Raw genomic sequence first — 72089 nt, 5'->3', positions numbered from 1 at the left:
TCCTAGAAATCTATTCGATGAATTTTATTGTGATTCACCCCAGAGAATACCATCTTAAGCCCTTTGTAATGAGACATGACTCACTTCTATCTTCTTAGCGCATCGATTGAAAAGTGAAGAAATTATGTGCCACTTAAAGCAAATGAAGAATCCAACGTTATTCATTACTAGAAATCTCGATAAATTTTGTTGTGAGTCAAAAAACAGAAAGACCATCACTAATGCTTTTCAACGAGACATGACTCAACTCTACCTTTGAAATGCATCGATTCTAAAATTATACAATTATCTGGAATCAAAAGCAAATCCAGAGTGAAAAATACTTTTACAACTAGAAATCTCTTCCATAAATTTTATTAAGTCAGCAAAAAGAAAGACCATCTCAAACCGTTTGTAATGAGCCATGACTCACTTCTGTCTTCGAAGCGCATCGACTCCAAAATGAAGAAAATATTTTCCTCATAAAGCAAATGAAGAATTCAACGACGTTTCATTACTAGAAATCTCGATAAATTTTGTTGTCAGTCAGTACTCAGAACGACCATCACTAAAGTTTTTTAAGGAGATATAACTCACCTCTAGCTTTGAAGTGCATAGATTCTAAAATTAGACAATTACCTGGAATCTAAAGCAAATCCAGAGTGAAAATATTTTTACTACTAAAAATCTATTCGATAATTTTTTTTTGTGAGTAAGCCCAAAGGAAGACCATCTTAAACCGTTTGTAATGAGACATGACTCACTTCTATCTTTTGAAACGCATCGATTCCAAAATGATGAAATTATGTGCGACTTAAAGCAAATGCAGAATTCAACGTTATTTCATTACTAGAAATCTCGATAAATTTTGTTGAGAGTCACAACACGGAAAGAGCATCACAAACGCTTTTTGAATGAGACATGACTCACCTCTACCTTTCAAACGCATCGATCCTAAAATTAGACAATTATCTGGAGTTTAAAGCAAAAGGAGAATGGAAAATATTTTCGTTTTTAGAAATCTCTTCGATAAATTTTGTTGTGAGTCAGTCCAAAGGAAGACCATCTCCAGCCCTTTGTAATGAGACCTGACTCACTTCTATCTTCGAAGCGCATCGATTCCAAAATGAAGAAGTTATGTGCCACTTAAAGGAAATGGAGAATTCAACGTTATTTCATTACAAGAAATCTCAATAAAATTTGTTGACAGTCAACCACACTGGAAGACCATTACAAATGCTTTTAATGAGACATGACTCACCTCTAACTTTGAAGTGCGTTGATTCTAAAATTACACATATTACCTTTAATTTAAAGCAAATAGAAAATCCATAATATTGTTATTCCTAGAAATCTTTTCGATAAATTTTGTTGAGAGTCACCCTAAGGAAGACCATCCGAAACCCTTTGTAATGGGACATGACTCACTTCTATCTGCGAAGCGCATTGATTCCAAAATGAAGATTTTATGTTCCACTTAAAGCAAATGAATATTCCAACGTTTTTCATTACTAGAAATCTTGATATATATTGTTGTAAGTCAGCAAACACAAAGACCATCATCATTGCTTTTCTACGAGACTTGACTCAACACTACGTTTGAAGTGCATCGATTCTAAAATTAGGCAATTATCTGGAATCTAAAGCAAATCCAGAGTGAAAAATACTTTTACAACTAGAAATCTCTTTTATAAACTTTGTTGCGAGTCAGCCCAAATAAAGACCATCTCCAGCCCTTTGTAATGAGACCTGACTCACTTCTATTTTCGAAGCGCATCGATTCCAAAATGAAGAAAATATTTTCCACATAAAACAAATGAAGAATTCAACGACGCTTCATTACTAGAAATCTCGATAAATTTTGTTGTCAGTCAGTACACAGAAAGACCTTCACAAAAGCTTTTTAATGAGACATGACTCACCTCTATCTTCGAAATGCATCGATTCTAAAATTAGACATATTACCTTCAATTTGAAGCAAATAGAGGATGCATAATATTGTTATTCCTAGAAATCTATTCGATAAATTTTGTTGTGAGTCACCCCAAAGGAATCTTAAACCCTTACCCTTTGTAATGAGAGATGACTCACTTCTATTTTCGAAGCGCATCGATTCCAAAATGAAGAAATTTTGTGCCACCTAAAGCAAATGAAGAATTCAACATTATTTCAGTACTAGAAACCTCGATAAATCTTTTTGTGACTCACCACACAGAAAGACAATCACTAACGTTTTATAACAAGCCATAACTCACCTCTATCTTTAAAATGGATCGATTCACGAATTAGACAATTATCTGGAATTTAAAGCAAATGGAAATTGTAAAATATTTTTTTACTACAAATCCCTTCCATAATTTTGTTGTGAGTCAGCCCAAAAGATGACCAACTCAAACCCTTTGTAATGAGACAAGACTCACATCTATCTTCGAAGCGCATCGATTCCAAAATGAAATTATGTACCAGTTAAAGAAAATGAAGAATTTTACGTTATTTCTATACTAGAAATTTCGATATATTTTGTTGTGAGTGAACAGACAGAAAGACCATTATTAACGCTTTTTAACGAAACATAACCCAACTCTACCTTAGGAGTGCATCCATTCTAAAATAAGACAAATATGTGGAATTAAAAGCAAATGGAGAGTGCAAAATATTTTATAACTAGATAGCTCTTCTATAAATTTTATTGTGAATCAGCTCAAAAGAAGACCATCTCAAGCCCTTTGTAATGAGACATGACTCATTTCTATTTCTAATAAAAAAATAGTTTGCACTCTCCATTTGCTTTATATTCATATAATTCTTAAATTTTAGAATTGATTGACTTCAAACATAGAAGTGAGTCACGTCTCATTAAGAAGCGTTAGTGATGGTTTTTCTGTGTGGTGACTAAACAAAATTCATCGAGATTTCTAGTAATGAAATAACGTTGAATTCTTTATTTGCTTTAAGTGGCACATAATATCTTCATTTTGGAATCGATGCGCTTCGAAGATAGAAGTGAGTCATGTCTCATTACAAATGGTTTGAGATGGTCTTTATTTGGGCTGACTCACAACAAAATTTATCGAAGAGATTTCTAGTATCGAAAATATATTCCATTCTCCAATTATTTTAAATTCCAGATAATTGTCTAATTTTAGAAACGATGCTTTTCAAAGGTTGAGTTGAGTCATGTCTCGTGAAAAGCATAAGTGATGGTCTTTCTGTTTGCAGACTCACAAAAAAAATTATCCAGATTTCTAGTAATGAATAACGTTGGATTCTTCATTTGCTTTAAGTGGCACATAATTTCTTCACTTTGGAATCGATGCCCTTCGAAGATAGAAGTGAGTCATGTCTCATTACAAAGTGCTTAAGATGGTCTTCCTTTGGGCTGACTCACAATAAAATTTATCGAATAGATTTCTAGCAATAAAAATATTATATATTCTCTATTTGCTTTAAATTCCAGGTAATATGTCTAATTTTAAAATCGATGCACTTCAAGGTTAGTGGTGAGTCATGTCTCATTAAAAAGCGTTAGTGATGATCTTTCTGTGTGGTAAGCGTCAACAAAATTTATCGAGATTTCTAGTAATGAAATAACGTTGAAATCTTCATTTCCTTTAAGTGGCACATAATTTATTCATTTTGGAATCGATGTGCTTCGAAGATAGAAGTAAGTCATGTCTCATTACAAAGGGTTTGAGATGGCCTTCCTTTGGGCTGACTCACAACAAAATTTATCGAAGAGATTTCTAGTAACAAAAATATTTTCCATTCTCTATTTGCTTTAAATTCCAGATAATTGTCTAATTTTAGAATCGATACCTTTCATAGGTTTAGGTGAGTCATGTCTCGCTAAAAAGCGTTTGTGATAGTCTTCATGTGTGGTGAGCTTCAACAAAATTTATCGTGATTTCTAGTAATGATATAATGTTGAATTCTTCATTTCCTTTAAGTGGCACATAATTTCTTCATTTTGGAATCGATGCGCATGGAAGTTAGAAGTGAGTCATGTCTCATTACAAAGGGTTTAAGATGGTCTTCGTTTGCGCTGACTCACAACAAAATTTATCGAAGAGATTTCTAGTAACGAAAATATTTTCCGTTCTCCATTTTTTTAAATTCCAGATACTTGTCTAATTTTAGAATCGATGCACTTCAAAGCTAGAGGAGAGTAATGTCTCATTAAGAAGCGTTTGTGATGGTCTTCAGGTGTGGTGACCCTCAATAAAATTTATCGAGATTTCTAGTAATGAAGCGTCGTTGAATTCTTCATTTCCTTTATTTGGAAAATATTTTCTTCATTTTGGAATCGATGCACTTCGAAGATAGAAGTGAGTCATGTCTCATTACAAAGGGATTGAGATGGTCTTCCTTTGGGCTGACTCACAACAAAATTTATCGAAGAGATTTCTAGCTGTAAAAATATTTTTCACCTTGGATTTGCTTTAGATTCCAGATGATTGTCTAATGTTAGAATCGATGCACTTCAAAGCTAGAGGTGAGTCATGTCTCATTAAAAACGTTTGTGATGGTCTTTCTGTGTGCTGACTCACAGCAAAATTTATCGAGATTTCTAGTAATGAAATAAAGTTGAATTCTTCATTTGCTTTAAGTGGCACATAATTTCTTCATTTTGGAATCGATGCGCTTCGAAGATAGAAGTGAGTCATGTCTCATTAGAAAGGGTTTAAGATGGTCTTCGTTTGCGCTGACTCACAACAAAATTTATCGAAGAGATTTCTAGTAACGAAAATATTTTCCGTTCTCCATTTTTTTAAATTCCAGATACTTGTCTAATTTTAGAATCGATGCACTTCAAAGCTAGAGGAGAGTAATGTCTCATTAAGAAGCGTTTGTGATGGTCTTCAGGTGTGGTGACCCTCAATAAAATTTATCGAGATTTCTAGTAATGAAGCGTCGTTGAATTCTTCATTTCCTTTATTTGGAAAATATTTTCTTCATTTTGGAATCGATGCACTTCGAAGATAGAAGTGAGTCATGTCTCATTACAAAGGGATTGAGATGGTCTTCCTTTGGGCTGACTCACAACAAAATTTATCGAAGAGATTTCTAGCTGTAAAAATATTTTTCACCTTGGATTTGCTTTAGATTCCAGATGATTGTCTAATGTTAGAATCGATGCACTTCAAAGCTAGAGGTGAGTCATGTCTCATTAAAAACGTTTGTGATGGTCTTTCTGTGTGCTGACACACAGCAAAATTTATCGAGATTTCTAGTAATGAAATAACGTTGAATTCTTCATTTGCTTTAAGTGGCACATAATTTCTTCATTTTGGAATCGATGCGCTTCGAAGATAGAAGTGAGTCATGTCTCATTAGAAAGGGTTTAAGATGGTCTTCGTTTGCGCTGACTCACAACAAAATTTATCGAAGAGATTTCTAGTAACGAAAATATTTTCCGTTCTCCATTTTTTTAAATTCCAGATACTTGTCTAATTTTAGAATCGATGCACTTCAAAGCTAGAGGAGAGTAATGTCTCATTAAGAAGCGTTTGTGATGGTCTTCAGGTGTGGTGACCCTCAATAAAATTTATCGAGATTTCTAGTAATGAAGCGTCGTTGAATTCTTCATTTCCTTTATTTGGAAAATATTTTCTTCATTTTGGAATCGATGCACTTCGAAGATAGAAGTGAGTCATGTCTCATTACAAAGGGATTGAGATGGTCTTCCTTTGGGCTGACTCACAACAAAATTTATCGAAGAGATTTCTAGCTGTAAAAATATTTTTCACCTTGGATTTGCTTTAGATTCCAGATGATTGTCTAATGTTAGAATCGATGCACTTCAAAGCTAGAGGTGAGTCATGTCTCATTAAAAACGTTTGTGATGGTCTTTCTGTGTGCTGACTCACAGCAAAATTTATCGAGATTTCTAGTAATGAAATAACGTTGAATTCTTCATTTGCTTTAAGTGGCACATAATTTCTTCATTTTGGAATCGATGCGCTTCGAAGATAGAAGTAAGTCATGTCTCATTACAAAGGGTTTAAGATGGTCTACCTTTGGTGTGAGCCACAACAAAAATTATTGAATAGATTTTTAGCAATAACAGTGTAATGCATTCTCTATTCGCATTAAATTAAGGGTAATATGTCTAATTTTAGAATCGATGCATTTCAAAGGTAGAGGTGAGTTATGTCTCATTAATAAGCGTTAGTGATGGTCTTTCTGTGTGGTGACTCACAACAAAATTTATCGAGATTTCTAGTAATGAAATAACGTTGAATTCTTCGTTTCCTTTAAGTGGCACATAATTTCTTCATTTTGGAATCGATGCGCTTCGAAGATAGAAGTGAGTCATGTCTCATTAGAAAGGGTTTAAGATGGTTTTCCTTTGGGCTGACTCACAACAAAATTTATCGAAGAGATTTCTAGTTGTAAAAATATTTTTTACTCTGGATTTGCTTTAGATTCCTGATAATTGTCTAATGTTAGAATCGATGCACTTCTAAGGTAGAGGTGAGTCATGTCTCATTAAAAAGCGTTTGTGATGTATTTCTGTGTGCTGACTCACAACAAATTTTATCGAGATTTCTAGTAATGAAATAACGTTGAATTCTTCATTTGCTTTAAGTGGCACATATTTTTTTCATTTTGGAATCGATGCGCTTCGAAGATAGGAGTGAGTCATGTCTCATTACAAATGATTTGAGATGGTCTTCTTTGGGCTTACTCAGAACAAAATTTATCTAAGAGATTTGTAGTAATAAAAATATTTTACACTTCTTTACGTTACATATAATTGCCTTATTTTGGAATCGATGCTCTTCGAAGATGAAGATGAGTCACGACTCGCCATGAAGATTTTGTTATGCACTTCTTGTAACTTGTGTCACAACGAAATCTACGGAAGATATTTGTAGTAATAAAAAGCTTGTTTAATATCCATAATTTAGCATTGATAACAACATATGATTTAATTTTGGTATGTGTTTGCTTCGATATTGATATGAGTCATGACTCACTAGAAGGTGCTTGGGATGACCTTGCCGTTACCTAAGCTCTTTTGGTCTTTATTTTCTTTTTTTGTTGCACTTTACATTTTGGTTATGGGTTAAATAATTATAACAAAAAAAAAAAAGGTTTTGGTTCTAACTTTTAAGGCGTCTGCGTAACTACCATTGTCAGCTTCATCTCATAGTTGATTGGGGTTGTGCACATTATGTTTTTCGTGTGTACGAGGGCTATCCAGAAAGTAGATTACGTTTTCGTCTGTGTCCGCTAGGGGCGGGGCTAGCGCGGCCATCTTGGGGTCAGAGCGTTGCGCAGCTCAGTCGGCATCTAGCCGTGCTAGTAAGAGGTTCGTGCTGTGCTCCGTTAAGATACTGTGACGGTTTGAAATGTCTGCGTTAATTGAAAATCCCGCGAGGTGCGTGCAGTAATAAGGTTTCTGACAGCAAAAAACTGTAAACCGATAGAAATCTATCGGCAGCTGTGTGAAGTGTATGGGGACAACATTATCACTGAAGGTGGAGTGCGACAGTGGGTCATAAGATTTAAAAATGGCCGAACCAATGTTCACGACGAAGATCGAAGTGGGAGACCCAGCAAAGTGACTGCCGAACTTGTCGAAAAAGTCGATGTTAAAGTCCGTGAAAATCGAAAGTTCACAATAACGGAACTTTCTTTGAGTTTTCCACAAATTTCGCGAAGTTTGTTGCACGAAATCATCAGCGAAAAGCTTGGTTACCACAAGTTTTGTGCAAGATGGATTCCAAAAATCTTGACAGAGGACCACAAAAATCAGCGAATGGCTGCAGCGTTGCACTTTTTGGACGCCTACAATAAGGATGGTGACTCTTTACTCGATCGCATCGTTACTGGTGACGAAACATGGGTGAAACACGTGAACTGTGAAACGAAATTGCAATCAATGCAGTGGGGGCACACAGGTTCTCCCCCCAAACCCAAGAAATGCATGCAAACAATGTCGGCAAGGAAGATGATGGCGACTGTTTTTTGGGACAGAAAAGGTGTGATTTTGGTGGACTTCCTGGAAAGAGGCACTACAATAAACGCTCAAAGGTATTGCCAAACTCTGCAAAACCTCAGAAGAGCAATTCAAAACAAGCGCAGAGGAATGTTGAGCTCTAAGATCTTGTTGATTCACGACAACGCCCGGCCCCACACGGCAAATGTCACGCGTGAAGTTCTTGAATCTTTTCAGTGGGAGTTGTTTCCTCATCCGCCGTACAGTCCCGACCTGGCACCGAGCGACTTCCACCTATTCCCAGCAATGAAGAAGTGGCTGGCTATGCAGCGTTTTGATGACGACGAACAGCTGCAAGAAGAGGTAACGAAGTGGTTGAAGTCGCAGGCGGCCGAATTTTTCGACGAAGGAATTTCCAAGCTCGTACATCGCTACGATAAATGCCTTAATTTGAATGGTGACTATGTCGAAAAGTAGTATTTGTGTGTGGCTTTCATCTGTATATAATAAAATTTGTTTCCTATACTTTGAACTGCACCCCATCTGCTGCGTGGAGCTGTAAGTCAGCAGACAATGGTGGTTCATAATTTCATATGGTTTCCAGAAGTATCGAAAGTCTGCAGCCCATCGAACCACTGAAATTCCATAGAGAATGAAATTGAAATAGGTGCAAATCAAACATATTGTAAAGATGACATCTCATAGTCTTCATGAAGAAAACAGCTATCACCACGAGATGGCACCAGCCCATAATCTGGTCGCCAGCAAGAGGAAATCTTGCAAAGTATTGTATAACGCATCTGATCTTCTTTATCAGAATCCAAGTCCGTTGGAACAAAAGCTTCCACCCACGAATCAGACGAAACTATATAACCAATAATAACACAAAAGAAAGAATGTTGAATTTTAGAGGCCAACATATTGTATAGCACTACGTACCCATGTATCCAATATACCTTTGAAAAGAACAATCATCACTGACAGGTATTTTAATTCTTCTGTGCTTTAGGTTAATTTGATAGGTTAGATTAGGTTAGGATTTCCAGGTAAGTATATTAGTTAACTGGGTAGCTTAGGTTAAGTAACATTATGAGGCAGCTTGATTCTATGATTAACGACCATGTGTGACAATTCAGCTTTGAACGAATCTCTATTAATAATATATACGCCATTTCATTAATATTCTTTAATTACTTATTTACTTGCCTCTTTGACTTATATTAGCATCTTTAATAACGTAATAACCACAATCCATTCAAACAGTATAATTATATTTATCATAATCATGAACAAGTTTTTTATACGTATTCACATAATTAATATACATCCTCACATATCACTTACAGGTCGTAAATAAGCTACTCAGAACGACATTGAAGATGAAATCCAGAAAACCATACATGAACCATTCCTATCAAACTTCATTACAGAAACTAAAATTTGGAGGGTACATTAATGCGAAGCTATACAATAGACATCAGGAACATCGGGTTGGAAGGAAACATTATGAGGACCCTGTGGGTCCAAGAACTTCTAAAATTGCATTCCTATTAATTTCATATGCATAGTTCGAGGATCTTAATCTCTTGTTTTTTTTTTTACCCCGTACAAATTTTTTCTTTTCTTTTTAGATAACATCGTAAATTTATGGCGCAGACTAAAATCCAAGTTGTCTAATCCCTGTATAAAATTTGTAAGATACATACATTGAAGCAATATAGAATAACTTACTAAAAGAATACACGACTGAATATCACAAATAAGAAATTTCAGAACACAAGAAACTATAAAACTGTAAATAAAATAATTATAAATACAATCTTGTAATCGATCACGAAGTAGAGCATTACAACTTTGTTGATTTTTTTATTCCAAAACGTAATCTACTTTCTGGATAGCCCTCGTATATTAGACGTTTGTTAACTTCGATGGTGGTTTGATTTCATACAAAGGGCATTAGGGAAATTTTATAGTAGAAAAGAACGGATCATCACAGGAGTTTGCAATTTAACTCGTGTTTAGACATGTCCACACCTGCACTGTAGAAGCAGCTCTAGTCATTGACTCAGTGTCAGTTGATTTTCAGCTGTGTTAGTGAAAATATGTGTAGATGATGTCGTGGTCAAAAACTGAATATCGGGCAATTTTGCGCTACAATTTTCCACGTGGTTGATAAGTGTTTAGAGAAAATGATTCCAGTGCTTGGAGAGGATTGTCCTCATCGTACAACGATGTTTAGGTGGTACCGAGAGTTTCAAAAAGGAAATTTTAGCCTTGAGGATGCTCCAACTACAGGTCAGCCGTCTTCATCTGTGACTGAACAAAAACATTGCTGCAGTACGGAAAATGCTTGAGACAGATAGAGACGGGTTACGTACCACCAAATAGAGGTATGCTTGGGCATTTATGCACCAGCAGTGCTTGCTTTTCTCCGAGATCACCTTCGAGTTACAAAGCGTTGTATCCTTTGGATTCCACATGACTAGACCGACGAGCAGATGGCACACCGTGTTTCATGGTGCCGTGAAATGTTGAAAAAAAAATTTAAATGTAAAATCTTCCTATGTGAACAATATAGGGACAGGTGACGAAACTTGGCTCTAATTACTATGACGTCTCGACCAAGACTCAAAACAAAGTGTGGGTGTTCGAAGATGAGGAGGCCTCCTGTTCGAAAGTCAACATCAGTGAAGAAAAGAACGGTGGCAGTATTTTTAGTGTGCGACGAATTGTCAAGCGAGTTGTCTTAGAAACACAGAAGACAGTCACAGGAAAGTGGTATACGAGGAATGTCTGCCTAAAGTTCTTACGGCTCTCAAATGGTTGCACCCAAACTCAAGGATGGACACATGGTTTATTTATTTATTTATTAAATAGAACACAACAGGATAGATCCCAATTACAGTGTTCGAACTATACATAATTCTTACTACAGTAAAAGTATAATATTCCCAATAATGTGTTGATTACCAATATTATTTGTTTACTTATTTGACGTATTGCTTCATTATATCTATAACATCTCTCTTAAATGTTCGGATGTTGTCTGTACATATATCAATTTTTGGACATAATTTCACTGTTATTGTAGGCAGCACTGATTCTTACTATCGGTGACTTACTGATACTAAAGAAATTATGATTCATGTTCCGTGTTTTAGTCGACGGAACTGATATACTTAAGCTGGATACAATTTCTGGACAATCGACTTTCGAATGCAAAATATTATATAAATATAAAAGAGTATTTGCAAGTCTTCTTTGTTCCAACGTTAACATGTTATAGTTACTAGACAGGATAGAAGAGCTAAATTTACTTGGGTAAAAACCTGTGTCCTTAAACGTTAAAGATCTCTCAAATTTAGCTTTGAAATTTTTCGAGCATGAATTTATCTTTCCTGGTTTGAGGATCCCAAATTGTACACGCATACTCAAGCTTTGAGCATACGTACGCATAGTATAATGATTTCAAAGTATTGATGTTTTCGAATTCTTTACCCAACCTTATGACTAGGCCTAGATTGCAAAATGCCTAGTTGTTAATATGTTCAATATGGACACTGAACTTAAGTTTCGGATCAAAGTACACGCCTAGGTCTTTGACTACATCTTTCCTAAATAGTGGTTGTTCATTAATTACATACTCAATTGAAATACAGGACTGTCTTCTGGTATATGACATTACACTGCATTTGTTAGCATTTAGTTCAATGCAATTATTTTTACACCAACTGCTTATGTGATTCAGATTCGCTTGCAACAATTCACAATCTTGAACTGAATTAACTTCCATATAGATTTTAAGATCAGCAAATAGTAACTTGTGTGATTTACTTATACAGTCTGGTAGGTCGTTGATATAAATGAGAAATAGGAGTGGTCCTAAGTTCGATTCCTGAGGTACGCCTGAGCTTGGCGAGAATGTGAACGATTTGTTTGATCTGTACACGACGAATTGTTTACGGTTTGTTAGATAAGATGAAAAGAATTTTACAAGATGTTGAGAAAAATTAAGGTGTCCGAGTTGATAGTTAGTAGGGTTTGGTGATGTACTTTGTCGAACGCTTTCGTAAAATCAGTGTATACAGCATCTACTTGTTTGCCATTGTCAAGGGTAGTGGAGATGCTATTATCAAGTTTATTACCGTTGATCTTTGTGTAAGAAAGACATGCTGCGGTTCTAGTATGAGCCATTATACGTTCAAAGAGAATGGTTTCAAACACCTTGGAGCATGTCGATGATATAGCGATAGGCCTGTGGTCTTCTATTGCTTTACAAGCCTGAGTTTTAGGAATGGGGCAGATTTGTGATGCTTTCCAAATGTTGGGGTAAATGTCTGTTTTTAGCGATAACTTGAACAAAATAATCAAGGGGTAAATAAAGATCCCTTCGTATCCTTTTAATACATAGCTCAGTACAGTATCAGGACCCAATGTTCTTTTTGGCTTCAATTTTTTAATGGCTGTCCTGGTTACTGTGCAATTCTTTATTGCTAAATGTTAATGCATTGTTGCATTAATAAAACTCCAAAGCCTACTGGGGTCAGAACGTAGTAGGATTTCATTATGTTTAATGTAATTTGAGTACTCTAATTTTACTTGTTTTTTTACGTCCCTACGCAAACTACTGAAGTGTTTATATAAAATGCCATATTCACCCGTCCCTTTAATTCTTTTGAGTTTACGATGATACATTCCTTTGATATTGATCATTTTGATAATCTTAGGCGAAAACCAACAGGGATATTTTACATTTGATTCTTTTACACAAGGAATACATTTATCAAAAATCATATAAACTACATTGTAAAAAAAATGCTCAGTAGCCTCGTTTACATCTTGGTACCTACTGAAAAAATTCCAGTTTACGTTCAGAAATTCTCTGTATAGCAAGTCATAATTTGCTTTTTTAAAGTTATATCTTACATATCCATTTAGTTTATTTTTAATTCTATGGTTAAGGGTCACTTATGTCAAGTGCAGGATGGTGAGAGTCTTCCGTCACCAGAGGATATTCTTCCCTGATAACAGAGACATTTTCAAAATTGGTCAATATTAAATCTAAAGTTTTGCCATTACTATTATTAACATTGTTTAATGATCTGAGATTGTGATATCCCATAAAATTACTCAAAATTTTGCACTTATCCGAACCCCTAATAAGATCGAAGTTCGCATCGGTTATATCAGCTATATTATAGTCACCGAGAGCCATAATAGTGCTACCTACTTTACAATGAGATTCAATCATGTTAAACTGATCCTCATATGCATCAACTGGTGACCTAGGCAGAAAATAAACTAAAGAAAAAATGAAAGTTTAGAATATGTATATTTTACAAGTAGACAGTCACTAAGCGAAATACCTGTTTCAATTTGCATTGTTTTATACTTAGTTTTTATCACGATTACCACTCCACCACTTTTTTTTAAATTTGAGCTAATACTATCTCGGTCACAACGAAAAACACAGTAACAATTGTCACTTTTATCCCATCGTGAAGCCACGTTTCAGAGACCGCAGTTATGTCAAAATTATTGCATACTACACTTTGATAAAATTCAGTTGTTTTTGTTCTTAATCCCCGACAGTTCTAGTACAGTATTTTCAAGTTATACCGATACATGCAGTTCGTTTCAAGTTTAACAGTACTATCTGACATCGCACCACTATTGTCAATGTAATACACTAAACTTATTTCTTCCTTAGAAGAACCCTTGTCACGTTTTTTTGTCAAGGTGTGGTTGAGTTCATTGACATCGAGGCTTGCTGTTGAGACGAAGAGGGAAAGTTACCATGCGTATTCTCTATTCCATGAATACATGTGCAGTTTGTATATAAAGGATGCCGCCTTCTATGTGTGGGGGCTAGTGCCATAAATAAGTCATCGTCCGCGATAACTTGTGGAAAACACCCCCGATAACTAAATGGCCAACCAGAACCCTCATTTCCTGCATTTGACAACCGCTCGTCAGGTCCACGTGGAGTGCTTAGTTGCCACAGTTCCAACCGCTGTCCTTTCAGTCAGTGTTTAGAAGATTGCTGTTCAACATATATAGTTTTCTTATATATATACTCTATATTATATTCGATTGTAACAAGATGTGGAGACCCTGGGAGCAAAGTTCAGCGAATGAACTTGTAAATAACATGCAGCAAGGTGATCAGACATTGCAACCCCGCACATGCGGTCAAAAGAGGGTTGGAGGGAGGAAGGGATACTGTTGTAAAATCCAGCAGGGGAAGTTCAAACAATTTGCCGAACTGCACATCTATTGATGGAATACACAATACTTCTGCTTGGGGGGTAGTTGTTGACCTTGACCAATTGCACTGGGGGAAGGGTGCTTGACACCACCCACTTGCTCACAGAGAGAGAGAGAGAATAGAGCTGTCATTTTCAAGCTCATACAGAGTATTTTCTACCATCAATGAAGAGGAAACGAAAACTAAGATATGCGTATTTTCCATTTTCCCTAGCCTTATGCATGAAATTTTGAAGCTTACGACTTTCATTCCTCACAGCGTATGAATAATCCTGAGATATAAATACCGCAGAACCACAAGTTTTTTACTAGCTCTTAACGTTTCTTCCTTCTTAATGTCCACAAGAACTTACACACTATTGGTCGACATTTTCCAGGAATTTTCCTACAAATTCTGTGTGCACATTGTATGGTGTTATCTGTAACTTGAATTTCGAGCCTTGATTGGAGCAAATTCTTTAGCTTCTCATGCATTGTTTCCCAACTTTCGCCTTCTTCTTCTTGCAATCCATGTATGATTAAATTTTGTCTTCTCGAATGGTTCTCCAGGTCATCTAACGTATCTTGTCTCAGATTTCGCACTTGCAAGTTCACTTTCAACATTTGTCACTTGAAGCACTAAGTTATTCACTGTTTCGTTTAGTTAAGTGATTTGATTTAAAATCGATTCGTTGGAAATACGCACACTGTTTAGTATCTCTTTCATTTCAGCCAGTACGCTTCTTTGGGTAGGAGGAGGACCCGGATTGGATTCAATATTTGCCATTAATAATAATGTAAATAGAATTATACCATACACATAGTACGACTTACTTGCCTGGCACTTTGTTGATTGGTTGCTTGATCTGCAAAGTCCGAATAGGCCGATACGGGTTCTCGAAATGAAATGAAATGAAATCTTTAAGTTTTACGTCACACGGTTATGCCGGTTAGGCTAAAGGAGACGGTGATGATGAGTAATGAATGAAATGGTGGAATGAAGAAAGTGGGAGGAAACGGGAGAACCCCGAGAAAACCCACGCACACGGTGTTTGTCCACCACAAAGTTCACTTGGCGGGGGCTGGGATCAAACCCGGGACCCCAAGCACCAGAGGTGAACGCTCTACCACTGAGCCACCGCGGCCCCACGGGTTCTCGAAGTCATGAGCGACATACCTATATTAACTTCACGGTCGACTACACACGGGAGCTCTTAATAAGCACGTCCACTCGCCACGACCTCCACTAACTGATTACAACGATAAGTCTCCAGCGCACCGTTCAAAAGTTTACTCAGAATATTTGGTCAGCACTGGACTAAAACTGTTAAAGCACCCTCCATATAGTCCAGATCTCGCTCCCTGTGACTTCGCAGTGCCCCCCCCCCCCCATGTGAAGACCAGACTGAAAGGAAGGCGTTTTACAAGCCAAGTCTTGCCAAGAGCTTGGGACGATGAGTGTGCCCAGATCTCTGCCGCAAGATGGCAGTTTATTTGACGACTAGTTTCGAAAAATGGACAAATGTGTAATGTGTGGTGGAAAGTATCGTCCTTTGAAAAAGTATAAGAAAGAAGGTCGTATTGCAAAACTTTCCTAGTGTCCTTTGTATTTACTAGAAATGTAAGTTTATAGACAATAACAAATGTAAGATTTTTTTTTTTAAATCTTGGTAGTTCTTTTGGTTGGAAGATCACAGCACAATTTAAAAAAGGCTACAGTAGCTCAGACGCTTTATAAGTTTGGCGACTACTGATCTAGATGAAACAGGATCTGTAAAATCATACATCTATATAATGACGTCATAACGTACTACCCAACCAAAAAGAAGTTTCTTGAAACTTATACAACATTTTTGTGAGTCTGAAAAAAAAAGCTACGTTGTAAAACGTTAATCCCATATTTAATCATTTTATAAACTTTGGAACATCATAGCCTAAGTTGCATAAGAAAAAGAATCTGTTGTTTGATTGGTACTTACACATACTTAAATACAATGTACGAGCCTTATGTACGTACGTCTTGATATACATCTATATATTAAAAATTACAGTTTTAGTAACAATTTTCTTGTTACATTAAAACCTGTACCTTAATTTACTTTTGTACATAGTTTCCATCAATAAGACACTTATCGTATTGTACAACAAGCTTTCGAATACCAAACTCAAAGAAGTTTGCCGCCTAATTTTTAAGTAATAAAACATAATTAATTCCTTCATTGAAGGAAATCATCCAATTTAATTTAATCTATATGTAAGCTTGGTTAAGTAGTAAATGTGTTACCAGTCGCCAAGTAAGTAGTGAGTATGCATCTTTGGAAAGCACTTTATTATTTCAGGAAGTTTTTCCTCTTTATTATTATTATTTCTTACTTTCTCCGGTTTCTTCCGTGACTAAACGGGGCAGTTCATTTTTTCTTGGTGCTGCTTTACTTTTGCCGCATCACATTTTGGAAGATTTACAGGTAAAATTCAATACTTAGCATGAAAAGACATATTTATAAAGAACAAATTTCTGCAAGCGATAGAAGTAAATATGAAGTAATACACTTGTATTTTATGTTTACAAGTGTAGGGTTACTAATGTAAAATCATTACAAGTGCTTTACGACGGATAAAATAAGTGAGAGCGTATGAAAAATGACTACTAGAAACTATTTTCCACCGGCAGTATATTTCTGTAGTGTACAGAAGCTGTATTTTATGTTTACAAGTGGAGCGCTAGTAGTATGAAACCATGACAAGTGCTATTGAAACTTGTATCATTGCCAAAATCCACTCGTTTTTACTACCCTTGCCTATACGTATACCCACCTTAGCTGACGCACCTGCTCCCTTCCGACGCAGCCCCTCGTTAACGCTAGAGCCCACGGCTTCACCCTGTCCTGGCTCGGTTAGATAGCATTCGTGCTTTTAGTAGCCACCTAGCACAGGCTTTTTTTTTTGCACTGTAGTATTTATGTATACATCCAGACGCCGTATTTATACACAAATAGTAAAAGAATTGGAATTCTTCAACAATTATTTCGAGTGGTGCGCCGAAAGTAAACCTGCACGTTTTTCTTTGCAGTTTATAGCAATCTAAAGTATACCGACGGATTAATTCACAACCTTAGTTGTTCTTTTACCTTCATCAATCCTCCATGCTCCTTCCAGATCGGCTATTTCTTTTGAAGACCACAGTGAATCCTTTATTTTTTAATGCTGTTTTTCTAAGCATTAACTCGTAAGATTGAAGATCTCAAGTTTGAACCCCGTGGACTTGTTTTCAATTCTCAAACCATCGATCATTTAATTCAAGTACAAGATCACGTGACACGCTTCAGCTTGTTTGATAGAGAACTTGTATACAAATGCAATTAGCATACACTGGGATAATGAACCTTTGACAAGCCCGAAACCAAATTTTATATTTAAATTTGATCCAATCAACACTTAAAACTTTATAGATGTGGCACCCATCGAACAAACCGAAGTCAAATTTATGAGAAGATAAATCTGACAGCCTTGCACTTTGTTTGATTTGGCGCGCAGTCAAATTTAATTACAGTAGAATCCCTATAACTCGGTACTCGATAACCCGGCTGTCCGGATAACTCGTCTACACCCTGACAGGGCGGAAGAAACGTGTAGTGCGGAAAACAGGACGTTACACAATAAAAAAAAAAAAAGTAGCCAGTTTTTGCAAAGTAGGCTAATTAATTTTCATTATAGACAGTCAGCTTTATGCTCTCATAAAGTATTTTTCTGAGATCTGTCTTATCAGATAAATTACTGTGCAGTGTGTATTCATTAATGTTCATTTTCATATATAGTAAATGCTCTATGCCTTCATAAAGTACGTATTTTTCCTTTGTTTAAGGGTATTTGGGTAGTTTATTCTCTATTGTATATTCAAGCAACACCCAAGTACAGTACTGTATTTTCTGAGGAAATACTCGTACTTATTAAACTACAAGCAACACCCAAGTACAGTACTGTATTTTCTGAGGAAATACTCGTACTTATTAAACTACATTCCCGATAACATAGCATTTTCACAAATTCGACCACCTTTCGGTCTACATTACGCCGTTTTCGAGACTCGACTGTATTCAGAAAAATTCGACCAACATAAATCAATTTACGTTTTATTACAATATGCTGTACAGGGTAGTCCGGAAGTGGGCGTACCTCCCGTTTAGTTTCAACAGTATAGTGTTAGTTATGGTAGAATGTCCGTACACAGTTACCTTAAAGTCTTAACATTGGTATGATCAACATCCATGTCGTAACACAGCTGAAATCTGCGCCAAGTTCTCGCAGTTGTTTTGCGGAGATACTCCGGAGTCACGAGGGTGAAGGCGCGTTCCACAGCTGCTCGTAATGCCTGCTTTGTGTGATATCGAGTGTTTCTTACTTGTTGCTTTATAAAATCCCAGAGAGCATTGTATGGTATCGTCAGATCGTGACTTCTTGGAGGCCAAGCAAAGGGTTACGCCCATTTCCGGACCACGCTGTAGTTGCGTCAACATTATCAAGTGCCGACTGAGTTATCTTTGCTCTCTCACTAACTGTAAAATATGTACGAAGTAAACAAACATTATGTATTATTAATAAAGTTAAAACATTAATGACTGGCACAGAAAACAAGACAAGAAATTGAAAGTAATACAATTTAGAAAGGAAACTGATTTGGTAATGTGATACAATTTTCCAGAAAAAAGGAAGAAAGAAAGTACAAATTCGTAACAAAAGTTAAATATATCAGTCACTATTCACGGTTCCAGTTCCAAATACGATCACTGACTTTCGAAGAAAATAAAATATACTAATGTCAATCATTTGTGACTTTTTGTTATGAAACGCAGCCACTAAAATGCTTGAAACACTATAAGCTTAACTTTCTATGAGCGCAAAGCACTTGCTTTATTATAGTAACTCGGGCAAATACACTATATGAAGGCCACTTGTATGCAATACAGTAAATTATAAACAGAAAATAGATTTGACTTCTAACAAATAATCATTTAAATAAATTACGATCTTTCCGAAGAGCTTTCACACGCAGTAAGCGTACGACCGTTTCTGCCACTATGTATAAATACATATATATATATATATATATATATATATATATATATATATATATATATATATATATATATATATATATATATATATATATATATATATAATATGGCGCTAAATTCGTTGTACAAAAGCAGAGGAGTGATTTCTGAGAGTGAAACAAACAAAAAAGTTCCAATAAACATAGGGCGAAAACCCTATCGTTTACGTGTTATAGGCTGCCGAACATGAAAAAATGAATTCTAAAGGTCCATCCATAGCGCCAAAACTATGGGACCTACTGTAGTCGGGTCAAGACTTCACATAGGAACTAGTATGTGCTCTATCCAAAAATACGTTTTAGAATCCTAAGGCACTCACGCAACAATTTTTACGGAGGTAGTTGCAGAGTACTTTATATCATAGACCCATAGTCCAACTCCCTTTATAAAAATTGTTGTGGAAGTACCTCACGATTCTGAAACACGCTTTTTTGGATAGGGCACATACTGGTTCCTAAGCGAAGTCTTGACCCGACCAAGGTAGGTCCCATAGTTTTGGAGCTATGAACCTTTAAAAATCATTTTTCCATGATTTCGGCAGCCTATAACACGTAAACGATGGGGTTTTCGCCCTATGCTTATTAGAACTTTTTTGTTTGGTTTACTCCCAGGAATCACTCCTCTGCTTTTGTACAACGAATTTAGCGCCATACTGTATATATATATATATATATATATATATGGTGTTTCAAAACAACACTGACAAGTTTGGAAGATGATTCCTGACACCAAGATAAGACAATTATAGACCAACCTTGGTGCACAAATACTTCCTTTCGGAGTTATAGGCTGCCGAAAACATGAAAAAAGGAACTTTAAAGGTCCATAGTTCCAAAATTATGAAACCTACTCTACTCGGGTCAAGACTTCACTTAGAAACTAGTAAGTGACTTATCTAAATATCCAAGTTTCAGAATCCTGCGGTACTTCCGCAAGAATTTTTATAGAGGTAGTTGGTGAGCGCTTCAAATTATATGCCCATAGCCAAACTTCCTCTATAAAAGTTGTTGCGTATGTGAGACGCATCGCACTAAGAAGATTGCCACAAACAGAAGAGTAATCACAATAGTCTCTTCTGACGATCACACTTATAAATAGGATAAAACAAGACGACGATGAACCGTTCATACAAGTACAATATAGAAGACCCCAGGGGAAGTAGATAGAAACGAAGGAGCGCAAACACCGAGGTGAACTCAAAGATACTGCAGCGGACCAATCAAAAGACCTGTCCGAAAAGAAAATCTCACAGGAGGTTAAAAAAAATCGTCACTAAAGCTCACACAGGGTCCCAAACAAAACAAAACAAAACAAAAAAAGCAGAGCACGCAGGATACAAAATAAAGAACTTGTCGCAAGGACTCCCCCAGGATGCAGCAAACCAAGAAGAAAATTTGTGAATAGCGCACGCAGGTGAAAAACCATAACAGAGACAAGTGAAGCACTGCACCAACGCAACACAAAAGGAGCAAAACAAGTCAACAGCAAGCAGGGACAATAACAACCCCATAACTGGAAGAAAAAGACAACCTTCACATGTGTCGTTAGAAGCTATCCGATGAATAAAAGATGTAAAACAGAACTACTCAAACAGAAAATACGTATCACCAATGCAATCAAAATACAAACAACAAAAGAACCAGCACCGGTTTTTTGAAACTTTTATCAGAAACGCTAACGTCATTAACAATTTAATAAACCAAGGTATTCGCAATACAGGATAGAAATATCCAAAAACGAACAAGGTCATTGCTATGTTAGAAATGTTTTCAATATGGACATTCTAAATATAGGTAAATATCAACCCATAGTGTACTTTCGCTGTGCAAAGGAACATTCGATTAACAACCCATGCAATAACCCAATCAACAAAAATGTCTGTGCTACATGTGGCAATGAGGAACAGAGCTGGAAGTAGCAAATACTCAGCTACACCAACCATCACTAACCAAACAAGAATCCTAACCGTCATCACAAATAAAGAGCTTACTGAGTGAATGCAAATCGAGCCTCACAAAGACCGGAATGAAGACAAGCAGGAAGAAAAAACGAATGCAGGGCATAATTTAACAGAATATTTATTGATTACACAATAATAAATGTGTTTATATGGATTTTTGGCACCCCTTCTCAGTGTGGTCTTACCATTGAATTGCCCATGCATGCAGCATGACTGATTATTATTATTATTATTATTATTATTATTATTTTACCAGTCTTTTTGTCCCTCTATCAAAGCCATCAGTTAAAAATCTTCACGTGCTTTCTTATTTTCGTGTGTAAACTTCTTTCGTATTCATCTACACATTGTAACAGACATGCGTATATAAATGTCTCCGTAAAGATAGAAACCGAGACATACACTTCTCACTGACAGATGCTTTATTGTACTAACTGCATGGAGAAGAAGCACGCAGACACATGGGTGATGCCTTACTCTCTGTCAGGATACAGGCTTTCCTGAGGGACGTCCTCTTCTTTCTAAATTTTCTATTTCTGTTTCGGTCTCTTCATCACAATTCCAGAAGATGAATGCTATAGCTGCACTCGAAATGGCAGAAGCCAATATTTTCACCTGGCAGATGGCCCAGAAAACTTACTGGAATAACGTCGCCAAGAGAAATACTTTTCTTTCTTCATTGACAGTACAGTCAAAAACAAACTTATATGAAACAAAAATATGTTTAAATATCCTCTGTACAAAATCTTACAATATATATACGAATTTTCATATATATATATTGATGACCCAAGATTTAATTAAAAAGTTATTACTTCAAATTTTTAAGTTGTCTGTTTTTCAGAACGTCAATACACTTTCTTTTTCTTCTCAATTACAGTCTAATAAATAAATAAATGAGACCTACCACGATACCAGAGAAACTTGGTCATAGAGACCGTATGCCATCTTCTGAAAGCACTTGCCCTCGCACTAAAACGTAGAATAAAATAAAAGTCTGGTTCCTACCCTATGCAGTCACATTTATCATTTTCTGTCCTTTCCGCTTCTTAGTATTAAAAAAAAAAAAAAAAGTCCGTTAAGTGTAGCACATTTTTTTTTACAAATCGCGTTGTCCTCGGAAGTTCTGGCAGAGAATTTTTCCTATAAGCTTCGCTGGCTTGAAGTATGGATTTCAGTTCCTAGGCGGGCTCCTTAGACTGGTAGAAACTAGAGGATATGACTTCACTCTCTTCTTGGATCATCTTAAATAAATACTCTTCGGGACATCCTAAACTTTATCTCAATGATGATGACTTTTGGGGGGAGGGGGTAATGATGCAATGATTCTCTCTCATACTTCAAATTTAATCGACTTCTTTTTCAATACGCTGTTACTATAAGGGGCGATCAACTGAAACCCGTTCGTTCCATATATTGTTGGTATACTGCGTAGGAGACTGTTTGTTTAATAGTGTGTAATGGCGTCCCTGTGTGTTGAGTGTAGGAATGTTGTTGATGTGTGTTTCCGTTTTGCAGGTATAACGAATGAAAAATGGCGTTAAAGATCGCCAATCCGTCCAAACAGGACCAGCGTGTCGTCATCCAGTTTCTGAGTGCCGAAGGTTTCCAACCAGCTGAAGTGTTCCGGAGTATGAAAGACGTGTATGGTGGATGGATTAAATACTTATGCATCTATCCGCAGCTATAGCCGCATTCACCTTTTCACGCGTGTCTTCTATGGCAGCAACATGGGCTTGACCAGGATGGGGTTGGGGATAATCAGTGGTTTGTTCACGCCCCTTCCAAGACATTCTGGCCCAGACCACCACTGTTGTTTTGGAGACGCATGCATCACCATACACGTCTTTCATACGCCAGGACACTTCGGCTGGTTGACAACCTTCGGCACTAAGAAACTGATGACAGCACGCTGGTCCTGTCTGGACGGATTGGGGATCTTGAACGCCATCTTTCACTCGTTATACCTGCAAACGGAAACACGTATCAACAACATTCCTACACCCAACACACAGGGACATTAGCCATTACACACTATTAAACAAACAATATCCTCCTACACACTATACCAATAATACATGGAACGAACGGGTTTCAGTTGATCGACCCTTATATTAGTACTATCCAGGATTGTGTAGTTTTGTTGTTTGTGTTGTGCTTATAGAAGTGTTAGCATTCATTCCAGAGTAGCGTGTATAGATCAGTAAATACTAACAGCAAAATATAATTACAGTTTACAGTGAGACCTTAACTGTTCAAAAACTAGATGCAATCAATATTTCAGAGTAGCTTATAAGCACAGTTTTGATTGTTGATACTTAGACATTCATATTTATGTTAGTTCACTTTTTTTAACTATAATAGACACTCATATTTATGTTAGTTCACTTTTTTTTAACTATAAGTCTTGAATATGAGAGAGAGAGAGAGAGAGAGAGAGAGAGAGAGAAAGAAAGAGAGAGAGAGAGAGAAAGAAAGAGAAAGAGAGAGAGAGAGTATTGTAGGATATGGATATGTGTTGCTTAAAAACCGTGATACAACTAGTTACTTTTCGAACTCCTGCGCTAACGGTATAACTATTCTTTATTTCGCTGCTGAATTTGAAATCTTTGCTATAATTTGCTGTTGAAAAACGCTGACCTATTTGCCAAATCCGTTGGGCCACGCCACTTTATGCATCTCAACATAAATTTCTGAGAAATAAGCATCATCTACATGCACGTACATGACTTTTTAGAGGTTCACTGAAGAGTGTGAATACGTGATAAAAATTTTGGAGACATCGAGACGCAGAACCTGTGTTTAATACCTTTCTAGTTCTTAAAAAGCTTTCTCATTCAGCTCTGTTGATAATAATTAGTTGATTAGCACGTCTCTGTGTTTTCATGTGGGGTGAAACGAACAATGATGACCTGCGGTAGGGTGCTTTCGTTAAAAATCTCTTTTCGTCTCTTCTACAAAACAAGACTTTCCATGAGTCCTCAAATTTACAAGGGGCAGAAGTTAAAAATGAAATGCTTATACAGCCGAACAAAATATACTGAAAACGAAGATTTATACTCTATATAAGTAACACAAAACATAGTAACTGTCACAATAGAAATAAAGTACGTTGAATAGGGTACACTTTGCAGTGTTTCCAAGCAGTGCAATCATATGTGGAATTAAACTTCATTCACTAAGGATATCTTAAGACATTGTCTGCTCGATTTATTTTAGGTTAACAGTCCAGCTTGACATTTTTCTTTCTTTCTTTTAAGTGCTACTGGTTATACCTGGCTTTTCTAACCGATGTCACGAACAGTTCTGTTCGTGGAGTGTATCGCGAAATTCTAGAAATTAAAAATAAATTTTATGTCGTCCAGAAGACTTATAAGTAATTGGATAGTTCGTGGGGTGTGTTGCAAAATTTTAGAAATTAAAATAAAATTTACGTCGTCCAGAAGGCCTATAAGTAATTGTACAGTTAGGAGTTTAAAGCAAAATTTTAGAATTTAAAAATAAATTTTATGTCGTCTAAAAGGCCTATAAGTAATTGTACAGTTAGGAGTTTATAGCAAAATTTTTGAATTTAGAAACAAACGTTATGTTGTCCAGAAGGCCTATAAGTAATTGTACAGTTAGTGGAGTGTATCGCAAAATTTTAGAATTTTGAAACAAATGTTATGTCGTCTAAAAGGACTAAGTAATCGCACAGTTCATGGAGTGTAACGCGAAATTTTAGAATTTAAAAATAAATTTTGTCACTTAGAATACTTGAAAGTCTAAACGTTACACCACACATTTTAGTTCCATGAAATAATTAGTAATAAGTTAAAATGAAGTTTAAGATTAAATCAATCAATACTGGTCAACGTCTGCTACATTGCTCAATTCTACTTGCCGATACAGTCTGATGAAAATAACGTTAAGTTATTAAAACTGTCACGGCTTACTATAATTTTAATAAAAATGTACATTCTCTGGTCAGGAAAGTATTAATTTTATGTACTAGTTCCAGAGTCGAGATGGATGCAGTTATGTAGGATACAGAAACTTATTATTTTATACTATTATAATTAATACTAGCTGAACGTGCGCTCTGAACACAGCGCATCATTCCCATATGAGCATGAGTCTCATTGTTATTCCTCACAACATCTGTACATGACCCTTTACCGACACAAGTGAAGGACGTCTTGGTAAAAATCGGAAAGGGGTTCGATTATTTCTTCAAGATTTGAGAAGATTGCAAAAATTGCAAGATGTTGCACTGTTTGCAAGATTTGAGCCTACTTACGGTTGGAGTTCCGAATTCATGTATGATCAGTGTTTTCTTTCTTCTTGCATGCAGTATGTAATAAACAACTACATTACACACACAATTAATTATAATGTCAATGATAATTATATGGTGTTCATCGGGCAAAACACTCCAAACAATAAAGATTCATCTTAGACTGGAGAAATGGTTATCCTTTGTTTTTCATTATGATTTGGCCATGAAAGAAACGCCAGAGAGATATACTAACCCAGTATACAAAAATGTATGGTATTGGAATGTATAACTCGTAGAATATGATGCTTCACTTTTTTAAAATTTCATTACTTCCAGTGTACCCCTAAAAAATGTAATAATGAAATAACGGTTATTTTTTTTAAAATATTCAATTAGAACTGAACAATCTACACAAGATTTGCAATCGATCAGTAAAAAAGGCATTTTTCTAGATCTTGTGGTTGTGGTTTCCGAGATATCACTATCAAAAGAATTGGTCACAAACATATAAACATCCACAAACATATAAACGTGACAAAAGTGTGGCATTTTTAACATACAGATTATCATAAAGGAAAAACTAATAAGTCTCTCGCGATAACGTGCGAGTTATGTAAAGTATGTCGTCAGTCGAAAGAAGGTTGGGAACCACTGGATCGTTTATCTTTGACTAGAAAAAAAAACGATCAAAACTTGACTTCAATACATTTTAATTACAACATCAAGGACAAAAACAGGTACTACGTAAACCCAGGTATTATCTTTCCTTTCTTAATTAATTTCTTCACTTTATTCTGTTTCTTTTCCTTCTTTTTCTTTTGAATACTTTCAAACCTCTTTTTCTGCTTCTCCTGTTGTCGCTTTTCCACCGTTTCCTTCCTCTCCTGCCACTTTTTTTTACTATGTTTCACCTTTTCCTGCTTCTTTTTCACGGATTTCTTCAGTAATTCAGGATCATCTTTCACTTTTACCCCTTGCGCCTTTTGAATAGCCGTTTTCCATGCTTCACTTTCCACCACGTCTCGCACCTTTCCTTCGCCTTCTGTCGCTTGAATTTCATTTAGTTTCTCTTTCTTCTTCTCCAACAGTTTCAACATCTTCTGCGGATCTTTGGGCTGTTTCTTTTTACGGTTCGCTTTCACATTCTCAGCACCTGTTTCTGAAAAGTCAAACTTACTGAACACTATTTTACCTTCACTATTGTACACGGGTTTCACAACTTTTACTTGATTTCCTGTGTTTGGAGAGTCAAGCAGTTGTCCTTTGTTACCTCTAATCAGCTGTTTCTTCAGCTTGCGTTCTTGTTGCTTCTTCTTTTTGGTTACTTTCACCTTTAAGCTCTTCTTCTTTACTCTTTGACGGTAGTTAAGCCTCTTTCCTGGATTAAGGAAAAGAGAAAGAAAAAAAAAACATATTATTATTATGCTTAAGGTTTTAAGTCTTTGACATGTTTTACATTATTTAAAAAAAATCTTGTTGGGTAAGTTTTGGAAAGATTTAGAAATACCTTTAATAAACAACAATAATGATAAAAATAACAAGAGGAAGAAGAATATTACTAGCTTTCCGTTTTTTATTGAGTTGGGGGAAGGCTTTATCATATTTGTGGAAATATAAATAAAAATACCACGAAATATATAAAAAGGTCATAAAAACTCTCCGCGTTTTTTGGTACAATCCGCGGCAAAAAACCTGCAACATGAGGATTTTTTTTTTTTTTTCATTCGCTCAGTCGCGTTACTCTTAGTCGGTTACCTAGAGCATTCGAAAACCGACGAGTTATCATCATTGCGAATGATTTCTATAGTAGTTTTGTTTTTTTTCTTTATTTCCATAAGTGAAAAAAAGAAAAAAAAATAGGAAAATTTGGGAGGGAAAGGATAGGGAAGGAAAAGAGACCAAAAAAGGGAAAATTTACAAAAACGAAAAACAAACAAAAAAAAAACTAAGAATTTAACAAATAAGTTTGAATCTAGATTGCTTGTTTTTTGTGTATTTCTGTGTGTGTGTTTGGTATCTGTGTTCTCTGCGTATTTATGTTTTTACCTATTGGCTGCTTCTTCTTTTTACCTTAGGCTTCTTCTTGTTTCTTGCAGGTTTTCCCTGTATGATTAGGTTTTTTCACCCATATGTTTTATATATATATATTTAAATATATTTCTTTGGTATTCACCTATTTCTTTCACTGCACTAATGGTTTTCACCTGTGTTTCCACACTAACACTTGTGCACCAAAACTAATATTCTTAACACTACACTACACTGTATGCTTTTGCTGTCACTAACACTAATAATCACTGACACTTATTTTTCACCTATATGACTTTCTATTTATATATACTCGTATATATATATATTTAACTTCACCTTGCACCACATGAATTTCTGGCTTAACTTAAGCTTTTAGTTTTTCAGCCTGTATGTTTTTCCATTTATTGTCTACTTTCTCTCTTCCACATACTAAAAATTTATCTTTTCATTTTACTCTAATACTGTATTCATTATGTATTTATTTCTTTTAACCGCTCATTTTGCGTTCCTTGGTATCTTGGCTGGTTCTTATAGACTGGGTCCGGGGTCCACTCGGAGCACTTAGTGTGGACCCCGGTCCGTTGTATCCCAGTGCTATCCTCACCAAATTCACCTGGCGCCCGAAACGGTAAATGCGGTGTTTTCCATTTTGTACTTTCTTGCCATTACCCTATTCCCTCCCGTGAACCCACCACCACTCTCCACTTCACGCACTCTTCTTCACACACTCTTGCACCGGAATTCCTCTTCCAGTCCCTTGGCTGGAGGTGCATACTTTCATTCAATTGTTCCCGGTGGGAGACACGGATTTCCTGTGTTTCCTCTCCTGGAGTCTTTTCTCCGGTCCAGGAACAAGTCTCACATTCGTTCATTTTCTTTCATCCATCACTTTAATTCTCTCCATTGTTTAAATTTCTTCTGTACATATTTCTTCTTATATCTGAGTATTCATTAGTTATTTTTTTCAATTTCTCACAATCTTCCTTACTAGTTAATATTTCTTGTAAAGTCTTGTTTCGAATATCCCTTCTTAGTATCACGTCATCTTCCATTGTTGGGCACCACATAATGTGGTGTTCTGGTGTGCCAATTTCTCCACATTCACAGCTTGGTGTTCGTTTGGATTTTATTTTATACAAGTAATCTTCATACGGTCCATGTCCTGTTAGGAAATGAATTATTCCGTAAGTGGGATTTAAATGTTTTATTTGTAGTCTATCTTTTATGTTTGGAAATATCTGATGTACTCTGTGAGCTCCTTCATACCGTTGCCAATCTTCATTCCAAATTGCTATCATATGATCTTCAATTTCTTTTATAAACGACAATTATATAGAAACGTTATAGAAACGACAATTGATGTTTACCTGTTACACAATGTGCTCCTCATGTGCGCCTTTTTTCATACATGAAACTTTAACTGCCAAACGATACCTGGAGATATTACAGGATTAGATACTGCCAAGTCTGCTGTCCGAAGATGGTATATTTCCCAGTTTTTTTCAACACGACGGTGCACCTCCCTACTTTGGCATTTGGGTGCGTCAGTACCTGAATGAACAATTTCCTGGGTCATGGATTGGTCGCCGTGGGCTAGTTGAATGGCTTGTTCGATCACAAGACCCCACTCCAATGGACTTCTACCTTTCGGGCACATTAAGGCTATAGTGTCTGGTGTAAAAATTCGTTATCTTCATCATCTTGAGCAATGTATCATGACTGCCTGTTAACATTTTTCCCCAGCCACTCTGCTCCGTGTTCATAGTAATTGGGAGAGGCGTCTGCACACGTGCTTTGCTCAGCCGGAGCACATGTGGAGCACAGATAAACATGAATAACAGGTAAACATGAATTGTCGTTGTCCATAATTTCTCACCAAATAAAGATACCATGAAATCAGATTTCAAATTTGACATCCTGAGCAAATTTTAGCCTAAGGTCATGTATCACATGACCCACCTATCGTTTGAAATAAAAAAAATCCAATATCGTTTAAAATCCAAGATGGCGGCCGTCTGCGAACCATTATCCTAAATGTTTCCCCTAGCTCTATTGTATAATTCCTACATAAAGTTCAATAAAAATACATCCGTACGGATTTTGACCTTTTGCCATTGGTAAAGGAATTTTGAAACGCCCTGTACATAAATGAAGATTAATGCACATATATATATACCGGATGTTCCAAAATGATCTTTCCAACTTTGATCGCTGTAGGTCAAACATATGGATAGATCGAAAGAGGTGTGGTTTGGGGCATAATGTTCATACACACCTTAACTTTTGTTCTATACCAACACTTCCAACTAATTTCTTTTGTCTCTGCAGGTGAGGCAATGACGAAAATGATAACCTTCCAGGAGATGAAACAGTGTGTGGGATAGTGGATCGAAACCAAATCTACTACCTATGCCCAGCGGGACTTCCGGACGCGTTTACAGACGCGCACCCTCATCACATAAGACTATCCTGCAGTGGCACACGAAGTTCAAGGAAACCAAAAGTATCATGAAGAAGACGAGTTCTGAACGTCTGAGTACGGATGAAGCAGATGTAAAGCGGGTGCAACAGGCACTTCTCAGGAACTCAACCAACTAAGTCCGTCAAGCGTCTCGACAGTTGCAGCTAGCACGGACAATGGTGCACAGAGTGCTGCAGAAGTGACTGAAGCTGCATTATTACAAGTTGTTGCTGCTCCATGCGCTTCAATCCGATGACACGCCAAGGTACAAAGCATTTGCAATTTAGATTTTGAATCGCACTGACGAGGATGCAGACTTTCTGATAAAGGCGAAGTTCTCGGACGAAGCGTGCTTTCATGTGTCTGGGATGGTAAATCGACACAATGTGCAGATAAGGGGCTCGGAGAACCCCAAAGTCAGCCGGTAAATTATGCGCGACAGCCCAAAGTAAATGTGTGGTGTAGTCTGCTTCATGACTGTATGATGAGACCGTTTCTTAGCAGAGGCGTCAATCACTGTGACTGTTTATCTGGACATGTCGAACAGTTTGCATTTCCACAGGTCGAACACCTGCAACCAAGGGCGCCCATGTTGTGGTTTCCAAGGGGGGGCAAGTATAAGCGACGTTTCAAAAACAGTTTCAAATTTTGCTGTAACTAGTGTAAAAATTCTATTGGATTTTCGATATTCTGAAGTACAATTTCCTCTAGGGGAGCAAGCGCCCCACCTTGCCCCCCCCTGATGGGCTCCCTTGCCTGCAACTTTGACACTGATTAGTGAAAGTTTTAGCAAACCTAACTTGTAATCAGTGTGGCAAAATTACAATTAGGAACAGGATCTCAGTTACTAGCCAATCTGGAAGATTTTAGCTTTACAGAGTAGCATTGGCCTTGACAAAGAATTAACTTGGGCAGTTGGAAATTGTTATTCTGATACAAGACTTGATAGTCACCGACCTATGGTGGTTAGTTTAGCAATAAATTAAATTTGTTTGCAGAATGATAACGTTTATTAGTTTGAGGAACAATACAGATTCTACAATCAGAGTGAATGTAACTGTGTGAATGAGTCTCTGATGTGATTAACAAAAAAAGACAACCTACGTATTTACAGAAGAAAGAGCTTTTTGATGTTACAACACAAGATAAAAGTAAACCGTTAGAAAAGTTGAAGGGTGTGAATCAGACTCTGATGAGGATGTTACCTTGATACCTGATCACAGTCTAACTGTAAGAGTTATAATCGGTTATATCGGCAAGGTCCAGACTTTAATTCTACTGTCCGGCAGCCTTTGCCTCAACTTATAGAGACTAAATCCGACCGGAGTCTTGTAAAAGTCTGTTTAAAAAACAACTGGGATAGTCTGAAGCCAACGAGGGATACCTTGATAGCATAGCCTTGAACCAAAAGGGTAGAATGTTACCTGGATACTTGACCGAAGCCTAAGGAAAGGGTGTTATCTTGATATCGGGCAGTAAGACCGGAAAGTTAGGGGAAGATGACTTTGATGCCTGGCGGAAGCCTAAAGACCGAATAAGGACCTGATTCACAAAGTGTGGTCAGGGATAGAAAACTCAAGGTTAACCGCACATGGGCAATTACGTACTTTTGCCAGTGTACGACATTTACGAGTAACCTGAGGCACGGAACCCACCAAGGTATTCGAGGCGTGATAGGCTTTAAACAGTGTCAGGTGCAAACAGGCATACGACAGCAATCTCCGAGCTCGGAGGAAGAAAAAAATAGAGGTACACTCAACAGGAACGTTTAGAAGTTCGAGCATGCACAGTTAAGTAGGAACCCCTTCGAAAAAAGATGGGACAATCTCTGGAAGTCGGTGATTGATATGCACACGGCATTAGGGTAAAAGTTCATATATGCGTATGTAATAAAAGCCCTTTGTGTGCACCAAATAAGGCGTAAAGATATTGGAAGTAATGTGATGGGAACACTTCTTAGATAAGCAACAGATGAGGACCAAGTAGACAGAGTCGTATAGAGAAGAACTGGAGTGTAGTGCACATGTGTAGTTGTGGGTTGAACGGTAATGTGTTTTTGTAGGGTACAAGTGTGTGTTTACCCCTCTTCGGAGAACTAATATACAATAGTGTATTACAGTGGTTATACATATAAATATCATATGAAGACAGAAATACATGATTAAATACTTAACATATGTTATCATTAAAATAAGAATACACACTGTCAAAACGGCAGTTAAAAGAAAAAATACACTTCTTTATCTTGCTTGAAACGCAAAGAATAAACCTGAACATTACACAAATCTTTTTTAAAAGAATACAGCACTAGTAAGAGTAATATCAATAATAGTAATAATAGTTCCCACTGAAACATGATATATATCTTGTACGCTTCTATATTCTGACTGCTTAAGAGAGAAGGTGAAGGTTCAGCTACCTTAATTGCTAAAAGGGTCAGCGAAAGGCAACAGACCAAAGTTTAACAAGAATTTATGCTGATAATAAGGATTGCTGAATACAACGGGAAAACAGGATAAAATTATTCAATAAAAGTAATACTTTTTTAAAAATATTATTCAATTGCAAATCACAAAAAAATAAATAAATAAAAATGAAATAAAATAAAACGAAAAAGTGGCATATAATTTGGAGCCACTTCAGTCACAACAGTTTTTGAAAGTTGGTAAGTTTTGCAATCACGTAACTCTGAAAATGTTCATCGTATCTCCTGAACGGGATGTGATATTAAATTGTTGTAAACGTCATTATGATCTTTACGTTCATAGACCACCATCTAAGTGATTGGATCTGGTATTTAACTAAGCAGTTTTTCGAAATACACAACTTTAATTTGAAAGTAAATTTGTAAATTTCTAGTAACTTTGTTCCTACTCATTAGCAGTACGTCATATCACGGTCAGAGGATTCAATACTAAGGTACTTTAGTGTGCATTGACACATCCGTCACACTTGCGTTATTACTGTTGTAGAGGCCTCTAAAATTTCGATGTTACTGTTATAAAGGTCTCTAAAATTTTGATCTTTACGAACGTTTATGATACTGTAGCGTCCCCAGTTTGTAACACTGAACAATACAAGTGATACTGTAGGTTTTCGTTTAACATGAAGATTTGAAATATGTAATAACTTGACATAAATTCATTTAAAAAAAATTAGTCGGCACATACGTGGGATGTAAAGCTTAAAGATTTAATTTCATTTTTTAAAAAAATACAAACTTATTTTCAGTTAGCAACACTGTTAACCTTGTGCTAATGCAGAGTATGCCAGAGAATGTTTCCCTGTGGTTATTTGCAAGTTAAAAAAAAAAAAAAAAAAGAATTTTGCCTATTAAAAGTTGAGGGCGTAATAAGATAGATGATTCATCCTGTATATATATATATATATATATATATATATATATATATATATATATATATATATATATATATATATATATATATATATATGGCCCAGGAATTAATTCGTGCGGTTTTTAAGCTTTATTCAAATAAATGAATACGTTAACAAAAATATTGTCCATCGCTAGCCACTACTTTTAGGCAATTTACGGATTCGGTGTCGAAAGAATTCCTCATCTTTTGAAGCAATCCAATCAGAGATCCATTTTTCGATATTTTCTGAAGTGGACCGCTGTCCAATCATATCGTTATTCATGCAATCGAACAAGTAGTAGTCAGACGGAGCAATGTCTACTGAATACGGCGGCTGGGGTAACACTTCCCATCCGACATTTTCCAAATAGGTTTTGACCGGTTTTGCGACATATGGTCGAGCGTTATCATGTTGAAAAACAAGTTTATTATGTCTGTTATTCCATTCTGGTCGTTTTCGGGCCAGAGCTTGCATCAAACGCATTAATTGTTGTCGATAACGTTGTCCATTAATAGTTTCACCAGGTTTCAGAAGTTCATAGTACACCATACCTTTCATATCCCACCATATACACAGCATAACTTTTGCACAGTGAATATCTCGTTCCAGTTGTGATGGACCTGGTTCACCTGGCTTCACCACGGCCTTTTTTCGTTTAGGATTCACGTAATGAATCCACTTCTCATCACCAGTAACAATTCGATGCAAAAATCCCTTTCTTTTCTGTCTTTGAAGCAGCAATTCGCAAACAACTTCTTTCTTCTTCTTTTTCTTCTTTTAGCGTCTCTTTCAATTCATGTGGAACCCAATGTGGCATGTTTTGAATCATTCCCATGGTTTTGAGGCGTTTGGAAACTGTTGTTGGCTTAACTCCTAATGCTTCTGCAAGTTCGTCCTGCATTTGACACGAATCCTGATCGAGCAATGCTCTCAATTCTGCATCTTCAATTTTTTTTGGCTGTCCAGGTCGCTCTTGGTCTTCCAAGCCGAAATCACCACTTTTAATCCGTGCAAACCACTTCTGACACGTTCACTGAGCTAGAGCATGATCACCATACACTTCAACCAAAATACGATAACTTTCAGTAGCACTTTTCTTCATCTTAATGTAATGAAGAAGAACTCCCGCAAAAACACTTTATCAGGCACAAAATGCATCGTTTTCAGTTGAATAAAAAATGTAGTTGTTCCGCTTCAACCAACTGACATATACTAAACAAGATGCGCAATGACAGTAGTTTCCAATGCATGTTTAGATCAACGAAACTATGAGACGCCATCTCTTGCTAGAGCGCGCGCTAGCTTGATACTATGGGACGCGTATCAAGCTAGTTACGTCATCTCTTGTAAAACCAACCGCACGAATTAAATCCTAGACGAAATAGAATATAGATATGATTCATCCTATATATATGCTTGCAACAAACTAATCCCGAACGGAAACGTGGTCCTGGTTCGATTCCTGGTGGAAGCACAATTCCCTCCCCCCAATCACTTACTTTCATTGATCATCTGGCTCCTTTAGACTAAAGGACATAATTGTGGGGCGTTAAAACTAAAATTCCATTTCATTTCAAAGAGTCTCGAAGGTGGGAATAGAAAACTATTTACTTGTCAGAAAATACTGAAAACATAACGCACATTGAAAGTGCATTCTATATATAAGCACTATACGAGTAATATGAAATATAAGCACTTTCGCTGGAATGCTTCATCAGCTACGGAGGAACAGAAAGAGAAGAACTGAATTCAAACAAAAGCTCTAAAGCCTCTTGATTTATTTTTTGTTTATAGATTTAAGGATGTTTGAATGGGAATAAGAAAACCAGAACTCTATTGTGATGGCAGCCAAACCTAAGGACAGTATAAAGATGGAGGTGTGTACTTAGACCTCTCTTACTATTTTTGTTTTACACTTCCAAACTAATACTTTTCTGACCAGGGTATATACATATTTATTAAAATTAAAATATGGCATAGAGTTCCTCCGTGGCTAAGCGATTACCTTTCGCGTCTTTGGCATGGGAGGCCCGGGTCCGATTCCCGGCGGGAGCTCATGTGGTTCGGATTCCACGTTAATCAGTAGGTCCACGTCTCATATAGGCTCGCTGCTGAACGGGATGTTAAACTCAAAATCAACTCAAATTAAAATATGGCGTAACAGTTTCAATAACTTAACGTTATCTTCATCAGACGTTAACTACAAGAGATATCTTCGTAACATTAAATCATTATTGTTATATAATTTTTAATTGTTACATTTTATAATTTAATCTAGACTTCGGCTAGCTGGAGGCTCCGCCTCCAGATCCCCGCATTTGCTCGGCCAATGACCTCGCATCTCTTATGTATCAGCCTTTGCATCAAGAGTGAATTTCGTGCATTCCCTCTTAACATTTCTTGAATTTGGCCCAGCAGGGAGCTTCGCCCCCTGACCCCCGCGTTTACTCAGCCTACGGCTTCGCACTCCGTAAGCCCATAAGTCTATCAAATTTAAAGTTTCTTTTCATATTTCAACTATCTAAAAGATAAGATTTCATATCACAAGAAAACGCGCATTTAAATAACATGGGAATTTCTTCATTTCACCTTTAGACCCCTCAAAACCTAAAATATTAACTTTTTTGTGATTTCCTTGTAGGTTAGCTCCTGAAGGCTACAATCATGTCAAATTTCATTATTCTAATCCTGCCGGAAGTGCCTAAACATTTTGGGGTGTAGATGATGCCCCATATAAATAACATGGGAAAGATTTTTCAGTTCCGTACAAAAACACTCTACAGTTGGAAATTTTTATTTTTGGCGATTTTCTTAAGTAACACTAACGAAAACGAACAAGCATACCAAATTTCAAGTTTATATTCCACTTTCAAGTACCTAAAATATGAGTTTATAGGTCAAAGAAGGCCCATTTAAATAACATGGAGAATTTCTTCATCGCCCTTTACATTCCCTAAAAATTAAAAATATTCATTTTTGGCAATTTTTTTGTCGGTTAGTCCCAAAAAGCTACAATCATGTCACATTTAATCATCGTAGACCTACAGGAATGCCCAATAATTTTGTGGTGTAAAAGGTGTCCCATATAAATAATATGGGGAAGATTTTTCAGTTTCCCATAAAACTACTCTATAGTTGGACTTTTTTAGTTTAGTGATTTACTTAGGTAACGCTAACGAGAACGAACAAACATACCGAATTTCAAATTTTTATTGCAATTCCAAGTACATAAAACATTAGATTATAGGTCAAGAACATGGGGAATTTCTCCATCTCCCCTTTAGACCTCCTAAAAATTAAAAATATTCATTTTTGGCAATTTTCCTATGGGTTAGTCCCAGAAAGCTACAATCATGCAAAATTTGAAATTTCCACCTCAACTGGAAGTACCCGTTTATTTTATGTCAGTTCATATAGCTTTATATATAGTTCGGAACGATTTTAATACGAAACAACCGTGTAAACTGTTATAATTTACTTTTTTTATTTCAAATATATAACTGTTTTCTTAACCATAATTATTTTCACTCTTATCTTTTATTATTATTGTTATTTTAATAAATTCCAAATACCAGTTAATTTTACAGGTTCCTCTCAGTTTACTTTTCTATTATATAATTTTATTTCTAGTGCTTCTCTTAATAATTTTTCATATCCGTGCTTTTTATCCTTCAATTCGTTCCAAGAATCTATCATATAATTCATGTATTTGAAGACCATTTGTTCCAGTTCATTAATCTTTCCTTCTTTCTTTCTTCATTCTCCGCGCTTCTTTACATTTTCTTATTATTGTCCTATTCTCTTTTTCTAGACCTTGTACAGTCCGCAGCAAAAATAACCTGCAACATGAGCATGTAAGTTTATTGTGAAACTATGCCTAACAGCGCAGGGAATCAACATAACGTCTAAGTGGCACGAATCACGTCAGAAGAAACCTCGGCGTCCTTCCCTGCACTCTTATTTTGGAACAAAAGACTTCGTCGTTTCACAATAAACTTACATGCTCATGTTTTTTTTTTTTTTTTTTTTTTTTCTGGGGACTGTACCACTTCCCAATCTATCTTCATGCCTCGTTTCTTTAACATTTTTGTAATTATACAGCGTTATTTTCTCCTTTTAGTATTTGGAATAATTTATTAAAATAATAATAATAACAAAAGAAAAAAGTGAAAATAACAATGATTAACAAAAGTTATTAATTATAAATTTGAAATGAAATAATAAATTATAACAATATATGATTATTTCATATTAAAATCCTAACTACATAAAATGTAACAATTAAAAATTTTATAACAATAATAATTTAATGTTATGAAGATCTCTCCTCCAGTTAACGTCTGATATAGTGTTAAGTTATTGAAACTGTTACGCTTTATTTTCATTTTAATAAATAAGTATATCCTCTGCTCAGAAAAGTATTAATTATTTTAGTAGTAGTTCCCGAGCCAAGATGGATGAAGTTCCAAACTATCCTATGCATAAGTGTTGGAAGTCTTACAGAACGGTTGTGTCCGTCTGCTTGTCTGTCACAATTATCAGGACAAAAACAGCAAGAAATATCGAGAACACGTTTTCTGGATCAATTCAGCGTCCCAAGAATAGGTTCCACTTCATATGCTAATGAAATTAACAATTTCTGGTTTCAATGTTGATAGCCACAGAATAAAAACGGTAGCAGATTCAGTATCTTCACCCGTATCTTTCTACTCAAACCGGAAGAGGTAGACATTTATTACTTCCGGTTTCAATGTTGACCTCCAGCGAGTAAACGCTGAAAGATATAGTGACAAGCAGCTTTTTAAACAGATTCAGTGTTTCCACAGTAAGTTCCATCTTACACATTAACACTCTAATCAAATCAGAAGGGACAAATTAAACATTTATGGTGTTAACGTTGATTGCATGACCGCCATACAGCAAAAAAGGTACCATATAGCAAGAAGCAGTTTTCTGCAAAAGATTACCTGTCTCAGAAATATATCCCATTTTCATCATATTCTCGCTGCTGCTGCTGCTTTTCTTCTTCTTCTTCTACTACTACTACTACTACTTCTTCTTTTTCTTCCGGTTTCAATATTAATTTTCATAGAGTCGAATGCTTTCTTCGGAATCGATTCACCGTCCCAAGAATATATAACGCCACCTCCCTTAACTCTCCACAAGAATAAGTTTAATTTCTGATTTTTTTTTCTCTGGAGGAACCGGAAGTTGTTGAATTGATGCCACTTCCGGTTTGAAAATCAATCTTCGTAACAAAGATTATGAGAGAGAGAGTGGCAATATGGTTTCTATATTTTAATAATAAATTCGATCTCTAACCTTATCCCTTTAATACAACGAGAAGTTATAGACCTACTACGTCCAGTTTGAGTTTGCAAACGAAACTTTTTTTTTTTTTTTCACTTTCCTTCTCTTTTCTTCCCTACGCTACTCCTTACTTTCCTACACCCATACTCTATCTGATAAAGAGCTTCTAGTATACATGGTGTGATCAACAAATATGGTGAATGTAATTGCACAGTACCATATATCGATGTTGTATCCATTTCAACTAGTAATCCCGGTAACCTAAACCTTTCGTACACTCAACGTTGAGTCTGAACGAATTGTGACATGTTAGTTGGCTTCCAGAGGCAGAAGAGTGAGGAGATGTTTGTGTGTCTGTTGTGTGCCAACATTAAATTTTGTTATAAGCTATATATAAAAATAAATAAATAAATAAATAAAAGTGCCCAAGAAGCTCACGTATGTCAAAATCAGTGTACGGCGATGAAGCAGTGGCACTAGAAACTGTTTACAAATGGTATGAGCGATCAGGCCCGCAACTAGGGTTTCTGTCACCCGGGGCAAACACACAATTCGGCGCCCCCCCCCAAGGTTTAGTCGAAAAGTATCACTTACTTATAGATTGCAACTGTAAATAACATTCTTAATGAAACCAGTTATATCGATTTTTAAGTACTTTAATCAAACTTACTTTAACCACAAAAATATATTACATTCGTTATGTGCTCACAAGTTTTAAGAATAATATTGTACATACATTTTGTTTAATGTTGTGTGAAGAAATCAAAACAAAATGAACTAGAAAATATCTGCCACATTATACAGTTAATTGAAATAACACACTTATTTTTATAACCCGAAGAATAATTATGAACATACGCTTTCATATTAAAATAAGAAACTAATACAAAATAAACTAGAAAATATATGGTATATCATGAAGTTATAATTGAAATAACATTTAGTTCTAATAAACCCAAAAATAATTTTGTGCATAAGCTTTCATTTAAAAATATAAAAAGAATACAAAATAAACTTGAAAATATCTGGTATATTATAAATAGAGCAACCCAAAAGCATAAAAAAGCATAATAGCAATTTAGACATATGGTTGGTACCTTAAACATGGGTGTGGTTGTCTAAGGGTCCAGAAGAAACTAATTTTAAATAATAATAAAGCATAATTTAAAATATATAGCATAATTCTTGGAAATTCTATTTAACTGCAAGTTTAACATATACTATATTAATATTTTTTTAAAAAATATTTACAATGCAAAATCATTGAGAACATAACAATGCAACAATGAAAAGCTTATTTTTATTTCTGTAAATTTTTCGGTGTAATCCTTTGATGTGGAGAAAAGAAGAAAACTTTTCATCAACAATGAAGCACACAAGAACTCCACACTATATTGTTATGTGTACCTCTCGAACTTGAGCACTTTCTGTACTTTTTGTGCACTTTCTGTATATATGCACCTCTAAGGTGCACACAAGTGATAGAAAAAACTTATTCGAGCAAAGCATATCTCTTTACAGTGCATTAACTAGAAAGTTCATTAAATATGAAAGAAATTGCTTCATAAAATATTACTAAATAGATCAAGATATTTAGATTATTTAATGTATAGTAAATATTATACATTATACACGATTAATGTAAAACAATGATTGAAATTAACAATAAAGCATAAGTTGGACTGAAAGATAACAATTCAAAATGCCTCGAAAAGCTCTCAAGCAAAACTAATAGATAAAACTTCATACAGCCTTTACTCGCAAAATCCCTTGGTAGGCGTACAAGAAAAAATTAAATACACCGAGGCGTGTAACTTATCTTTTCCGCCACAAAACTGCCCTCTAGTTTAAAAACATTACAGCAATTGCGTAACATTACAGGGGGCGCGTCTGAGCTAAACTCTTCAACCACCAGCAAGCAACAAAAATCGGTAACTTTTCGCCCCCGCCCCTATTGATAACAGAGTTTTAAACTTCAGAGCTGTTCTCAATGGAATTATACAGACAAACAGCTCCTTGTGGTAGGAAAAGGAAAGGGGGCGGATTCTCTGTGGTCGCCCAAGGGAACAAATGCATGCAATATTAGGTTTTTAATGTATGACATTACACCTATTTAGATGAGATTCTCTCTCTCTCTCTCTCTCTCTAACGAAAAGAGGTCCCATGGAAAAGGCCAAGTAAACTTTTGATTTCTTTTAACCTCTAGAATAAGTTCCTCAAGGGAAAGTATGCGATTTTTAAAACAATTGATATATCTTCTTTCCGGCGCCCCCTCCAACCACGCGCCCGGGGCACATGCCCCCTCTGCCCCCCCTTAGTTGCGGCCCTGTGAGCGATTCAAAAACGATAAGGAGTCGGTTGAAAACGAGCAACGATCAAGACGTTCTTCGACGTCAGAAACAGATGAAAACGTGCAAAAAGTGGCACAAATGATTTGTTCAAACGGGCGAATGACTATTTGAGAGCTTTCTGAAAAACTAAACGTCTCGTATGGGTCCGTGAAAAGCATTTTAACCGCTGATTAAATGGGCAAATGGCTTCCTTCTTGACCACGAAAACGCGCTGTGCAACATCTTGCTTTTGATCCGCTCCTGTCTGTCCACATTCGCTGTGTCCTCCACATATAGCACCATGCGACTTCTGGCTCTTCCCAAAAACTTAAAACTGTGCTTAAACGAAAACGTTTTGACACCATTTCTGACATTGAGAGGACCACGACAGAACAGCTGAACACCCTTCCAAAACAATCCTTCTAGAAATGCTTCCAGTCACAGATTCAACGTTAAGATACGTGCATTGCTGGCCAAGGGCAGTACTTTCAAGGAAATTAAATCAAATTTCATGTAAACTTATTGCTTTGCTTCAAATAAAATTATTTACCTTTTTTTTTTTTTTTTTTTTTTTTTTTTTTTTTTTTTTTTTTTTTTTTAATCGCACCTCGTACTTTTGTAAGAGGCGAATATGTCTTGACTGTGGCTTTTGCACAAATGTTAATTACAGTTAACACCTCATTTCAAGCATTACAAGTCACTCACTAGTAAGCATTTGTTTCTAATTTATAAGCATGCAATACAATACTAGTATTCTATAAAATAAGTTCACTAAATTTTAATATAATCAGCCCATGAACATATATATAATAACAGAACCATGAATAAGAACAATATATTTTACACTTTTAAGCAATGCTCGAAAAAAAAAAAAAATCTTGTAAAATAGGTACCTGTTCTGAAAAGCAATAATATAAATCCAAATCTAATTTGCTGCCTAGGTCTACGTGTTTTACCTGTTAATTAGCTAGGCGCCAAAACCGTAGTTTGAATTGTGCAGTTTTGAGAAACAAAACCTAATCACCTAACCGCATCATCCAAATGATTTTAAAATTCATAAAAGTCTCAAACGTAGATCAATGGATTTCACTTATTTACGTCGTTAGACACTCAGTCAAAACAGTTGTCTGGTGCAAGTGGTCTCTGGTTCAGATCATGAGAGATGATGGTGCACAACATCGTATTTGTGGGTTTTCTCAGGGTTCTTTCGTTTCCTAACAAAATTTCATTCTACCAATTCTTTTATAATCATGTATTTGATTCAATACCAACTTATCTCCTTTAGCTTAAAGGACATAAGGCCATTGAAAGTTAAATATTTCATTTAACTATATTATTTTTCAAGTGAAATCATCATCACATACCTTTAAGTCCCTCCAATTTGGAATGCAGCTCTTCCAAGGTCTTGGCTCTAGGGGTTTTATTCGAGCCGCCTGGTGGTTCTGCAGCATACAAAAACAGTAACATTATTATTGTGTATATAGTACAGTATTGGTTCGACTAATTCAAAATACTCATTTAGTTAAAGTCTTAAAAGAACAAAGAATTTTTAAAATTCTATTATACCGAGTATGTCCAGAGCCATATATAATTTCTGTTATGGTAATGTTAGCCCGTTACGTACGAGGAATAACATCCCTCGGCGATTACAATGCCCGGGGAATTAGAAACGAAGAAAGGAAAGGGGAAGAAAGGAAAGCGACCTGGGCCCATTATGTTAGATACCATCCCAGCATTTGTCTGGTGTTAATGAGGAAAATCGAGAGAAACCTCTCTCAGGATGGCTGGGCTGAAAAAGCTTTCATACTTTTTGAATCGAGTGTCCCCACTGGAAATCGAACCTAGGACCGTTCACACCAAAGACAAGTGCAGGAAAAAATGGAAAGAGAACGAAGTTGTTGGAAATAGGTGGTTTTCACCCTAACACGGTGGAACTTTTCCAATCACACCACCACTTTGGCTTCCACGCTGGTATGGCGTCTTATGTTTAATGAAAATACTACACCTTCAGTTCAGCAGGCTGATCTTCCGGGCTCTCACCACACCAACAATACAACTATGTTGGGAAACTGTTTCAAAATGTTTTCAGTTCGATCCCAGCTCGCGCCAAGTAGGCTTTGTGGTGGACAAACAGTGTTCTTGAGTTTTCTCGGGGTTCTCCCATTTCCTCCCACTTTATTTATTCCATTATTGCATTCATATCTCATCATCACTATCTCTTTTAGCCTAGCCGGCATAACCGTGGCACGTAAAACTGAAATATTTCATTTTTATACCCCTTCATCATCCCATTTGCTTCGCTCTTATTTTACTACCTTTATTTTTAATTTTATATCTCTTCTCGTTTTCCTTTCTCCGTCCTTCTAACACGACCGTCAAAATAAATTTCTTTACAAATATTGTCCAATCAGCTCATCTTCATTTTTAAATTATCTTTAATATTGGTCGCATATCCTCTACTTTTCCCAATACTTTCTTCATGTTATGTTCTGCCCACTTAATATTTTTATTCTTCTCCATATCCACAGTTCAAAGGTCTCTAACCTTTTTTTCTTTGCCTTAGCGTATTGTTTAAGTTTATTCGTAGATTTACCTAAATCAATCACACTTCTATTAAAAATTTATATTAAAGGCTTCTTACTTCACTTTATTTTCTCTATCGACTAGTCACTCTTCAGAAAATAAATCAATATTGCAAAACTTTTAAACATAGTGGTATGTAAATATATATATATATTACACTAATAAATAAAACTATGTGAGTATCAACTGCAATATATTTACAAATTGTACTATGTGAGAATAATAAAACTTATTATCTAGTGTTTTCTGCATGGTTTAGGATTTGATTGACATTTCAACCACCTTGTGTGGCCTTCCTCAGGATAGAATCTACTTACGGCTCATATCAAATTCCTTCTATTTCTTTTTCTTCCTTTCCTTTTCTAGCTGATTTATATTTTTATTTGTAAAAAAAAAAAAAAGAAAAGAAAAAGAAAATTTAGATCAAACCTAGTAACAGTAAACTAAACGGACTTAAGGTGGTGGTTGAAATATCGATCTAGTTATAAATCACACAAAATTCCAGATAATAAACGTTATTAGTCTTCACATATGTTAATATAATTTTAATTTATCATTTTATCTTTAAAATTAATGCAGAATGTATAGGGTCTTAGATTTTTGTAATACACATATATGTATTACATTAGATAATTAAAAATAATCTTACCTTGTTTGACACCATTCGTAGTGACTACAATATCATCTGAAAGAAAAGAAAAGAAATCAAAATTTAGAAATAAATAAACCTCCGTTACTACTACAAACTGCATTTGTATGCCCTTGAAGATGTCAAATATGAATGTAAATTGCGCTAGAAGTACGAAAAATATACAATACAAACACTGAAAATAATATTTCAACAATAGCCAATACCTATAAAGAAGACACGTTGATATTCTGTGAAGAATACTGAATACTGGAGTGTAAACTAAGAATCGAATCCTTGACTGTAGATTCTCAGTCTATCTAAATCTTAGGCTGATTTCCACATAGAATACTGCCGGAGATAGAGACAAACATGAATTGAAAAGAATAGAAAATTGATAACTGAGAGATAAAGAGGTTTTAATTTCATTAGTTGCTCTTATAACGTGTTTGAGATACGAAGCAAGGAATCTGAGACTGACAGAAAAAGTTAATATGAAAAGGCACTTATATTGCGATTCTTGTGGTAGCTGAAGGAAACCAAGAAGCCTCCGCCTCTTCTTGACTTACGTAACTTCTAGGCGAATGGCAAATCTAGACTTGAAGTACAAACTTGAAGTGTGTGTTCAGTGAACTTAGATGGTCCTTTTATACAAACTTCGGAATGCAATCCACGTGCCTTTCATATTTCCTTTTCTGGAAGTTCCACGTGTATGTCTGAGAGAATAAAATATTTTTTTTTTTTTTTTCAATTAGATTTTGGAAATAAGAATGACTTAATTCATTTAATTCAGACAATTAATATTTTGTACTCAAGCCAACCATGAATTGTTTACATAAGATTTTTACGAAAGTTTAGATATTTGCAATAATTTCGAACTTCTTAAAATCTGGTATACTACAATATATTAGTTTTAAAAAAAAATGCTGAAATGACGCACATTGGTGAGCGTTTCACAACGTAATAGTATTACTACTAAAAGAGAAAAACAATCACTAAATACTGACCATCGATACTCCCGATGCTTATAGGGTGTGTCTTATCGATACTTTAACAAAAAAAAAAAAAAAAAAGTTATTTTTCCTTGCTATGAAAAAAAAAAAACAGAAATCCATTACGAAGTATCGTCAATAATGAAAAACTGGATTTACCATAAGTACAGGGATTTTATAAAAGAATTACAAGATTCTAAATACTTGTTACTTGTGTGTTAAACTTTTTCTTTTTCAAGCTGTGAAAAAAAAAAAAAAAAAAAAAAAACATTAAATTTATTGGCAGAAACAGCGAGACTGTTTTGTCGTCAGGTTTCAGCTCCACTTCACTAATTACACAATTTCTGACGTCACAATATCAGCCGGCAGTGCGATGACAAATCTAGTCAAGAAAGCACAGTGTGTTATTTGGTTAACTGAAACTAAATCAATGATCACGGGGGATTAATTTTACTGTTTCTCAGTAAAACTTTTTCATCTCTAGGCGTAGTTTTTCTTTTTCTCCCACAGCGACCTTTCTATTTAAGTGAAATTGAACCTCTCTCTACCTTTCGTTTGGTTATCTTGTTGACATCAACACTCACGTTACACACGTTTTCTATTTCCTTTTGAGTCATTCAAGTGTGGTCATCACTTTAGCTTGGCGTTAAATTCATATTGCAATCCTCACGACACATAACATATCATCATCAATGCAATAAGCTGAATGAACAAGACTGTATTAGGTACCAAAGAAAGTTCTGTAAGATTTTGACCATACAAACCCTACAAAGCAAGATGCACCTGGTAAATCAGAAATAATCCCCATCGACAGCAGTCTCAATCGTTCAAGTACACTATAGGTCTCTAAGTTTCACGATAATTCATCGATCAAAGGAGTCATCCATTATAAGTGTTACCTCGTAGAGAGATGAAAACCATCGACCCGAACATTCAAGACTATTTGATGAAAAAGATGTCAGCACTGACGTAATTTTTGTCTTGAATTCAATAGTATCGTTCAAGAAATTTCTTTTCGGTCCTGTTCTAAACAATCCAACTCAAGAGCATTCAATAGCCAATCAGCGCTCGAGTTCAGTGCAGGAAAATACAAAAACAACTATGATGGCGTAGTGAGACAGTGGCAGTTGCTGATTTTTTAATTTTTTTGTTTTTAAAGAATGTTACCACCAATTATCTGATGCTCAAAGTATTCGCCCTGGAATATATTGTTAGTATTTTTATTAAAACATACGATTTATGTAGTTACAGTGCTTGCATGCCCAGAACTATTGTTAAATTTTGAGGAAAACAGGGGTATAAATGAGGCGTCTAGTATCAAAAGCCGCCTTTTTTTTTTTTTTTTTTTTTTTTTTTTACCGAAATTGAGTTAATATTGCTTGTTATATGTTTGATGTAAAGGAATTAAATGGACACAGAATTCTGTTTAAAAACTTAATATTTCATACTGAAAAAGCTAGTTCAAATATGGGACTTTGTACGAGAGTATATGGAGCTTCACTGGACGTTTTGTGAGGTTACTCGAAACTAAGCGAAACGGATGTGGCGGATTTTGATACTTGGCGCCTCAAATATGAATTTGAGAATATCGGGTGTAGATTAAGAAAGAAGAGTCCATCAAATAAAAATATATTTATCTGAGTTTTCTTGCTTTAATAAGACGTTTTGTACTGTTATTAATATGGGATAATAACAAATAATTGCATACAGATTGATAATATGCTGGCAAACTGAAATACCCTGGAAACGATAACATGTTATCTTATCCTAATATATGCAATCATTTTATCACAAAATTCACACGTAGTATTTCAGAAGCTATTTCTTAAGGTAGGAGTTGTTTTCATGCGTGCAGATTAATTTTATGAGAGCTTTCCCGTAAGGTATCAATGCGCATCCAGACCTTTGCCACATATACGAAAGTAAAAAACACACACTAAAATCGAGAAAGCTATTTAAGAGAATCAGGGTAGGAGCATAGGAGGAGGCCTACGCGAGAGTACGTCCGTAGGGAGCAGGCATGTCATCCATAGAGGTTATAGTGCTTGACACATAACAATAATGCATACATAAGAATAGTGTAACGAACCCTTGATTTGATACTGGTAACATTAAATTTCTAAACATAAAATATTGGTTTAATACATTATATACAGGCATGTTCCGACAGTGGAAATTATTATCCCAGACAATCCTCATACGCACTCACACATTGTAACAGTAAAATTACATTTGTTTGAGGTCTATTCTTAACCAGTACCAAATATACAATAGGTTCGTGAGGAAAGTCTGATGCAGAAATGGGCTGTAAGTCCAGTAACTGAAAAAAATTATCATTGCTTCGATGACATAGTATAAATAACATCAAAAGACAGTCATTGCGTCGTGATACACACAACTTTGGAAAACAGTTCGATTTTGTTTCTTTTTTAGTGTGATCCTGTCTTCAATACGCTATTTGAAGAATCAGATTTTTAAAAAGCTTAGTATAGGGAACGATTTTATACCTAAGCAGCACTTTACTCTTTTAACGTAAGCTAACCGAATCCGCATTTAATGTAAAAGGGATAAAATACTTAATGGAAATTCGATGGCGTTCCTACAAAATCAATTGACCTGTTTTCTAAATGATTTAAAATAATCTATTAAATTCCAACTGCCTGCAGAAAGTTAAGAAATATATGCTAATGTTATAGATATTCATGCGCAGGTCTGAACTAAATCAGTACGCAGTTTCGCTTTCATTTGTTTTCACAGTGTCAGTCACTTGTTTTGAACTGCCACCTATCAACAAGTATATAAAACATGATTCAATACCTCTATGATCGTGTAAAAGTTGTTTCAAGTTCATTCGAGACTCCTGTTCAAATGTTCTGAACGAATACTCCTTTGATCGTGTAAATTTGAGGCACTGGCGTCTCTGGTATGTAAAATTTGGGAGGGGGGAAGGAGACATCAAAGAAAGTGATTTAAATGGTACTACCTAGCCCAATCTGTTTATTAACTTCGATTTTATTTGTTACCTTTGTGCTTACCTTCACGGACACCCTAAGGTATATCAAGAACTCTATTACAATCGTAGGGGCCGCGGTGGCTCAGTGGTAGAGCGTTCAATCCCGGGTTCAATCCCAGCCCGCGCCAAGTGAACTTTGTGGTGGACAAACACCATGTGTGTGGGTTTCCTCGGGGTTCTCCCGTTTTCTCCCACTTTCTTCATTCCACCATTTCATTCATTACTCATCATCACCGTCTCCTTTAGCCTCACCGGCATAAGCGTAGGACGTAAAACTCAAAGATTTCATTTCATTTCATTTTTCGATTACAATCGTTTCACAGCCTAAATATTATATTACAAATAAACATAATAATTATTTATATAATATTCTGTCGTTAGTAAATAAATTAAATTAGAATAAATATTGAATATTTTGTACTTCAAAATATTGGGGGGACGCGTCCCCCTAATCCCCCCGACAGAGACGCCCATGATTTGAGGTATTGAATGGTCTTGTTCAAGCTTTCTTTGACGGTGTACAAACAACATTACAGACGACTAGGATTGAAAAAAAATGAGTGTAAAATGTGTTATTTTCGGAGGAGAAAGTTAAATTGATATTTTGATTACAATCACTTGCTGCATTCGTTTTACCTGTATACTATAAGATCTTAATTTCTGTACTTCTATCTACAACTAAAGGAAGTACAGTTTTGGAAATAATTTGTGAGTTAACATTAATTTGTCATTTACTTTTTACTTTTGAGTGGTGATAGGAAAGAAGTGATTGTGAAAGAAAATCAAACTCGAGATTTCAAACGATTTACACGTTCCATGCCGATGTTCCTGGATGCCGAAAGGCGACTGTCATCTATTCGTCCCAATATAGATATATTCACTCGCCTAACAGGAAGGTAGCTTGATATTCTCAGATTTTATTGAATTTAAGAGATCTTAAAATCCAGACAAAGTACGAAACTAAACCCTGTACAGCCTAAGCTCTAAACTGGGATAAACAAAGCCACGTGAAACTAAATCTCACTGATTCACTGTTGGCCTACCGACGCTTGTACTCCTCCGCAAAATAGTTCATATGATTTGATTATTACTTTTACTATGAAGCTCCATATAAAACTGCTACATTATTATAAATGACAAAAATATAATACGGATTATCTAATAATACTGCAATCGAGTGTGGTTAATAAAACAATAGATATAAACACTAAGCATGCCCAGTAATTATGGCGCCAATTTAACTGTGAAGGCGTTTCTGCTTTTAAAGTCTGAAAGATGGCTGACATGAATCCCGATTCCGCGAGTGTTGTGGTGAAACACCAACAAGGGAAACTTCTCAAAATATCATTTAAAAATATGTTATAGATGTCCTTGCTGAAGAGACATGTTGTAGTTCGTTTGCCTCCATGTCATTGCAATCTAAACCCTATTCAGCTTATATGGAGTCAAAGGGTTACGTAGCCAGGTACAACAAAACACTGAAGTTACGTGATGTAAAACTTCTCTTTGAGTCTGCCGTGTCTGATATTACTCGAGAAGACTGGACGAAGTGCATTCAGCACGTAATAAAAGAAGAAATGTGGGACTTGTATAATCAAGTGTTGGAAAAAAACATGAAACTTCAATCAATCAATCAATAATAATAATAATAATAATAATAATAATAATAATAATAATAATAATAATAATAATAATAATAATAATGTATATTTCATGTAACAAAAATGTGAATGAATTTCCCCATCCTACTGTTACTAGTAGTAGAAGTATTATTATAATTGTTCAATCAGTCCATTTAGTTTCTTGATCAAGCCGACCTATCCGTTTGTATTTTGCAAACACTGCAGATCATACATTTGTCTTGAGTATACTCTCGGTACTTACTAAGCAACAATTGTTTAACAGCAAAATTCCGATCTTTTTATTAATCTTTCGAGTCTCTTTCTTCCTTTTCTGCTGCTGCTCTAAGTATTTGGACCACACGAGACAGTATTGTCAAAATGCAAGTGTATAATTTGCTCCTTCTCGTGGGGAATGGGAGTGATACATCACTAGCCAATCATATTTGTGACACGCGGAAGGATACAAATATTTTGTTGATCGGAGTTTAGAGTTTACGCTGAAGACTGAATAGATTTTTATTAAATTTTCCATAGCCCAAAATACAATCGCCAAAGATGATGCCTCGGACGTCATATCTCACGTGCGATTCTCGGCAAAACATTAAAATGCTTTACCCCCGGAATGATTCAAGATATTTTGTTGCTTTTTGTTTTATTTAAATAATACCCTCTGTTCGGAAATATGCGTTCAAATTCTCGTGCTGTAGCCTTCTTAAACTTTCTTCAAAAATCAAAAACTTTTTTTTTTTTTTTTTTTGTTTCAAATATGCCAATCCTAAAAAAAATTGACTTTTTTACTGTTGAACAGTCTTAAAAAGGAAAACTTCCAATTTTAAGCTTAACAAGCTTTATAAACAATGTTCATGTCTTAACTTCCGTGGCTAATGTCTTTATTGCAGTTTTATATACGTATATAGAAAAAAAGCAATCTAAAAAATTCTCAGTCTCTATGAATTGCACAGGAATTGTATCTCTAAAGGTGCCTCATATCCTAAAAAGGAAATAAAACCACTTTGGTTCTGAAATTTTTTATGATTTTGGAAAAGAAAAAAACTCGGACGAATGGAGTCAGTGTGATGAAATACAAACGAAACAGTTGAAACAGATTAAATGTTTTTATTCTTCTGGATTTTCTTTACATGGAACCTGCCAAATACTGGAACCATCTTTTGACACAACGTAGAACGATCCAGATAATTCTGTGTGTTTGGCCTAGCATATAAAAAGGAGGACACTCAGCTGTCAACAGGCAAAGAGAGCAGTATACCAAATTTGTAGTCCCAACAGTACCTGTAAACTTTTGTGAGGATCACGTTCATTAACTGAGTTGTAGGATGATTTGTGGAAAGGACTGCGTTTGGAACGTCTTTTTCTGACTGGGGTCACATTAGAGTTAAGTATGCTGACTATTTGCATATCCATAGCAGACTTTCTTCAGATTGGGAATAAGAGTGCTCATTTGAAGACTGTTTTAAAGTCAAGATGCTTCCAGTAATGACGTTCTGTGTTCTAAAAGTTTTGACAGAATATCAACAACGCTACTTAACCCATTCCGGACGGGCCTTTTAATACCTGATTTTTCCTTGAAGACGACGCTTTTTTGGCATATTTTAAAAATTCGTAGAAAATACAGTTTTCAACACAATGCTACTAATTATACCATTTTATAAACTACAGAACTTCCCCTTTACACAGGTGTATAACATTCAACACTTGGTATATATTTTCTAACATTTTACTGCATATATACTTATATCAATTACGCAAAGCGAGAAAAATTTTTACAATGTAACAAAAACTACAAAAATATCCTATACGCATGTAATATGTAAGCTATAGTTGGAAAAGAGACACAAAATACACAATGTGAGAGTTTCAACAATGATACTTGTTGTGCCCACATGGAAACTCGAAAATCATGTGTAATTAGCCTTTGTGTGAAAAATTCAACAACTTCTTCGCCATTTTCACAAGAAAAGGCAAAAAAACCGCGTATTCCTACAAAGTTGTAATTACAGCTCAGTTGTGACAAAAACTGAGCACACACGCCACCTAGCGCTTGGAATCTGAACCACGTACTCACGATTAACAAATACACGAAACGAGGTGCGAGCGTCGCCCATCGTTTCATTGCTACAAAAAAAGAATAGTACAGTGCGAGCATAGCTCGCAGCCCGTCTACAGGGACAAAACATTCACTGCGAGCTATGTTCGCAGTCCGTCCGGAATGTGTTAACTGAACAAAAAGTTTACTTGGATGTGGATGATGAAAGTTTTGTATTTGCAGAAGAAGAATTATATTCCCTGAATCAATCAGCTGTAGAGGTTGTTGTTAGTTCTGTTAAGAAACCATGGTCAGTGAAGTCAAGTCTTAAGCTGTATGCATCAAGAAAGACCTGCAAAATTATGCAACTGTGCGTGAGTGCAAGAAGTCAAAGTAGAAATTCCATCTTCAGAAGAAAATTAACTACAAGAAGCTTGTGCAACTTACCGAGATTTATATCAAACATTAATTCAGCTGCTGATCGTGTGAATCTTACAATGAAGAAAAGCAAGTTCTAACAATTATGTTAGGGTCGCATTCAAAGGTACCAATTTTGCACCACATTCCATCTGCAACGAAAACACATGGTGGTCAAAACACGAAATGTATGCCTGGAAAAGAAAAGTTTGGAAAACCGAATCCCAAATATGGTCATCCTCTGTAATAAAGCATATATTTAAAGTCCAGTCATTGCGTCTGGAAAATAATGGGACTGTTCTCGCCAGAGTGCTCAGAACAAAAAGAACTATCACTATAACAATTGCAGGAGAGAAAGTGAAAAGAAACATGAATTGCAATATTAACGAAACTTTCGCCATATATAAGAGAGAATATTCAGTATTCCACATTGGAAGATTAAAATTTTATCCATTACAATCTAAGCAGAGATGACGCACTTAAATCAATTTTTCTTAAAGAAACTGAAATTAAATGCAGTATTTCTGTCCATTATTGGGCACTAATCGAATGCTAATCTAAAACTAAAATATGTAATGGCAAGATCTTAATAATGAGCAAGTTCAAACGAAATATCTATTTTTTTTTTTTCGATTAAAGTTAATGACCCATGAATTTTTAACAATGCATTTTATTTCATCATTTCACATTGTACAGGATCTTGAAGAAAAAGCTTTAATCCATTTAACGTTTAATATTCACAATTTTACATATGATAGTAATACATGACGTAGTTGGAACTCTACATATATATAAACGGGCTGAACACTTTGAAATGAAATTTTGAACATAGTACCAACCTCAAAAAGAGCCTTTATCAAATCACTTTGATTAAAATCTATACTCTAAGAATGAAAAGATATTTAAAATTTATGCCAAAAGTAGAAGGTCTAACGAGCCTCTCAATTTAAGAAGATGAAACTCGATATATAAGCTCAACGTGTCCGTGCCCCAGCGATTTCGAAAATTCTGCCCGTAAGGACAGTCGGGGGAAATTTCTATATTTTTCCACATTCAAATCGACGTTGTGTCTGTCTCGTCATCATGAGAAAATCCAAGTCACTTTCATATGCGAATCCTAAGGTCAGGGGAGTGTTTACAGTATATCCCACAAATAGAATATCCCACGAATCCCTCACGTTTGGATGATAAAACTTTCTATATAAACTCTTTATGAGAAATAAGTGGACACGCGGCCTAGCGTTTTAGAAAATTCCACTTTTATAGGTGAGGGAGGAAGCAATGTCTGTGTTTTTCTTAATATATTATTAGAATAACATCGCCTTTCTCTCTCACCATCACCGGAAAACAGCTTAATTGTTTGAAACGAATATCTGAACATAGCACCTGACTCGACCCGGATTTTTATCTTGTCATTTTTATTAAAATGTGTACCCTGCTTCCTACGGACGCAACCGCTCCTTTACACGGTATTCACCTTCCCACTGTCATTACTCGGGTTAGATACAATTCTCACTTTTAGTGGGCATCTAGCACAGATTGGTTGCTTTTTGCACTGTCATTTTAAACGAATACTCTATTCATACCCATAACGGTTAAATCCTTCTAAAGTAATCCAAGTGCTCCCACCAAAAACAATCTTTAAAGGATGGTTACTAACAGCACGTTTCCTGAAGAAAAAAGTAAATATATCAATAATTCATGTATGGTCTCGTATTCTGTATCTGCACTAATATTAATATTAGGGACTTGAATCTTACAACCCGTTGTTGAATATTTTGAACGACACCAACTACTAAATTCTGATCTAAATTTACAATAAATCACGATGCAGTCAAATGTGTAACGTACTGATTAAGAATAGTCGATCATCAAATTATTGAAGTTGAGCAGAAATTGTGGCAAATATAGGAAGGCATTGAGAATAAAGAAATTATGGTTAAAATGAGTGAGTGATATGAATTAGGGTTGTGTAAGATATATCATTCCAGTGTTAGACGAATTTTTCATGGGTCAAGTGTCGGAGAGTAGGTTCAAATATGTGAAAAATATGTAAAACTTACAAGAAAGAAAAGGAAAATTTCATGAAATTCATGGTAACAAGACAAGTGTAATGTGGTATTTTTAACTGTTAGAACCTGCATGTTGTTGGTACTATTTCCAGTGGAGGCACTCTAACGTCAGACGTCATGTTGTAATGAGGAAATTCAAAGATAGTAGTTGCATTGATGGGTGTGACATTTCGATTGCGAGTTTTGTATGTTCGTGAAGAAAGAAAAAAAAAAAAAGAAAAAAAAGTTATTACGTTGTGTCGAGTGAAAAAAAATTATTGAAGTTGATCAGAAATTGTGGCAAACATAGGAAGGCATTGAGAATAAAGAAATTACGGAACAGCTACATTTTCAAACGTGAACTTTGTGCAGATGGTGTGAAATCTCATTGTCAAAAGTCGAGAGTGAAAGGTACTTTTTCCCTGGACACAAAGTTGTGGATTAACCGCCTAACCTAGTGTTTTCAACAACATGCTCGTTTACGCGCATATACAATATCGCTGACGTACCTGCTCCCACCGTCTCGCTACGGCTAGGTCTTCCTGCTGTGCTCCCACTCTGATTCAGTTAGACAGAATAAGGTTCTAAAACACAGGTCCCCCTTCCCATTGAGCTGTAATAAAGACAGAAAACAACATGCCCTGCGGGGCTCTAACTTGCCTTCATTCGTTAACGCTCGCTCGGCAATACTACGTTAATTAAATATTAAATTTTAGTACAGAAAGAAACCAACCTAGCTACTAACCAACATGAGGGGTACCTGTATACTGGAACCTTCCGTTAGACAGCAATCGTATTTTATATTTTAGTGGACACCTAGCACAGGTTGGTTTGCGCTCTTTCCACTAGTTTTTATAGGATTTTTCTGGAGGCAGTATTCATATACAAAACGGTGGTCCTTTTAAACTGAATGTGCGCAGAGGAATTCGTAAGAAACACTTTCTAAAGTAATGACAATGAATTTTCTCATAACAAAAGTACCACGTTTTGCAGTCTGAAAATGCTAGACCTACTCTGTAACACAAAAAGGCCTTTTTCACAACGTACAAAACATTGCAAGTGTGAAACAATTCCAAGAGCTACACTAGGATTAAAATGAACGAGAGCATACTAAAGACGACTGTTTAATACACTCATTTTCACCGGCGTAGTATTTCTTGCTTAAGTTATGTAGGATTTGATTTTGAGTTTGTGTCCCGTTCAGCAGCGAGTCTGTATGAGACGCGGACCTATAACTTATCGTGGAATCCAAACCACATGTGCTCCGCTGGTGTATGATCAGGTAACCTGTATTTTACGTTTACAAGTAGACTATATAGATATAAGTATGAAACCCATTTCAAGTACTCTAACATATGTGAATTTACGCGATATTATTATTATTATTATTTTTTTTTGCAATATCCTCCTTTATGTCCATATCATCTATCGCCGACGCGCCTCAGGACGCCCCCCCCCCCCTGCTGCTCTTCTGCCGTAAGTCCCTTAGATACTATTCCCGCTTGTAAGAGTTGGTTAGTGGCTCTTGCAAAATCGTTTTTATGGCTCATGTCTTGATGCATATCTGGGGTTAAGTGCCGTACCGCCGGACCAATTTTAGGAAATTTACCGGGTCAATTGGAATGAGTACAAGGGAGGTAAGGGGAATAGTAAAATTAAAGAAAGTGGTTGTATTTGTTGAATGTTTTTGATGTTGTTAGCTGCACTGTATGTGGAGGCGGATGGACTATTTCGTGGAGAGGTACACTTGTTTTACTATACGGATCCAGAAATTGTATAATGTACAGAAAAAATTGGCAAGTCTTTAATTTGCCCATTTCATGTCGAGAACAGATCCCAACCAACCACTGCCGGGCTCCTAGCCCGTTCCTACTACTACTATGACTACTCTTACTCCTGCTTCTACTACTACTAATACTTATACTATGGATCCGTACTAAAGTAATACTGCACGCCTAATGTAACGTAATCTAACGTAGATTAATGTAATCCAACAAAAAATAACCGAATGCAATACATTTTGGTGTTTTTTTCAGTTTTCAAAGTGGTCCGGCGATACGGCACAAATGCCCGTATCTGTAATGTGAAGTGCTCGTAAAGTGAATCTGCACTGATCAATACAACTTCTACCCTATGGATTAATTTCTAAAGCACCATGAGCGAATTTTGAGCTGAACTGAGCTAATTTCATAGTAGAATAGCACTTAGTAATTTTCGTTGCACATTATTTTGCACGCATATTATCAGTCTGTACACAACTATTTAGGCATGCGTGAAGATAATAACAGTCCAAAACGAATTAAGTAATCATTTAAAGCAACAAAAGTGGAAGAGAAATGTCTGTTTAATTTCACGAACCATTCTTAATCTGTGCCCTCAAGGTATTAAAAAAATAGGCCATGTTATTGAGTAAGTGTAGGTACCTGTTTCATCTGAAGATTTCTCAGATTTGGGAATAAACTTAAAAAGATCTCCAATGAATTTAGTTTCTGCAGTAATTAGTTTTGTAACAGCCTCCTTATCGAACTTCATGCTGCTAAAATCTCCAGACTTCCTCTGCTTTAAATAACACGTGAAGCTATGTAGTATGAACAATAGAGCATCACATAGCGAACTTCAACACTGTTGTCAGTTTCGTAACCGCAAATTTCCTATCCGAAGCTATGAAATTTTCCAATTATAAGCAAAAACTTCATCGCAACTGGGATAAATTATCATTTCTTGAGAGAGATCCCTAAAACATGGTCAACGGTACTATTCAGAGAGAGAGGGAAAATCGGTCCAATACTTTTTGAATAGTAACGAGATCATCCAGAATATGTAAAAACTGCCTGGTGAACTTTCGTCAAGCACTGCTCTGTGCAAAATATGACGTAATTAATACGAGTACCTGTAGATCTTCTCATAACGATTTTGAAAGGTAATAACTCCGTTATCGTTCAAGATAGAGACTTAATCCTTGCTTTATTGTCAAGAATATACCACAGGCCTAATTTTTAATACAAAAAATGTTATTTGTTACCAAAATTTTGAGGCATAGTCCTTGAAAGTAAAAACAGCCATGATCACACGCTGAATTGCGTTGTTTTGGAGAATAACTGTGAAACAGTTATATTTGCACAAAAACACCAAGAAAAAAATGAAATTGTGAATTTTAAGAGCTTATGAACGACATATGAGTCATAACTGTATCCTTAAACATAATGAAAGTAAGTCAATTTATGCAACTCTGGCCCAGATGCACGTACAGTACCCGTATAGTACACGTACAGTTGCACGGATGTAACATGTGCATCATCTGTATAAATGCACGCCTGTACATATGATGCACATAAGCGTCACACGTCCTATTCAACATCTTCATATGCGCAATACATGTACAGTGAACAAGTCCTGCACAAGTGATTTACACCTACCGCACAGTTGATTTACACGTAGCACGCATTCAATTTAGGTGTAGTACACAGGTGATTTACACGCAGTACCCAGATAACCTACATGTAGGAAACAGATGATTTCCTCGTAGTGCAGAGGTGATGTAAAAGCATATTCGAGATACAAAGAAAAAAACAGTTTATATAATTGGTGCCTTACGCAGTAACACCAGCTATAACACTATTTTTTTTCAACTGTCTTTCATTCCCATCTAACGATGGACGGGCCGTAGAAGGTTACGACTTTTCTTTGGCCAGTGGTGTACATTAATAATTGATGATTACTGTAGAGGTGATAGACAGGTTTCAGTTACATGTGGAGAGCCTAGAATAAAAATGTCAAAATTGATGTACCATAGAAAGGTATGTTAATCTTAGGCTAAAGTTCGTGGCCTATGTGCTGAGGTCATTCTCGATGTAGATGTGGATGGGTTTGGTATATTTTGCGCTCCGGGTTGCAATCAGGCGAATTTGTTGCTCTTTCGTAAATGCCAAGGAGATGATCCAGAAAAGGATATCCAGAACGGGGGAGAGCAGGAGTCTGTCCTAAGAGGTTGGTGATGGTAATATGAGATGTGGCCTTGTGATGGGTAACGTATCGGGTTCGGAGCTATACAGATGATAAAATATAGGAGGCATTCTGATATGTTGATAGATCTCGGCATTGGAGGTTTGATAGGACAGAGAGTAGGCAATGCGTAACGCTTGACGCTCGAGGAGTTGAAGGCGGTCATAAAACTAAGGTGGCGCCGAAAGCCAAGCTAGATGTCCGTAAGTCATAGCTGGTCGGACGAAAACTTTGTAGGTATACAGTAATACTTTGGCATTTAAGCCCCAGGTTGTGCCTTTCAAGTTTCGCAATAGGTTTATACGACGTACCCCAAGATATTTTACGCTATTGTTTAACGAGATCTCTGAGTCTAGTACCGTAATATGTAGACGCTCAGGATTGCGTGTGGGACAGTACCGGTACTTGTGTTTCTTGCGACCAAAAAGTGCCCTTTGTGTTTTGTTTGGGTTTAGTTTCACCTTCCAACGTAGACATCAGGATATTAAGTTATCTATTGCTGCTCATAATTCAAGATTGATGCGGTCTATAGACGAGCCGAGAGCGAGATAGGCTGTATCATCTGTGAACTGGAGTGCATGAATTGGAGGTGATGGAGAAGGCATATCGGCTACGTATAGGATATAGAGAAGTGGAGAGAGAACGGATCCTTGAGGTACTCCTGCTCTTAGAATAAACTCGTATGATTGTCCCTGGCGGAGTTGTATAAATGCACGTCTCTGATAAAGAAAATTGGAGATCATTCCGACGTAATGAAATGGTAGAAAGCGTTTGAGTTTGAATATCAGTCCCTCGTGCCAGACGGTATCAAATGCACGTTCGATTTCAAAGGAGATGAGCACAGATGGTACGTGCTTATTATGGTGGTTCATTACGAGCGAAGAGAGTTTGAGTAGTTGGTCGCTAGTGGCGAAAAATGGTTGAAAACCTGCCTGGGTAGGAGGAAGAATATTGCGGTCGGCGAGGAAAGGATGGAGCCTTGTAACGAGAATTCGTTCCAAAGTTTTACTGAATACAGAAGCTAAACTAATGGGTCTGTATGAGGTTACTGATGCCGGATCTTTTTGTGGTTTTAAGAAGACTATTACTTTAGCGAGCTTCCACAGGCTAGGAAAATATCTTGTTGTAAGGATGATGGTATAAAGAATAGCTAGTACGGTATGAAAGTTAGGTGGAGCCTGGGAAAGCTGGCAGTATGTGATTGAGTCTGAAACCTGGCGCTGTATTAAGTCTGTTCTGTAGAACATGATGGATATCCTGTTGGGTTATTGGGGCTAGGAGGGCATCGGTAGCGTTAAGTGGATCGCCAAACTGGGCTTGTAATAATTGTTGAGTAGGATTGCCCTCTATTTGAATATGCTGGTGTGAAGGATGTGCAAAAATGGCGATGCCAGTAGCGTATTCAGTTTTCGTCTGTTCGCAGAAGTTTTTTATAATTGTGAAGTCGTCCCTAGAAGATACCTGAATCATGATACGTTCTTTGTTATGTCGAACCTGAGGCGATTCTCTGAGGGTCTTGGAAAGGCTTTTGGTAAAGTTGTAAGTGTTTTGGATGCCGTAAATGTAAATAGGATGTGGTTTAATCTCTTTGGTGGGTTTGGGTCGTGGCTCTATCACAGGAGACCCGTCAGCTGTGAGAGTAGAGAGAGGCTCAAATCTGTTGCTCATTGGTAAAGCAGGGAAGTCTGATGAAGGTTGTTGGCCCAGTGTGGACTCCAAGGACGAGTGACGTCGCTTTGGTGTAGTAACCAGGGTAAAGTCCATGGCATTGTCGTCCTGCGGTGGAGCAAGGGGTGGGACGTCAGTCGCTGACAGGTTAGTCGAGGATGGTCGTGGCTCGGTAGCAGCGCCGGAGGTGGTGGGTCGCCCCAGCGGGACAAGAAAGTCCTCAGGCCGGTATTGAGATCTGCTGACTTTCTTCGTTGGTATCTTTGTCTTCTTTTTCGAGATGACTGGGTTGGACGTAGCCATCGTAGGAGCTGAGATGATGAGTGATGATGATATTTCAAGAATATAAGCTACCCTCCGAAGAGGAGAGTATCATAATAAATCGTTAAGCCAAGAGAAATAGCAAGGTCGTCAACAGATAATATCAATTTGGTGTGCCAACCTCCGTGGAGGTTTAATACCTGTTTAATACCCTCAATACCTGTTCAGGAAATGTTCTATTGTAGAAAGCTATGGTACACAGTGTTTTATATCAACAATCTTACAGATGATAAGGCTGTATTTTAAACATACCACGAAGGCCAATGTCGAAAATGACCTGATGAAATCTGCAGCCTTTTGATTGATTATATATAGGTAACTGCATTCCACGAGAAGTGAAAACTCTTCACGTGTTCAGCGATTCCTGCGGAGGTTAAAATCGGAACCATACCCTCATCAGGTTGCTCTTGAGTCTAACAATGTGTGGTCGTTTTGAAGTGATTCAGCAGTATTTCCCATTACGTGATCACAGTTTCTTGCCCCGTGACAGGGACTTTGCTGTAGTAAAGAGAGCTGTCCGTCGTCGTGATAGAATTTATTTGTCTTTACAATATGACGAAATCATCAAAATGGCAAAGAAGATCCACATTTTGAAGTTAAAACAGTAGAAACTCAACAAATAGTCAGCTACAAGGAATTGTGGCCCTCTATTTTTAACAAACAAACAAAAGGCACGCAAAATCGATCTGACTTTTACATAAACAAGTTCAGACATTTCATTTACACGAAAGATCAAAAGAGATATGTGAAAGCCTCTGTCTACATTGATAGATTGCAAAGTGATATTTTCCACCTTTACAAGGGTCGCGAGGATGTAATTCTGCCAGCAACTCCTTCATACAATCATGATATTCCTATAAACAAGAAGAAAGTACAGGATGTAGAAAAAATAGTTAAACACATTCGTCACGAATACAAGGAGTTCTATGACAGAATATTACTCTTTCCCACACGAAATGATGATGGTGACAGACAAGATAGCTATGATTGAATGAATGTGCAATGTGTGTGCATTTTTGAAATGTAGTATTTACATATTAAATGTATTGAAAGTTAAAAAAAAACGAAACCCAACAGAAACATTGAAATATTTTATACTATATTATAACATTTGTAACATTGTACAAACATATCAATAATATGTACTACATAGTAGGTACCAATGACAATAATAAAAATATAACTTTTATAATATTTTATAACATTCAATAGCAATTTCAAACAAAAAATAAGAAAATATTTTTCTCCAAAAATCAACTCAGATGTAAAAGGAAAACATTCCAAGCACTTCCAGCATTAATTATGGCATAAATTAAGAATGTCTTGTACTGGAAAGTATTTGTAGAACATGAGGCATAACTAGTACTACAAATCATCAATTGTAAGTTTTTTCCTAAATAGCACCCAATTACCGATGCGTAGGTTTTTTTTATGTTTTTCTCAAAATCAATCGAAGTGGAATGTTTTCCTTTCGCATCTCACCGATTCAATTTATCTCCGAATATCAATAAACTTGTGAAGGAGTTCAGTTGAGTTGATTTTGAGTTTAACGCCCCTTTCAGCAGCGAGGCAATATGAGACGGGGACCTAGTGATTACGGTGGAATCCGAACCACATGAGCTCCCGCCGGGAATCGAACCCGGTTCTCCCACGCCAAACTTGTGAAGGAAAACCAATTTACCTTCGCCCTTACTTGATAAGTTTTTGAACTCCAGCTTTAAACTGAAATATCATTTTGTACTCATTTCTAATAATTTTGAAAAAAAAATGCATAATTATTTAGTTTTTAATAAAATCTTGAATAACAATAGGAGAGACAAAATGTCAAAAATATAGCGTTTTGATGTTTGCTGAAGCTATAGATTAAATGTTTATTACAAGTTGTGTTTTATTCATAATTTCATATTGCGCCTCTAGGTTGAGAACCACTGCTCTAAATATAGAACACCAATAGAACAGTCTGCAAATGAGACGTGTCCATTATAGAAATATTATTCAAATTTAGATTACTCACTGCTCAAGTAGTAGTCTAATTGTATGCAGTAGTCCTAAGCAGCAAATCCATTAGTTACAAATGTAAATATAGGCCAATTCAAAATCAGTGTTCGAATTGTTGAGGATATTAAGGGAGAAAATACTCCTTTGTAAAGAATCAAAAGTAACAAAAGGGCATCCATGGCGTCATTTTATTTTTAGAGGGGGAAGTGCCGCCGAGTTTGCGAAATGTATACTTTTTGTTCAATAATGAAATAACATACTAAAGATAAACGTGAAAATTAGCTTATCTCAGAGGTCTACTCTCCCCACCCTCTAGACAAAACTTGAAATAACGCTATTGCAGGAAATGTATTCATGAGCCTACAAATCATTCCTGTATAAAATTCCTTGAGTTCCCTTATGAACTATGTTAAATGTTAAAAGTAGCTCACTAAGAACATCCAACATTACCATTAAAGATTGAATGTGTAGACAAAACTAACCAATAGTGACAATTTATGAATTTCTGAAGAAAGAAAAAAAAGTCTTCAATAGTAATCTACTGTATAATCTTTCAGATAGTTTTTGATCGGAATTTGCTTGTAGCTACTCCATCAGTTGAAAATTTATTTTCAAATTGCAGAAAATATGTTCTTTACTAAATAAGAATGGATTGAAAATAATTCCTGTCCAATATGATGAGGATTCTAAGACCTTGGAGCAGAGACGTACGCAGGGAATGGGTCCTGGGGGCTTGGACTTTTCTGTAAATCTAGTCTAATTTTAGTAGTAATTTTACAAATTTTAATATAATTTAACCTCATATTGAATTTAAACCCCTCCGTAATAAATTTCTGCGTACGTACCTGGTTGGAGTGTAAAAGTAGGCTATCTGTGTCCGTAGAAAGGCGGGTTCTCTTGCATAGTAGAACATAGGCCTACAGTTTTGCCAGAACGAAAAAGGTTGTCCGTATTGCGGAGGTATTCTCTACTGAAAGGTGTGAATTAAAGGAGGTTTCATTACACACTGGGTCATCAGTTCCCGAGTTGTCCACTCGAGACTCGTAATGATACTAAACTTAGGCTTGAACTATGGTAGATTTTATCCTAAATATGCCAGATTTTGAAATAATTCCACACTAATATTAAATACCTGCTCTACTTATTTTCATTATATATATATATATATATATATATATATATATATATATATAGAGAGAGAGAGAGAGAGAGAGAGAGAGAGAGAGTGAGATTGCAGTTTAAATACATTTGAATGTGGCTTAAATCTCTATTTGTACCTTTGTAGTTTATATTCTTATAGAACACCAAGGTTATGAAGGAACAGATCTATTGCATGAACTAGGATTTAAAAGATTTCATTTAAATTTCTATCATCCCAGAATAGAACCCGGGATGAAACAAAGTATAAAGAGACATTCTATTTTCGTACAATATTGCGTGCCTAGTTGAGGCTTTATATTGTGAAGTTTATAGTAGTAAAAGTAAATATATATATATATATATATATATATATATATATAGTATGGCGCTAAGTTCGTTGTACAAAAGCAGAGGAGTGATTCCTGAGAGTAAACCAAACATAAAGTTCCAATAAACGTAGGGCGAAAGCCCCATCGTTTACGTGTTATAGTCTGCCGAAAACATGAAGAAATGAATTTTAAAGGTCCATAGCTCCAAAATTATGGAACCTACCGTAGTCAGATCAAGACTTCACTTAGGAACTAGTATGTGCCCTATCCAAAAATGCGTGTTTCAGAATCCTGAGATGCTTCCACAACAATTTTTATAGAGGAAGTTTGACTATAGGCCTATGATATAAAGTACTCTCCAACTACCTTCATAAAAATTGTTGCGTGAGTACCTTAGGATTCTAAACCATGTATTTTTGGATAGAACACATACCAGTTCCTAAGTGAAGTCTTGACCCGTCAACAGAAGGTCCCATAGTGTTGGAGATATGAACCATTAAAATTCATTTTTTTCATGTTTTCGACAGCCTTTAACACGTAAACTATAAGGTTTTCGCCCCATGTTTATTGGAATTTTTTTGTTTGTTTTACTCTCAGGAATCACTCCTCTGCTTTTGTACAACGAATTTAGAGCCATACTGTATATATTAATATTACTAAATAATGAACTCTCTCGTGGCGATATGGTCACTGTACTGTCTTTGATGCGGGAGACCAGAGTTCGATTCCCGCTAGAAGCTCAAATGGTTCGGATACCACGTTAAGCTGTAGACTAATAGTCCATGTCTCATATAGCCTTTCTGCTGAAAGGGACCATAAACTCAAGTCTAATTTAATATTAGAGCTACTACAGTAGCCCTATATATTAACAAAATAAAAATGACTTACCAAGATGACGTTAATTTTGCCATTAGTGGCAGATCCAGCTAGAGGTCGGGGCGCCTCCCCCTCCCCCACGGCTTTTTGAGTAAGATAAATAGTTGAAGCTATTACGTTTATATTTTTTCAAGTATATAATAAATGTTGCCTTTTATTCCTTCTTGGGAAACTTTTGAAACATTAGATGTAATTTCAGTAGCAGTTTTTCTGTTATACAATGTGAAAATAATAGGCATGACATCCATCCGGAGAGAATTATCATAAGTTGGAAATTTTTGCAGGGTCCGTGAAAGATTGTAAACTCATGACATAAGTTACCTGTCATAGTCTGTATTCTGGCTGTTCCCCCCTAGTTTTTACCTTCTAGATCCGTCACTGTTTGCAATCAAATCTGCTTTATATTTCTACTTACTTCTTCTAAATATACTTTCGGGAGGCCCCTCTCCCACCCGGAGTTTCCCAACCGATCTCCCAGAACTAAGATAAATTAAGATTAGCGATGGATTGAATATGACTTTTGATGCGAACTCAAGGTACACTGAGCTTTTGAAAACAGATCATTATTTTTATGCCATTTAGTTTCACTCTGTTTCAGGCCTGTAGCCGGCCCAAAAATGTAGGGGGGCGGCGGATGAAGTTAGGGGGGGCCTGATGCAACCATATTATAGTTCATTTGCCAGTCTACCGTGAAAATTTTAGGGGGGCAGCCAAAATTTAGCAGGGGCCCGGCCCCCCTAGACCACCCTGGATACGGGCCTGCTCTGTTTCTCGAGCACACTTCATTTAGCATACATTTCTTGCTTGCACACAAAACAATATGCTTTTATAAGACTGTTTTAATAGAGTATTACGATCTCATAAATATTCATTCATTGTCCCATGTTACTTTAAACTTCTGCGTATCGGTATATATAGCTGGATTCGAACCCGACTCTCCGCGAACTGTTCTCTCTCTCTCTCTCTCTCTTTCTCTCGCAATGTTTTTGAAGGGATAACATTGTGAAAATAAGTGAAATCTTTCACTTTAATGTCCCATGTTATGCCTGTTTGGCTAAGGGAGACGATGATTAAGGGAAGTGAATGATGATAGAATAATTGGGTGGAATGAGAATGTCAGAGGAGATGGAAGTACCCCGAGAAAACCCACGGACATGGTGTCCACCATAAACTTACTAGGCCGGAGCTCGAACCAGGGACCCTATGCATCAGAGGGTGGGCAATTTATACACAATATATGCTGCTTCCGGCACAGATTTGAAACGCTTATTTAAGCGCTATATTAGTAGGTTTACCTTAACGATTCCCTTCCCTATTCAACTTGTGGACTGAGAAGGGACAGAAACCTGCAAGATAATTGCGCACTCAGGTTTCAATTAATAATAATAAAACTAGTCGGCTGGTAAAGTCTTTTCTAGGTTCACGTTTTACCTTGTGAATTTGTTATTCAGCATTTCTCTGTATTCAACACGACACGGCATAAATACGGATGGGTTTTAATTTGGGATGGCCACAAAGTTTCGGTTCCCGACAGAACCGGTTCCTTCTTGGAGATCTGGTTTTCAAAACCGGTTCCAGAACCGGATCTTAGGACCCGGTTCAATACCTGGATCCAAAAGCCCCCAAAGACCCGTAAAGGAGGCAGTGGCGGCCGGTGGATTGTGGTTTCGGGCGTTGCAGTACGAACGATCGGAGACAGAAGATATAAAGTGGACTCATTGACTAATCAGCATAAATTTAGATGCAAATGCTATGTGACATGTTAAATAAAATTCTGTTTTTAAAAAATAAAAAAGCAGAACATTTAATCCGATTAATCACCTTAATTAATTAGTAAGTTCATTCTTCTTCCTTTGATTGGAACAAATCTGCATAATACATGCTGGTTGAACTCTAGTATTCTTATTATCAGGTCTTTTTCGATGGAAAGCATAACCAATGGTGATAACCTTGAAAGTGTCAATTCTTTTTGATGTAAAAAAAAAAAAAAAAACTTTCTTCTTTTACTGACGCCATACGTACAGTTAATATTAATTTCAGAAGCTTTGTAGATTCACTAAATATTTTTTCTAGATTATTGTGAACAATTCATTCTAGCAAACTCAGTCCCTGACAGAGATCCGAATTCCTCTTCAGTTTAGACTGAAGAGAGTTCGTAGCAGAGATTAATGTTATTAAAAAAATGTAAATTGAACACGCTTTATTCACAATTTATCTAGGAAAATTGAAAATAAATTGTGGAAATGTATCTAGTGCATACAACATTACTGCCATAAGATGTCCTGTAAATTTAAACCTTTTTTTTTTTCGAACACTCTCCTGAATTGCGCTTTGCTTGTTTTGTCTAAGCCTTAATTGTGTTTTTCCTCGGTTGAAAGCTGGGCAATTCTTTTGTAAGATATTTACAGAAGTCATTGTATACAATTCATTCAGAATTTGTAGGTTATGTACAGAATTAAAGCACACACAATAAAATTAAATCTAATAACTAATAACCAAGTTTGCGTGTTACTTGCCACGGTGTTACTTGCCACTATTGGAATTTCGTGTTACTTGCCACGGTTACCTTATCGCATATTTATCTGTCTATGACAGCGTGTCCGTTGCCACGCACCTACATCTAGATTTGACCTTGAGGGGGTGGGAGTAATTTCCCAAGCAATTTTCAAAGCAAGGCAAAATCTGAAACGCAAGAAACAAAGCAAATTTCTGATTTAAGAAATAGGAACCTTGTTACAGAAGCGTCATTTCAAATTTTGCTTGGGAGGGGGGGTAAGATCCCTTGAAATAAGTAAAATTTCGCGTTTTTCACTGATTTGCTACTATTCTGTTGATAAAGTCTATATAAATCTCAAACTCAGGGGGGGCAAATGCTCCCCAAAATGACGCCCCTGCCTTGTTACATTTATGCGTGTCACAAAACTCGCACGAAATACAAGAAACAAAACAAGATTCTGATGAAAGGAGTATTCTTGGAAATCTACACAAACAATTGAAGTTCTTCAGCAATTCGAGCGCTCATTTTGCCGCCTGAAAGCATGGAAGAAACGCAATGATTTATATATATTAGGGCCTACATCACATTCGATCCATACTCCTAGGTGGTTCCAATATGAACCTTGTCACTTGCGCATCGCACGTCATAATGATTATAAGTGGGGTTTGTGGTGGACAAACACCGTGTAGATGGGTTTTCCCATTTCCTCCCACTTTCTTCATCTTGCCATTTTATTCATTCATATCATCACCGTCTCCTTTAGCCTACCCGTCATAACCGTGGAACAAAACTCCAAGGTTTCATTTCATTTTCATTTCAAAATGTAATATACTCCTGTGTAAATACCTGTGTTATTTTTTTCTTGGCTGGGAAGCTCATTCCAGTTTCTTACAATAGCGAAACACACTTTCTCCCACAATTTCTTCTCTTAATTTATATCTGAATATTCTTGCAAACTTTTCTTTTTATATAACGCTGGTTGTTTCTCTATTTCCTCAATTTTTCATTGTCTTTACCACTAATTAAAGACATACATGTATTAGCTTCCATTGCGAACACTTCTTTTCATACTCTACACACGGAGCGAATTGTTATGTGAAAAAACTTGTAGAAAAAATCTATTTTTTTTTTTATCTCACTGCTTGGATGTACCTCGGCAACTTTTCTGTCGCCGTCGCCGCAGTGAGCGGACTCTCATAAGACTTAATGCATTTTTAGATGTTGCCCAACTGTTTCGTCGCCAAGCTGTTGCCGTAGGCCTCCCTGGCAACATTTTGTCGGGCAACTATTTTGTTGCTCTGGCTAAATGCATTGAGTCTTATGGGAGTCCGCTCACTGAGACGACGGCGACAGAAAAGTTGCCGAGGTGTTGCTAAGCAGGGTAACAGCAGGGCAACAGCTCGGCGACGGAACAGTTGCGCAACATCTGAAAATGCGTTGAATCTTATGGGAGTCCGCTCACTGAGGCGACGGCAACAGAAAAGTTGCCGAGATATCTCCAAGTAGCAAGGTTCACCAGTTCCACCAGTTAGACCATTCCTAGTTTTAATTGTCCAACCATCGCTATATCCAAAAGGGGTAGGATAGTTCCCAGGCCGGTAGCCAGGCCAAAAATGTAGGGTGGCCCAGTAGAAGTTAGGGGGGGATCGACCCAACCATATTATAGTTCATTTGCAAGCCTACCGTGAAAATTTTAGGGGGGCCAGTGAAAATTTGGGGAGCGACCCATCCTAGCCCCCCGTGGATACGGGCCTCAAAGTTCCTGAATGTTTGCACCCTCAATATTTTGCGTTCTTTCCTTTTCTCAAGATTAAACAATGAAAACATTACAAATATCTTACTCTATGCAAGGTAGCTTGTAATTCGACTTATTTTGTTTTATTCTGGTGAATTATTAAAGCAAGAAAATGAATGCGTTCATTAGATATGAATATTCACTCTTGCTTCTACAAAAAAACAGTTCCCTTTTTCAAGGGAACGAGACATTTCTATCGGAAGTTCATGCTGCAAAACTTGTTTTCGCAACTGCAGCTGCAGTTTTCTTGTATTTTAGTAGTAAGTGTTCTGATTCTATCTTTTAATCTATATTAGTATGGTTAAGGAATTGCATTTGAAACATAGCTTTAAGGTTCCTTTATAATATTCAATAGTCGTGAACAAATCAGTTACTGTACTTGCTTATAGTACTAAAAATGTTTGTCAGTTACTGCTAGAGCATCTGTGCTACCATCTATGAACATCTCTTATAAATAAAAAGAAACCTAGCTGAAATGTTCGTTCTTCGCAAAGTTAGATTTTGATTGAATTTTAGTTTAGCGTCTCTTTCAGCAATAAGGCTGTTATAAGACGTGGACTTACAGTTTAACGTGGGATCCGAACTATATCAGCTCCCGGAGGGAATCGATTCCATGTCCATGCGCGCCGACTACGTGGGTGCTCCGGTGCTCCAGCACCCATACAAATAAGTTTGATAAAAACAAAATGAAATAAATATTTCTCATTGCCATTATCAAAAAATAGTAAGCATTGAAATATTCAGATGGAAGTTGTGAAAAGCACACCTTTCCCAAGTGAAATTTGAGAATAATATGCAATTACATATATATATATATATATATATATATATATATATATATATATATATATATATATATATATATATATATATATATATATATATATATATATATATATATATATGCAAATATCTTAACTATTTGCATATTGATATTTTAATTTTGCATTTGACGTATTGATATTTTTTTTATTTCATATAGAATTAAATACATGAATTTCCAAATGCTCTTGGAATTGCCGTACTTGTAAATATATTACCCTTACGCGCCCTTATTCATTTCAAGTAGGTGTAAAATTTCATCTCATAAAGTACCCAGACAGCACAATGCACGTACAGTACCCGTATAGTACATGTACAATTGCACGGATGCAACATGTGCATCATCTGTATAAATGCACGCCTGTACATGTGATGCACATATACGTCACAAGTCCTATTCAACATCTTCACGTGCATAGGACATGTGCAATACACACTTACACGTCCTGCACAAGTGATTTACACCTACTGCGCAGGTGATTTACAAGTAGCACGTATTCGATTTACATATAGTGCACAGGTGATTTACTTTTAGGACAACGGTGATTTACACGTAGCACACAGGTGATTTACATGTAGGACACAGATGATTTACACGCAGTACCCAGGTGATTTACATCTAGGACAGAGATGATTTACACGCAGTACCCAGATGACTTACATGTAGAACACAGGTGATTTCCTCGTAGTGCAGAGGTGATATAAAAGCATATTCGAGATGCAACGAAAACCAGAGTTTATATATTTAGTGGCTTACGCAGTAACACCAAGTAAGTCAGTCATTGTCATGGCTGTTGTTGAGTGGTGAAGTTACGGGCTTGAGCCCTTGCCTTCCATGTTTGTTGCGGCGTGGCTTGTTTTGAGTGGCGTAACTGTTCTTCGGGGCCGCAACTGTCGCTGGCTCCGTGCTGGTCATCTGGAGTGTTCAGGGGCGAGGCATCCTGTACAAATGTCTTCTCGGTTCTTTGGTGGCGATGTTCTCAATGTGTGGGTATGGAGAACTTCTGACCTGGCGCCAGAAGGAAGCTGATTGCTGTTGTCGGACCTCATTCAGCGTCGCCAAGTTGAGATCTTCATGAAGTTGAGCCACCCTGGTGTCCCACGAGTGTCCTGTGATTGCTCTCGCAGTTTTGTTCTGAACCACTTGCAGCTGCCGGAGATGTGTGTGGTACGTGACCCCAGGCTTGGTGGGCGTACAGCAGTACCGATCTGATGCACATCTTGTAGACGTGAAGCTTGGTTTCATGGGTGATTTGGGGGCTGAGGAAAAGCGGAAGGAGGACTCGAAAGCGTTGTGTCGCCTTCTTCGCTGTCGTGGAGAAGTGGGGGAAAGTTTCTTGTCGAGGATGACTCCGAGGTACTTTGCTTGGGGACTGAGTGGCAGGTTGGTTTCTTGTAGGGAGAGGTGGATGGGTCTCTGCTTCCTGTTTTTTGTAAAGTCCACCAGGGTGGTCTTGTTGGGATTTATCTTGATGCGCCAATTTCGTGTCCAGTTTTCCAACATGTGTATGTGTCGCTGCAAATAGAATTCTGCATACCGGTGATTCAGATGGCTGGCAAACAGTGCGGTGTCATCGGCATATGTGGTAGTGGTGGTGTTGGCGATCTGACGGATGTCGCTGGTATATACATTGTAGAGAATGGGGGAGAGGCAGGAACCCTGCGGAACTCCCGCTGGAATAATTCTTGACGTGGTGGTATGGCCTGCATGGTGTACATTGAAACTCCTGTTTTGCAGATAGTTGTGTAACAGTTTCACAAGGTAGGTTGGGAAACTCGCTTGCATGAGTTTATGAATGAGACCTTCATGCCACACTTTGTCAAAGGCCTTTTCTATGTCCAAGAAAAAGCCTAAAGTGTGCCCACGTTCGATAAATCTGAAAGTGATGTCATCTGCCACTCGCACTAGTTGGACTGTCGTGCCGTGTCCTGGTCGGAAACCAAATTGATACGGCGGGAGGATGTCCTGGGCCGTGATATGCTGCTGCAGCCGCCGTTGGATGGCCCTTTCCACAAGTTTGCTGAGGTGAGATAACAAACTGATAAGGCGGTGGTTTTTGAGTTCTGATCTGTTCCCCAGCGTCTTAGGGATGAGTATGACTCTTGCATCCTTCCAGGCTGGAGGGAAGTAGTTTGTGTTGAAGATGGCGTTGATCAAACGGCAAAGGAGCACTATGAGTTTCCTTGGTGCGTGTTTGAGCGCTTGGGGTGGGATGGGATCCGGTCCAGCGGCATGGTGGGTCGGGAGATGCTTTACAATTTGTTCCACTTTTCTTGGGCAT

The 72089-nt window shown here is 36.6% G+C and overlaps 1 protein-coding gene across 2 annotated transcripts; it reads right to left on the bottom strand.

Moving 5' to 3' along the window:
* Positions 1 to 26192: 26192 nt before the first annotated feature.
* On the bottom strand, positions 26193 to 56976 carry Surf6 (Surfeit locus protein 6). Of its 2 annotated transcripts, XM_081764577.1 has the most exons (5): positions 56783 to 56926; positions 52339 to 52460; positions 44242 to 44277; positions 42374 to 42451; positions 26193 to 26877 (listed from the first exon to the last, which is right to left on the bottom strand). In XM_081764577.1, exons 2-5 carry the CDS (start codon positions 52355 to 52357, stop codon positions 26240 to 26242), a joined length of 771 nt encoding a protein of 256 aa, XP_081620703.1. In that variant the 5' UTR covers positions 52358 to 52460; positions 56783 to 56926; the 3' UTR covers positions 26193 to 26239. The 2 variants fall into 2 exon arrangements, with proteins under 2 accessions (XP_081620703.1, XP_081620702.1); XM_081764576.1 differs by lacking the exon at positions 52339 to 52460 and having other exon boundaries at positions 56783 to 56976.
* Between the last annotated feature and the right edge of the window lie 15113 nt (positions 56977 to 72089).

The sequence above is a fragment of the Thermobia domestica genome, chromosome 7 (assembly GCF_964235325.1).
Source record: "Thermobia domestica chromosome 7, izTheDome1.hap1.1, whole genome shotgun sequence".
In the NCBI taxonomy this organism is placed as follows: domain Eukaryota; kingdom Metazoa; phylum Arthropoda; class Insecta; order Zygentoma; family Lepismatidae; genus Thermobia; species Thermobia domestica.
Note: the sequence above shows the minus strand (reverse complement) of the source record. Positions and strands in the feature narration are given on the sequence as shown.

What these genes read in the sequence shown, in the direction of transcription:
- Surf6 (XM_081764576.1), bottom strand. Translation starts at nt 56,891, where the DNA reads ATGAAGTTCGATAAGGAGGCTGTTACAAAACTAATTACTGCAGAAACT. An exon ending in GAAATCTTCAGATGAAACAG is followed by an intron (nt 44,278 to 56,782) that starts GTACCTACACTT and finishes CTTTTCTTTCAG; the next exon opens with ATGATATTGTAGTCACTACG. An exon ending in TACGAATGGTGTCAAACAAG is followed by an intron (nt 42,452 to 44,241) that starts GTAAGATTATTT and finishes TGTATGCTGCAG; the next exon opens with AACCACCAGGCGGCTCGAAT.